Genomic DNA, 72089 nt, shown 5'->3' with positions numbered 1-72089 from the left:
TACTCATGAAGTAGTAGATGGAGAAGAAAGAGTCAAAAAAAAGGCTTTTCCCATCATTCTCTCAACTGAGTCTGCAGAAGATCAGCTCCAGTTCAATGTGAGTAATGGCAGGTGATGAAACCACCAATAAGTTCCAGGCTTATCTAACAGCTGGCTCAAAGGTGATATGTATATAAAAGTGAGCTGTAATCCAAACTCTTTGTAAAATAAAACTTTCTAGAAGTCAAACATCTGTTAAAAGAACACAGAATTATAGGCAATATGTATCCAGGAGCAATTAGTGTAACCTGCCAGTGCTTTTTTGTTCTCAGGATTTTTCAAGTGAATTTGCTTTTGGAGGTGGTGGGGGTGGGTAGAAATAAGCAGAAACGTCTTTAAAAAATGCTCCAAGTACATTGGGTTTTCTTCTTCTCTTTGATTTTGAATCAATGTCTTTGGCAAGATTTGGAAGCTTTTTTTTTTTTTTTTTTTTTTTAAGAGGGAAAGAACTTCAGTGCAAAGTGTTTTATTTTCTTTATCAGAAAAATTCTGAGGTCATCCTTACAGAAAATGGCGATTTGGTTCATGATGTGGCAGGCCATTTTGTTCAAAGATCTATCAGTCTCATTTGCCCTGTGAGCTTAGGGATGTTGTTCATCCTCTCTTCTGGTACCAGTCTTCTCATAAACAAACAAACCAACCCAGAGGACTATAAGTGGGTTCCGTGATATCTGCTTTCCTTTTATTTAAGGTGACAATTATTGCACATATACTTCAACTTCATATCAAGTTGCCTATGTGGAAACATCTGTTGAGTGTCTAAGATCCCAAAAGTTGTGAGCAAAGGAGAGAAAATAAAGCAACATCACAAAGTTAGGTATGCTGTGTATAGAACACATGAGAGCAACTCTGGGCATTTATATGCTTTTGTTTCATCTGGAATATCTACTCTATTGATTCGCATAGAATATACTTGATAATCCATCCTGTGAAGTAGTATGTCCTTCCATTTGAATGACTTTCATTTTCCCAGAACCCCGATTTCCCACTGCTTCCTCCTTTGCCCTGCCCTCTGTTAGAGATATCAAGCTTCCAAGAGATGCTTTTCCCTTCCTTGTTACTCCCCTTTCTCTCAGAAAGGCTGCCTTCTCAGCAGAACCGTCTCTGGCCCTGCACACTTTAAATCTTCTTCCTTCTAAAGCTCCAGTGCCAGAATTCTGGTTCCTCATGTATCAGACCTATTCTCTATATTTGCCCACTCCCTCTCTTCTGTGGGTAATGTTATCTGTTTTCTCTGTCTCCTTGGATTCCATCACACTTTCTTCTTTGTCACCAAGTCTTCATCAGATTCTTTGCTCTGGTGTAGGCTTTGACTCTTTCACTGCTGGTTTCAATGGGCATTTACCTACTTATGTGAAAATCAGAGTCAGTACTATTTCTGTCTTCTGGTTTTGCAAGAGTCATGGGCTGTGGCAGATTTTACTTGCTTTGCTTGTTGACCTTCATGGTGTTTGGTGGATGTATGGACAGATTTGGAGTGAAGTATCCACTGCTATCCTGGAGTACAGTTTTACCAATGAAAATAAAAGAAAACAGAATCTCCCTTTTGTTACTGTTAAACTAGAACATCTCACCACGCTTTTTTTGCACATCTTACAAAGGATGCCTATCTGAACTGTATTCAAATGTTTTAGTCCTACAACCTGGTTGACATATCTGAGATGTCTTGCCCATATATTCATAAAAGTAGAAAAACAAATCAGTCCTTAAGACATGGACATTCTCCTCTCCCTCAACCCCACAAACATCCTTAGTTGAAACACTTATGATTCTCTAAAAAGCATCTTGAAAGTTGGGGTTCCAAGATCCTATAACCACTAATACCCTTAAACTCAGGACTCTTCTTGGCTCTGTAATTTAGAGGGCCACACTTAACACACACACACACACAATTTATTAAAGAACACATAGGATTTTTGGTCATTTTGGGACCTAGCACTTGGTGTTGGCACAGTGTTACCGATAACGCTAAACATCTGCTCTTGTGACCAATATTGTTCAAGCTCCAAAGAAAAGCTCCTTTATGCTTCTTACCATATGTTCTCAAAACAAAAGAAACTGTATCCAAATGCTGTGAAGGTTTGTTGACAACAGAGATGGACACTGCTTCAGAGGGCAGGGAAAATTGGGTTAGTAGAAGGACTTAATTTAGAGGAAAGACAAATTAACTTATCAAAAAATATGATTTACTGTAACATAATAATATTGCACAGTGTGAATGCAATAGATTCCTGCATAACAAAGTGTCATTTCCCAGTAATGTCAAACCCTCATTCTTCCTTCTCTTCATGTTCTAATTTGTGATTCCAGGGGAACTCACAGAATAGTGCAGGATTTGCAAGCTGAGGAATATTTGACAAGATTAAATAATCCATATTGCTCTTAGATTTGTATATAAGTAGATAACATACATGATGTATTCTTACAATGCCAACTAGATAAAGCCCAAATACTAGAATTGCAAATAATTTTATTTTTACAAAAATATTTTCTTGATTTTTAATTTTCTTTTTACATTTTAGTAGATAATTTTGAATTCTAAGAAGAAAATTAACTTTTTTGGAAACAATTAAGTTTTATATTTACATTTAATCTCCTTTTTTAAGTGAAAATACACCCAAATTTGTGTATATATATATATATATTTTTTTTTTTTTTTTTGAGGAAGATTAGCCTTAGGCTGACATCTGCTACCAACCAACCCTCCTCTTTTTCTTGAGGAAGACTGGCCCTGAGCTAACATCCGTGCCCATCTTCCTCTACTTTTATATGTGGGATGCCTGCTACCGCATGGCTTGACAAGCTGTGCGTAGGTCTGCACCCGGGATCTGAACCGGTGACCTCTGGGCCACTGAAGTGGAATGTGTGAACTTAACCACTGCACCACGGGGCTGGCCTCCCCCAACAAATTTGTATATTTTTAATACAATTACATTTTGTGTTTTGATCCTTTAGTTACTACTCTCAATATATCATAAATTATATGAAAATCATTATTATAACAACATAATGAATTTGCTGAAGTAAAAGCAAGAAAAAAATTTTATAGGATAACTATATAATAAGTTATGAATTATGTATGTTTTTATTTGGTATTCATCCAAATATTGCCAACTTATCAACAGAACACCCGACATAATAAGAATTAAACTCAGTCTTCTTGGAATTTTGGTCAGTTCTCAGTCTTATGATAACCATAGCTTTACGTATTTCTTATTTTGTCTTTATGAAGATTTATTTTTCAAAGTTAAACGATAGAACATTAAAATCAAACTCTATTTGTACTATTGCTCCAGGCCCTGTAGCTATCTGGGGGCAGGTCTGCCTATAACCTATCTTGGCAACTTATTGTAGAGATTTTTCATTCTGTTACCCAAAAACTTTTCCTTGTGCCAAACAGAAGTCTTTCTTACTTTATCTTAAGTGATTTCTTCTTATATTTAAGAATAGATTCACTCACACGCACACATCTTTACATAAATATGGTGAGCATTATCAGATGTATTACATAAAATGTATCTTTTTAACAGTTTTCCTTGAAAAGACGTATTTGAGAATTGTGTTGGTGTTTTCACATTTTTGTGATTAATTTCTCCAGTCTTATCTCCTTACCACATACAAAGGTATTTCTCTGTTTTTGAGAGGTAAATGTAGACTCCTTGATGTTATGAGATTATCATTGAAACCTATACATTTTGGAAGGACATTCTATAGAAATACATTGGAAATACATTTTAAAGGTTGATTAAGTACTCATTTTCCTGCAGTTTATCTAACCTCAAATTTTATTTGGTTTATCCACTACTAAATGACTGTGGAGTGTGTGTTGCTCAGCTGGCTCAGGTTTCTGGTTCTGTCCCCTAGAGACTCTGTCCTGCTGGCTGGAGGCTTCGCTGCTGGTCTATGAAATACAGAGCGATTGATTCCAATCTACTATCTACCTCAAAGACTTGCTGTAATGTTTTAATGAAAAGTACTTTGAGCTCCTTGGGGGGGAAGAAAAGATCCTTGCTATAAACAGAGAATTGTTACCAAGATGTTCTTTTCATTAGTTCTTTGGATCCCCTTATGAAAATCCCAGTCTACTTAATGGATGGAGATTTATAGATAGCCATTTGTAAAAGTACATCCAAGTACACTCAAATATTAAACAAACACAGATGCGCAAATGAGATTATGGAATTGCTTGACAATGGTACAGCTTGTACCTGGGAACTCATGGGAGAAACTGATTTTTCATAACCCTAATTATTCTCACTCTCTACCATACATTTGAGACTTACACTGCCTGATCTGACCAGCATTGAAATGGCAATCCTTTTATGACTCTTAATAGTCCTCCAAGGGCAAAACAAAATTAGGAACAGATCGTCTAAAATGGGGTCTACACTGGCCTTTAGAGTTCTTAGAGATTTAAGATCTCATCTAGATTGCTGCGCACACCAAGTAGCAATCCTGAAGGACAAACAACTAGTTACTTGTGAGCCAAATGTATAAACTTTGCAATTTCCTGTAGATTTCAGTCACTACTATAGAAACAGTTCAGCTTTTGGAGCATCTGAGAGCTCCCTAGGGTTTTGTTTAGACATGTACAGACATTCCCTGTATAGTAACCCGACAATACATACCAGAGGGCATTGATCAAAGGTACTGATTTTTAAGCTTTTATGACTTCCTCTCTCATTAAGTCCATGAATGACATAAACAAAAGGAGACTCTAATGATGACAATAAAACATTGATTTGGATTATCCACACCAGTGGCCTTCTCTACCCAAATTCATTAAATTGTTGCTCAACCCTCTACTTGACTCTCTCTCACACTGGCCATCTTCTGTTACCATTTGGCAAAAGTTTTCTGCCCTAAATGTTCCTGTCTTGCACAATGGAAATAGTACCCATAAGGTCTCAATCAAATTGTCATGTGAATTATTTTACATTACATGAGGAAGATAAAAATAAACTTGATTGGGATTGGAAAAACCATTTCATATCATCAACCTCAAGCAGTCTTCATCTGTAGTCATTCCAGAGTGGTTTCATCCACTTTCTAACCTACTGTTGAATCCTCTCCTTGATGGTGACTCAGCCCACCCTTCTATTGCCCAATTCTTGTTACGACTTGGGAGGTTGTTGTGGTTGGTTTGTTTTTAATATCTTGCCCAATCTTTCCATTTTTAGTTCCAGACTATTACTTTTAACCACTTTCAACTATCCCATTCTCTACAGAATGACACAGTACTATATACAACCTAGCTCAAGTACTTTTTCAATCTAATTCCAGAGTGGCTGCATTATACCCATAGACTCTACAAGAATGGCAAGTGGGAGATTGTGATGCAATTTCTTTTTATCCTTCTAGGGGTCCAGTTCAAGGGAACTCACAATTATTATTGCATTGATTTCTCATAACAGTCCTGTGATATAGGTGACATTAAACTTCCATTTGGTAGTTGAGAAAGTTGAGGGCAAGAGTATTTAGTCAACTACCCAAAGTCATGAAATTAGTAATTGATGGTGTTGGTAACTTGACTCTAAGTCTGAGCGACTCTAAGACCTATCTTTGTCTGTTGTTCACCTGCCTCCCTATTAATTTGTCTTTTTTTCTTGTATTTTGCCCTTGAGAGGAGCTTGACTTTATTATGCCAACTGCAGTGAAAAGCACACCAAATTAAATTTTTGAAGGAGCTACCCACATAAGACCTAGCCCAGAAAGCCTATCAGCAGAAATGAGAGGAATGAGGGATCCCTATGAGGAGGCAGGGACTAACCTTCAAAGTGAGGCCCCCCAAATCAACCACTCACTGTTCCTGAAGGAGGTACCTGAAAGAAGGACCAAATCTGCTCCAATAGTCAGAAAAGGATTTAACTCTTAATTGAACTTCTGGGCTGATAAAACACAAAAATGTATGGAATCCTTAAGCAAAGTCATATGCCTAGTATCAATTCCTATTTTACATTTGAAACACAATTTTATTATGTTTTCATCAGAGTTCTTCCTAATGTCAGGTTCCATTTTGTTTAAGAGAAGTAAGCACCTGGGACATACAGACACCACATCTGACTCCATCCTGCTCCTGGGAAGTGCACACATGAGGAAGGAGCGATAACCCTCTGTTGTAGCGTCTTTCCTTAGAAGCAGCCGTGAAACTGAAATATCACTGAAAAACGCAATGGTCCCAGAAACCTTTGGAAATTCATTAAAATAAACAAAATGTGCTTTATTCTATGTTCTAAGAAAAAGATTTTGATCTTTTAGTTCAAATAAGGGATGTTAGTATAGCAAGAGCATTTCCCACGGAGCTCTGTTATTATTTAAAGATCTTACAGAATGTTATCTAATTATCGTTTATTCCTCATGAGTGGTCGCTCCTTTGGTAGGAACTAGTCTGTTGCAAATACGGACTGGGAGGAGCTATATAAAGTGTTTGCTCTTGTTCAGACTCTACTGCAATTCTTTGTTTGATAACCTATTGCCTACATAATAAAAGAAACAAATACAGCAAATGATTGTAGTTTTTTCCTAGTGAAATTTCACTGTCAGTTTCATTCACACAGAGTGACTGAGTGTGAGGTAATGGCTATTACTTTCTTAGAATTATTTATATTCGGCAATGTGTTTAGCTTTAACAGAAATCAAGACATCGTTTTGAATATTTAATTCATCCGTATGAGCCTGGTTTCCATCTGGTAGCTTCACATGTTACACTCTTACTTAACTTTGAGTAAGCTGGTACCATAAGTGAGTCCAAGAACAACAACAACAACAAGTTAAAAAAGTGAACAGGATCTCAAAAATAATGCTCCTATCACCACCTCCAGATTTCTTTTTTACTTAATTCATAACATTTACTTTCTCAAATGTATTTGTCTTATTCAATGAGCAGCTGCATAAACCATTAGGCAATGGCCAGGAAAGCAGAAATGCCTAAAATACCCTTCTTTGTGGTCTTAATTTTATTTTAATGTAATAGAACTAACACAGGTGCAGCCACTGTTATTACAGTGGTAGTTCTGGCCTCGAATTAATTTTCTCTCAAATCATCGAGCATTGAGGAGCTTTAAATCCAAGTAGATGGAGCTGCAGGTCTTCAGTCTCTTTAAGCTGATGAAATGATTTTTTCCCCTACAACATGTGACTCTTCTAATATTCCTAATTTTATATTGCTGTCTTGTGTAGGAGGCCTAGACTTCAGTTAAGACTTATAGTAGATTACTCAACTGGACTCAGGAGAGAGAGAGAATATGGTAAGCGAGTCATTATTAAGAATCAAATTATATAAAACTAAATTAAATAGATTATATTAAAAGCAAAGGTAAGAGATACTGAAAACTTGTACTTCCTAATTATTTTACTACATTTTACTATTATCTGTGCTCTTGAGGTTATTTATGTCTGTTGTATCTGTGGTGGAAATACCATATAATGGTGTGCTACTATGCATCTCTTCCCAACTCTATATTCAGTGACATCACATTGGTAGCTAGACATTGGCCATCGTGGGAGTATTGACACCGTGGAGATTGGAGACATGCTTTAAAATGTGGTATATACATACAATGGAAGATTATTCAGCCTTAGAAAAGAAGAAAATCCTGCCATAAGTGACAACATGGAATGAATCTGGAGGGCATCATGCTACGTGAAATTAGCCAGTCACAGAAGGACAAATCTGCATGATTCTACTTATATGAGGCATCTAAAATAGTCAGACTCATAGAAACAGAGAGTAGAACGGTGGTTGCTAGAGGTTGAGGGGGAGGGAGAAATGGGGAGTTATTGTTCAACAAGTATTAATTTCAGTTATACAAGACAAGTTCTGGAGACCTACTGTAAAGCATTGTGCCTATAGTTAATGACATGGTGTTCTGCAATTAAAAATTTGTCAGGAGGGTAGATCTCATGTTAAGTATTCTTACCATAATAATAATAAAAGTAATAGTAGTAGTAATAACAACAACAAAAGTCTCCCCAGGTGACTCTGGTGCCCAGTGATGGTTGAGAACCATTAGAACCCACCTCAGGAGTTGTAATGAGGGAAGACTTTCTAGAAGGAGTAACAGCTGAGTGGAGACCTGGAAAGCACACATGCAGAATCCAGGTAAATAAAGAGGTCAGATCTTGGCATCCCACTTTGCTTCTCCAATAACACCTATGTAGGCCCCAGGACGTTGTAGTTACTCAATGAACTCTTGTTAGATAATAATGATAAAAATAAAATCATACTACTGTTAAGTCTTTGCAGCACAGCACAAGGCAGGGCCATGTACACCAAAGAATAGGCAAAATAAAGAACAAAATCTGTCTGGGCTTTAGCATACTTTGAGGCAGAGAATTGGATATGGAGGGTAGAGATAAACAAGGCTGGAGAGGTTTTTCACAGATTCAGAGGGCTCTAGAAATGAGAAAATCCTTGGCCAATACCCGATGCCACCACCTCATGTCTCATTTTCACAAATGGGAAACTGAGGCTCAATATGGTGGTGATTTCCCCAAGACTACAAAGCAAATAAATGGCCTGCAGGGCTCTAATGACCAGCCCAGGACTCTTTACACATCATTTTTTCTTTCACTCACGTTGTATGAAATGTCTAAGAGCAATAATCAGCCTCATTATGTACTTTGTCCATGACAGCTACTGAGTAAATATCTCTTAAATGACCCGCAAGGAATTCCATCGGAGATGATGTGAAAAGAAGCATGTTTATTTAAACAAACTTCTTCAGTGCTGGCTGAATAACTCTTTAAAGCATGTTCTCCTCAGCTTCCCAAACAGATGACCCTTATATTTTCGGTCTTAGGTAAGTAGGTTACATTGAAAATTGGGCAAGGAGGCATAGTGAGATAGAAACTTCCAGATTATATTCCAGGAACTCCAAGAGAGCATTGGAAGTGTCTTTGGGGATACTGTTTTTGGGAGTGAAGAGTGTGTCCGGGAGGGGCTGAGTGGGTGGGATCTCTCCCTCCCACACATTCCTGTTTTGAAAGAATAGCTCCACCATTTCATATTGGATTTCTGAGTAGCATTTCTTTTAAAAAAAAAAATGTTTTCTGTTAAAATAATAGTTTTGGAAAGAACTGGATTAGTGGGAACAGAGCTGTTTTTGAAATCAGGCAGTCCTGCAGTCAATGGTATGATGTTGGGCAAGCTGGTTAACCTCTCTAACCTTGAAAAGTGTGTATAGTAATATGTACATCCCGGGGCTTTTGTGAGGATAGAAAGAAACTAAGAGGTAACGCCTAGCACCATGCCTGGCACATGAGAGGTATTGTTGTTATACAGGTAACTGTAGCGCTTTCACGAATATCACAGAAGAGTTAAGCATGTTAACTTAGTCTCCAAACAGTAAACCTACAAACCAGCTCCTTCTACTTGGTTGTCCTTTTCAGTTTTAAAAGATAATATTTAGTAGTGTGTTAACTTCTAGACTGAGCTAATGGAAACTTTCAATTCCAAACAGAGAAAATAATACCCACAATAATTTATCTTTTGGCTTTCAGAGGCTCTTCACATCCTTCTCATTTGAGTTTCTAAACAATCCAACTAGGCCAAAGGGCAAGCACCACTTTCTCCATTTTACAGATTAAGAAATAGAAGCACAAGGAATCTAATGGCCCATTCATCAAAGTTATTATCAGGCTCACTCTCATTTTTCCTCCCTCTGCATTTCCTAATTCCAAAGCTGGACTTACTTATTTTCTTATATACAGAGCCAGTCCCACTCAATTTCCCTGACTAATCCTGACTCAAGAAGTATTTAAATAAATGTCAGTTCCAATTCCACCCACTCCAACATAACCTATGAGGCTTCTTTATTCCATTTTCCATTTTGGGTGGCTTGGAATTTCCCTCAAATTATACTTCTGCCTACTGCAGTTCCTCTGTTTCATTAACAGGGCTTCTATGCCTGATGCCACACCAGGATTTCTGACCTGTTAGAATCTCCTCCTACTTCATCTTGCAACTCTAGTACAGATCACTTGCCTGAAATGAAACTGAAAATTATGATCATTTTGGATTTAGTCATTTTCCCATCAAGGTGCTTTTCTCTTGCTTCTCTATCCACTACCTACCTTTCCTCCCCCATCTACTGACACTTGTCCATCTTTAGGACTCCTTTCCTATCCTCTTTTGGGCTACTACACAGTCATGCCTCACTATAATAAGTCCAATGTGTTCATCATCCATTGATCTTGGAAGCAGGACCAAACCAGAACACACAATCAGAATTCTCATTGTCCTTAACCCTAGGAAAAGATAATTGTTAATAAAATTGGCATCCACAAGGAAACATGATTTATTCATATATTAAATCAAGAATTATGGGAAGACTATACATAAGAGGCAGCATATTATGCACTAGGAAAATAATGATGAATGATGTGCAAAAATATAATAATTGACAGTAAAGGCATTCCTCTAAGAATGATTCTAGGTGAAATTCACAATAGTTATTTATAGACCCGGAGACCAAATGCTGAAGGGGAAGGGAATGAGGCATTGTAGAAAAAATATTTTTCTAGGAAAGAAAAGAGAAAGGACACAGGGAAGGTTAGCTGAGGCAGTAACATGCAAGGGAAGTAATAGAGGATATGATCTGTGGAGAGAATGAGGCAGGATTATGAGGAACTTTGAAAGAGTAGAAACTTGGACTTTCCAAGATAGGGAGGGATTAGAGGAGAGATGTGGTTAGAACTGAAGTTTGGAATCAACACTGGCAAAGAATCTACTCATGGCATGTTGGGAAAGATAGATGAAAGAATGAGTGAGATAAAAGGAAGGGAAATTGAGTCATAGTCCCCTATTCCAAATATTCACTGCTGAGGGGAACTGAGCAAGCAACAAAGCTTAAGAAGAATTCATGACTGGATATACTCAATGAGAGTGAAACCCCTTTCTTCCAGTTCCTCTTTGGAAATATAAACAACATGCAAATTCAAATAAAAAAATTCTTCCTGTGTCACATTGAGAAATTCTCTGTTTCCTTTGTTATTGTGACTCACTTTGGGACTATTCTTACAAGAATGGAATTTGTAGGGTTGGGCAGACCTGTTGGGGGAAAACAAGAACCTCTCTGGAATGTTTACCCATTCTTTTTAAAAGATTGTTAGTTTAGGTTTGAAGGGGAAAAAGTCTCAGATATCATAGCTAAATTGAGGTGAGGTACACAGGACATCTTGAAATAACCCTGAAAGAAGCAATAGATGATGCTTAATGACTTAAGACACTTTCCTTAACTCAAATCTTATGCCAAATGATGCGGAGAAACAGCTAACCTTGGAGAAGGGGTGAGATGATGAGTGGTCTCAATTGGGGAGTGCTAGCATAGAATAATGAAAGATTGGACAGTTCATAGTTTGTTTTAACTTTGTTGTTAGTGTCCTCGAATTGGACTCCTAGTGACCCTGTCTACAGCAGGGTGGAACCCCACCTGGTCTTTTTGCGCCGTCCTTTCACCTTCCGGCACTATAACAGATGATGCTCTGCTGCTTTGCGGGGTTCTCGTGGCCAATTTGGAAGTGGGTGGCCAGGTCCTTCTTCCTACTCTGCCTTAGTCTGGAAGCTCCACTGAAACCTGTCCACCATGGGTGACCTTGCTAGTATTTGAAATCCTGGTGGCTTAGCTTTCAGTATCATAGCAATGCGCAGCTTCCATCGTATGACAACCGACAGACAAGTGGTGTGGTTCCCTGACCAGGAAACGAACCTAGGCTCAGGCCCTGGTGGTGAGAGCTCTGAATCTTAACCCCTAGACCACCAGGGCTGGCTGGGTTGTCTTGCTAGATGGTGGAAAGGAAGGAGATGGGGAAAGCAAGTGGGAACCATAGCTCAAATTAAGTCTTCAAATCAAATCCTGTGCTTCAAATAAAACATTTTAATGGTACAAAGTGTCTGCTTCAGAGACTTACATGTGTAAGTTCGGGGGTACTTCCTCAAAAATGAGCTTTCTTCCACAAAACTAAAATCCATGTTGAAAATTTTGGATTAGACAGATGAGAAAAATATGAAGTACATTTTCTGTGAGTTTACAGACTCTGTTAAAGGATTGGTGACCTTCTTTTTTTACCCCTTGTCTTTTCATTCTTTTTTGGGGGGCATGGGTTGTTGATTGATCTTGGCTTTGGAACATTTAATCCTGATATACTTTATAAGGAGTTGCATTAAAAATAAAGAAAAAAATCAGCAAAGTATATTGATATTCCTAACTTGTCTGTCTTCTGTCTCTGGATAACATAATCTGAGGTGATGGTGGTTATGTAAAAAGGAAAAAGATTAATGCAACGGTAGAAGGTGTGTGTGTGGGGGTGGGGAGAGAGAGACAGAGAAGGAGAGAGAGAGAGAGAGTGTGGAGAGAGAGAGAGAGGAGGAGACAGGGGGAGAGAGAGACAGAGTGATGTGATGGGTTTCGGCAGAGTCCTAGCAGTTCTAGGAAGTACACTGGTACATTGGGGGCTGTGTGTGGGGCCTCTGAGCCAAGGGGGTGGAGACAAGGCAGATGGTATTTTGAAGAGCATCAAAGCAATGCCATTTTATGTTTTATTTTGACCTTCTGCTTAAGATTTTTTTCTGGAAGCAGTCACACTTGAAGGAAAACATTATTGGAGAAGATAATACACAGGCTTTCCTAATTCATTTTGGAGGCCAACGCTATTAAAATATGCTTCGCCCTTCCTAAATGATTTCTATATCTTAATAAGTAAAATTAAGAAATAAAATTGTGTTTGTCAGTGCTTTATATGAGGATGGCTGTGAAGCGTTTTACCAGATTTGTGCAGCATATTTGTGATGATCTAACTTCAAACACAGTTATGTGACATACAAATGATTAACTTTGGAGATTCCCTGGGAAACATGTCAGAGATATTGAGTCATCCTCTTGAAGAAATGAAACCAGATAGACAAGAGGTCCTAATGACTGTTCAGAATAGACATGAAATTTATACTGAGGACCATGGACAGAGAACATGGCGGGCCCACACAGGAGCCCCAAATCAGAAGTGGCAAGAACCAAGCCCGAAGTGTTGGCATTTCTGTGAGGACTGTTTCTCACTTGGGTAACTCTATGATCCAGGGTAACAGCAGAGAGCCACTCGTTTAACCATACCTAAAGGATTCTTCTAAACCTTGCAGGGAAGGCCAGACAGTGTCCAGATAGAACACTGGGAAAATTCTTGTGGCATTCAATGGATTAGAAGAATGTTGTCTGCATGTATGATTTTCTTCTTCCACTTATATGTGAGTTATATTCCTGGAAGAAAGCAGATCTTTCTTATACTATCATTGAATTTATTTGTGTTCACAAGTTTATTTTCTCAACTAGATTTCAAGCTCCTTGAGCATGAGCAATACCATATAATTCTTTTATATTCCTTCATAACCTAGGGTAGGAATAGGCACATAGTAGTTGTTGAATAAATTTTTTGGTTAATTGATTTAAACGGAAAAGTTGGGTAATTGAATCAAAGACTCAGTTAATTCATAATTCTAGAAGTTTAGACTTGTAAATTTGTAAAAGTCTTTCAAATTGTTTTGATCATGCCATGAAAGAGAATTACATATTTTTTTCAGCAGAGTTTGTTTTGCAATCTGAATTTTTTGGACCTGGCTTTGAAAAAGGTTGAAATGAAAGGCATGGCAGTGAATCAGCCAGTTAAGAAGGTTAACAATTAGTCATAACTTTAATAGATGAGACAATTACGCCATCCCTACCTTTTAAAAATAACCATATTTTTAATTAGATTTTAATCATAAAGGTCAGAGGTAGTGTAAGTTTAGAAGATCAGAAACATAGACTGTGTTGGCAAAACTGCTTCATCTCAGATGTAAGTTGGCCAAATTAACTAAAACAGATGATGAGAGTCTTTTGTTCCTTAAATAATTGATTGCTAATTGCATGAGTTTAATGGTCTTTAATGTTTCAAGACTAGGTCTCAGAATTCAGATTTGTAAGTATTGTTTCTATTTCTTTGTTCCTTAAAATGTTTTTTGAGATATGAAAACAAAGCACAATATGGCAATTTTAAAAACTTGGTATCTCAGCTTTGACTTTGCTTCTGTGGAACATATGAATATCCTGCTTTCTGATGCAGACTTTAGATCATAGAGAGCTGTTTATTTTGAAAGTACCAATCTAGACAAAAAATAATGACTTCAAATGATAGTTGCTGTTCTGGCTACCTATTACTGCATAACAAACTAACACTTAGTGACATAAAATAACAAACATTTTATTTTGCTCATGATTTTGCAGGTCACAATTTGAACAGGGCATAGCTGGAATTGCTGATCTATGCTCTACAATGATCGGGGCCTTAGGTGGAGTGGCTCTCATGTCTGAAGTTGGCTGAGATGGCTGGACTGGGCCCTTGGTGTGAGCTGTTGGTTGGGTTCACTTCCTTAGTTCATCTCTATAACATGTCTGCTGGGCTGGAATGTCCGTGATGCCTTCTTCACTCACCTGTCTGCAACTTGGACTGGGATGGCTGGAGTAGGTAGGGCCATACAGGCATGTATTTCTCTTCTTCTCATCCTTTATCTTTCCCTTCCCTCCCTTCCTTTCCCATCTCTTTTCTTTCCTTCCCTCTCTCTCTTCGTGTGACTTTTCCACATGACTCCCCTGGGTTTCTTCACAGAGTGATGATCTCAGGATAGTCAGACTTCTTACATAGTGCCTGACTTCCCCTAGAAGGAACTTTCCAAAGAAGACAGTACCAAAAGGCCCACATAGAAACTGAGAGACTTATGACTCAGCCTCAGAAGTCCTGGGATATCACTTCTACTTTATTCTATTGGTCAATCAAGTCGCTAAGGCCAGACGAGATTCAAGGGGATGGAAAGAATAGATTTGTTGCGATTCAGCGTACATGTACAGGAAAGGAAAGAATTGATGGCAGCCATAGTGGAGATAATTGACCACATTGCCTTTATTTCTTGAATTAGATTTCTGTAACAGGACACTTGTTCATACTCTTAGTTATTTTTTTTTTTAACATTCTGTATTCTAAATTCCAGTGGTGCTATCTTTTCAAAGTACCAAACATCATGGGATTAATATTTTATTGCCAATTTTAATTTTCTGTTTTGATGCTAAGATGCTGCTTTAATAAAATGGCTTACTTCAGGTTCAAATCCACAAGTGTAAAGCAATACCCATGATTTTTCAGGAATTCTAATCTCTAAACTTCTTCAATTGTGCCTTTTTTCTCAGTGATCCCCTCCAGCACTTAATACTGTTTATGCTAGGGCATTTCAAAGTTTAATAAATCCTATAAATCCCAAGTACTATATTTGGGAGCTTTAATTTTTCAAGTTCAGTGGTATTCAACTAAAGTAGGGAGTTGATCCAATTATCTGATTCATTTGGACTTTAAACCTATACAACAGACATGACCAGATCTTATAATGTCACGTAGTCCCAGTTTGATATTAAGAATGCGTATATCATTTGAAGACTTCCCTTGGCAATTTCAATTAGATTATCATACTGAGTGGGCACCATGGAAACCTTTGAGCCAGTCAGAATTGGTCTTTGATGCTTTCATATTTTCTTTTAAGAATTTTTCACTTCTCAAGACATCCCACTTTTTGGCTTTCCAGGGTCCCTGATAACAGTTCCCCCTCATCCCAGTACATTCCTCTGTAGGAGTTACCTGTGCTCACCATGACATAGAGATACATGGCCATTTATTAGGTCAGTGATAATGAAAGGTTTAAATTGGTATCATTTTGGGAATTCTGGGAATATTGTTTCTTTCCCTTATAAGTGATAGAAAACTCAAGTTAAATTAGCTTAAACCAAAAGGGAGTATTTGTACCAGGCTAGGACTAGTTTATTAAATCTCTTGAGTTAGGTTCAAAGGATGTCAGTAGGACCCATTTCTTGCCTCTGGTTTCACTAGAGGTCTCCATGTCAAGTCCTCGTGGGGTCCACTTTCTCAACACAATATTTACAGAAATATTGAAAGGAAAGTCTTTTTCCCCAATAGTTCAAGTGGAATCCCCCAAACTGAGCATCCATGGCTCCAGTTGGTCTGAATTGAGACGGATGCTCACATCTGAACTTGTGGCCTGGGACATTCTGGAAGGCACAGATTGCCTTAGCTTAGGTGTATGTTTCACTTTTGGAGCTGAGGGCTGGTATCTGCTCCACCAGAGGCACAAGGACTGAAATTAGGGGAGTGAATTCCCCTCAAAGCAAACATGGGTGCTCCTGACACCAGAGAGGGAGTGGATGATGGGCAGAAGCACCAATAACTATCACAAAATAAACATAGCCCTGTCTTTTCTTTCTCTGTTTTAACTTTCCTCTCAGTAACACCAACCCTGCTGCTTCTGCATTCCCTAAGCACTTCAGTTTTGGTGAGTTGTCAAGAAAAAATATGGGCCTGCTCTGTGGCTGAGTGGTTAAGTTTGCATGCTCTGCTTTGGTGGCCCAGGGTTTGGTCAGGTCGGATCCTGGGCACAGACCTAGCACTACTCATCAAGCCATGGTGAAGCGGCGTTCCCACATAGTGGAGCCAGAAGGGCCTACAGCTAGAATATACAACTATGTACCGGGGCGGGGGGGGGGGGGGGGGGGGACTTTGGGGAGAAAAAGAAGAAGAAGAAGAAAAAAGATTGGGAGCAGATTTTAGCTCAGGAGCCAATATTTAAAAAAAAAAACTAAAGAAAAAGGAAAGTTATACAGTGGTGGTTGATCTTTTCTCCAAATCTTCATCTCTCACAGGAACAATTTGTGTGCTTCAAGCTAAAAAAATACTCTTTCCAAAAATAGCCCCATTTTCTCCTATGCCATCTGCATTTCTCCTTCTTAGTGTAGTCCAAAGACAAAAGCTCTCACACATGTTCATTTACACAAATAGACTCCTGAGATTATCCACATTATTATGCACTAATTACCATTTATATTCCTTGGCCTGAAAAGTAGGATTAGGGGAAGGAAATACGGGGAGGAAGAGAATAGCAAAAATGATGCATACTGTAGGGAATAGAAAGCCATCACTTCTGTGGGCTATGGGTTATGTACTCCTATTTCGTGGGAATCACACATGGTTATCTGTTCTTTATGCTTAAAGTGCAAATAAATCAGATAATTGGATCAACTCTCTACTTCATTCATTATTTTTATAAATGACAAATCATTTTTTGGGGGGGACTAAAGTAAACATATTTTTGGAGAAAGGGGATGAGGTCATGTGCCTCCTTAATTAGTTTCTTTAAAGTAATTTGATGTCATATCAGCTCTCATATTTGAAATTTGTACTTTTAATTAGAAAGAAAATAAGACAGGATTTGCGTATAAAATTCCATCTTTTTAATGTGAAATTCATCTATCTTGATACCTAACACAGACAATCCTTCTGCACACAGAAGTATAATATCATTATAATTGCTGATTATTCTGGAGGTGGGGTGTTTATCACATTTTTTTTCTTGTTTGACTCAACATCTGGAAAAACAGTATTTCACAGGAAATGTATTTCAAGACAAACTAGTAATCATAATTTTCTTACTTTCTTAATTTGGTACAGTAGAAAAGAGACTTAACCAGGAAAAATAAAAGCCCGCAAACACTATACATTGCAATGGAGATGTCACAGGAAGCAAACACTTTACAGTGCCCCATAAGTTATGTGATCTGAAATCTGTGGTGATGCTGGTAGTTGGAAGGGAGGAATGTTTCTGTTAGAGTCCACGAGGTGTCTGCCATTGCTTTCTGTTAGTCTCTTATCCTAGAGTTCGTGCAATGATGACATTTTTGCTCTATGGCAATGCATTGCTCTCTGAACATTTGGTGTCAACTCTGGGGATAGGGGACGTATACAGATGTGGTTGTAAAAAGAAGAGTGTGAAGTAGAAGGATATTTTCACTTATTGAACATTTAGAATGTTCTAGCTACTGTGTATGTGCATTCCCTGAATCTCCTCTTATATTTATTACAACAGTCTTAAGAAATAGTTATGACTATTATGATCATTTTGCGGTTGGAAATCCATGGCTCAGAGAAGTTTAAAACCTTGCCCAAGGCAAATTAGTAGCAGAGGTGTAATTTGAAGTGAGGCCTCTAATTGTAACACCCATGTCCTTCACACTCACCTTTCTGTTGCATGGCCAACATTGTGCTTCTAAATGCTGACACCTTTTTCTTTTTAAAATATCACTACTGCCTTGCCTTATCTGACTCAGCTGACTTAGTGTCTTCTCTTTCCAGGATCCAAAGCATGCCCAGCTAGCTTCTTTTAGTAGCACAAACAGCTCTAGTCCTATCTCTTAGTGGATTCTTCAGATTTCACTCTTCTCTCTTTTGCTTTTTTACTTTAGAAGAAACCTAGTGACACCTGCTTTGTCCTCTGCCCAAAATTTGATAGCCAGCATGTGATTGTATGCCAGTGAAAATGCCATGCAGACTCAATAGCTTCACCTTTTATGGTACAGATTATAGCTATATCTATAACGATATATTTATCTACATCTAGCTATAACTGTAACAACTATAACTACCTATCTCCCTACTTCAACTACCAGTACTACCATAGTCCCATAAGTAATGCAAGCTTATTTATATTTTTCTTTTGTTTCTTTCATTAAAATCCTCCCCACCCTTATCCTATGCCTACCTGATGATCTACATGAGCTCTCTAGACCTCTCTTCTCTCATATAATTCAAGGATTATAATTGTATTTCTACAAATAATCTGCCACGTAGAATTATTGGGAGGATTAAATAAGACAGTCCCCGTGAAGTGCATAGCAGTGTCTGACATATAGTAAGAGTAAAAAGCTGTTAGTGATCATGTTGATCTTATGTCCACTGGGTAGATGTAGAAATTGAGGTGCTGAGATTCCACGTCCAGTGCTCTTTTCTCGCTAGAGTGCAGCCTGCTTTATCATTCAAGATAGCTCATGCATTTCCAAGCTGCCAGAGCCCACTTGAGATTCCTGTTGTCACTCCTAGGATGAGAAACCCTTCCTTCCTGGATGCAAATCTTAACCAATTTGTAAAATGTATTGAGAGTATGTATGTAAGAAACACAGAATATCCCACAATATCCAACAGGATACTTGTAATATAGAAAATAAAGATGAACTAATAGAGGAAATCTCTCCTAGGATACATTATTCCTGAAAGTCACAAGACGTAAATATTCCTCTAGTATTCTCATGTAAACTAGGACTCTTCCTTTAGTGCAGACTATGATATTCTACCCTTCTGTCCCAGCAAATTTTTTCTTCACTGTATTGTGACTATAATGACCTGGAGAAAATTGTGTCTATCAGAACTTCCCTAAGGGAGAATATTCTATGTGGGAGGAAGGGACACTTTGATAAATGGCTTGTGGAGTGAGTGAGACTCAAAAAGCAAGCTCAAGTGACAATAGCTGCCCCAAACTGTCCTCCGGGAAGCATGGTCTGGTTAACTGTAGGATGTTTGCTTGTCTGAGTGGAGTAGGCACATTTAGGGCCAGAACTGAAATTTTTGGCAAAATGGAAGAGAGAGAATACTTTGTAGGGAAAAGGGAAGGGAAAATAGATATTCAGCTACAGGGTGGGGGAGACTGGGAGAGGAGCATCCACTTCGCAATGATATACGGGGCTTTTGCTAAGGTACAATGCATGACATGAAACTTCCTCCCCACTTTCTTTTTAAAATAGTAATTAAACTCTGTATTACTTGGTAATGTTTGGTAGGAACATATTTTTATGGTAAATATAAGGAAGTACCTAGTCCTGCTTCAAGGTAGGAGTGAGGTGAAAATCAGATTGCCCATTGAGAAAGTTTGTGAACTATACAAGTTTTCTGATGTGATGAAGTTTGTAATCCATGTAATTTCATTATATAAACACCACAGGATGAAAAGATTGAAACACATATTTACAGCCTAACTCAATGTACTGTGGTCTTTATTCTCTCAGACCTTCTAGAATACTCAACATAAACCCCATTTACATTTCAGATTGTGCTCTGAAAGCACCACCAATGTGCCATGTTGTCATACAATGAAAGTTAGACCAAACATCTAGGAGTCATACTCACCTCCTCCCTTTTTCTCAGACTCAACATCCAATCAACCCATAAATCCCATTGGCTCTATTTTCAAAACCCATCCTGAGAATGAGAATTCACTATATCTGCCCTGGGTCTCTTAGTTCAGGTTACTTTCCCAGTAACTTGTGGAATTTTACAGTTATCTTTCATCTAATTCCTTGGCTTCTGTTCTTTCCCCCCTCCATTCTGTCTCCTTTTGACTTAAAATATTTAAATCAGATCATATTATTCTCTTCCTTGAAAACTTCCTGTGGCTTCTCAACACTGATGGCCTATGTGGTCCAGTGTAATCTGACTGGACCTGATTCTCTGCCTAGTTTGTGACCAAATCCCTACTTACTCTTTTGACTCCACCTACACTGGCCTCCTTTCTCTTTCTTGAATCCATGACACTCATTCTTATCTTGTGGCCTTTGCACCTGCTATTCCCTCTGTCTGGAAGGCTTTTCTCCTCCATCTTTGTGTGTAGGAGCCTATTCCAATGTCATCTCCTCCAAGAAATGATCTCTGGCCATCCTACATAAAATCGTGCCCTCCAGCCCTCAACAGCTACTCTCTTCCCACTTATCCTGCCTTATTTATTTCCTCTTAAACTTTTTATTTTGAACTAATTTTAGACTTAAAGAAAATTTGAGGAAACAGTGCTAAGAGTTCCCCTGTATCTATCTCATTTCCCCTAATGTTAACATCTTTCATAGCCCCAGTACAATGATCATGAACGAACAAATTAACATCGTTACAACATTATTAACTAAACTGCAGATATTAGAATTTCTCCAATTTTTCAGTAATGTCTTTTTGTTGTTCCAGGATCCTGCTTAATTTTGTCATAGCAGTTTTCACCATCTGGAATTGTATTATTTTGTCATTATTATTTGTTTTCCATCTTCCCACCAGAATGTAAGCTCTGTAAGGGTAAGGAATTTGTCTCTTGTTTGTCACTGGTCCTCAATGTTTAGGAAATTGCCTAGCATGTAGAAGGTCCTCAAATATTTGTTGAACAAAGGAATGAATAAATGCTCCTGGAAGGCAGAGCTGATACGGCCTGGATGTAGTTTTATTACTTCATGCATCTTGATAAGAAATGAATGCCCATGTTGTTGAAAAGAGAGTGATGTTAGGAAGGATAGTTCTTCTGCCTTTGCTAGGAGTTGCTTACTTCTCCATTATTTTAGAATGCTTTTGTGTCTATCAAATATTTATCAACTGGTGATGAAAAACAAGAATGTTCTAGTAAATTCTGGATTCCACCAATCAATGGTAGAGTCATATACTAGCTGTGACACCAATGACTAGTCACAGTATGCACTAAAAAATCCTTAAAAGATTGCCAACACTGGAAGAAAAATTTCTTCTGGGGTGTAAAGTGTTGTATACCCGTCTTTAGCTACTCCTGTGATCCATGTAAACTTGGATGTCTGTGTATAAAATACAAAACTATGATGCCTTAGAACCTAATATCATTGAGCATTTTTAGAAGATTCTTTGGTTTAAATTTGGCATTTGTTTATTATAGAGTGCAAAAAATCATCTGAAATTTGATTATGACTTCTGGCAAATGAAGTTGTTGTTTCTTTCTTTCTTACTTTCTATAAGTTAAGGGAAAAGGAAAATGGTCTCTCTAGAAGTGATACTATTAAGTATGACTTACATCCAGAAAGTCAGCTCTTGATGGTAAAAAAAATGTGTTGACTTTTGTACAGAAAGATATACAGGAACAAAACAAGAAACGCCTCTGTAAATAAGACACACCAAAGTTATTGTGGAGAAGTTTACTTTTCTTCACTAGAAAAACATGAATCATTTCACAAAATATGCTCTTTAAATCATATCAAATTTAAGATTTCTTTCTTTTGGGTTAGAAGAAGAATTTTAGACATTTCCTATGAGAAAAAGAATTATTTGTTTCACCACTCTGTTAGTTTGTCCAGTCAGGCTTTTGTTACACAAAGAAGGTTACCCAAAGGTAAACTGTGAAGCAACTTGTACCATTTATTGTTTAAACATGTATCGAGTCACAATCAAAAAGGAGATTCAACATTTTAAAAGAATCGATAAAATTTTTCTGATAAACTTCTCTTGATTTGATAATTTTTGCTTTGCCTAAAGAATGTATCCTAGTTATTGTGAATTCTTAAACTTGCAATTTCCACCCACTCCTTTAAGCTCCTCCGCCTTTTCCATTTCTCCATGCTTCTAGAAGAGCCTGCAAACAGGGTGGGTATGCCGGGTGTGATGGGGAAAGAATCCATACAAGTTACTGGGTCTAGAGCATTGGGAGGGCAGCTAGGCAAATCCTATGTGAGATTTTTATCTAGACCGTCCTTGCTAAGAGGTCCCCCAATATTTTCTCTGCCAGGAGAAAACCCATTCTTGGTTCCCTGTTCTTTAGATGTGATGGCCTCAATTGTTAGAATCCACCTTGGCTTTGCTCCTTGTCACACATCCAGTATCTACTCCTGTCCATTTGATTTTCAAAGTATCTTCCCAGAATCTGACCTCTTTTTTGCTTCCCCCATCCCTACTTGCTCTGAGCTTATGCTTCGCAAATTTCCCTGTGAGAAGAATTGCCTGAAGCACTTATTAATATATGAATTGCTGAGTTCCATTTCAAGTCCTCTGTCTACACAACTCACACCCCTCTCACATGCGAAATAAACTCATACTCTCCTCAAATCTCATCTTACTATGGCATCAGGCTCAGGTTCATGGTCCAGGATCCTATAATCTAAATCAAATCCAAGTGCATGAGGCTCCTCAATTGTAGTTCCTTGCCTCTTAGGAGGTTATAAACTGTTATGTGGATGTGGGGTGGGTGTTCTAATTCTGTGTAATTAGTGCGATAATCCATGTACACCATGAAATGACAGCCTAAGAGATAATTCCTAGTGAAGGATTCAGGGAGTCTTCAGAGGAGATAAGATTTGAGCTTGATGGCAAATAATGTGTCTACTTTGGGAAGGCATTTTATGCAAATGGAAGAGGTGAGAAGAAAAGGCAGGCAGATACACAAATATAGGATGATAGGATGTCTTCTGGAAAGGCTGAATAACTTATTTTGTTGAAATGGAGAAATGTTAAGGAATGAATTAGAATGGTAGATTGTAACTAGATCCTACAAGATCTGGAATGCCAAAGAAAATTACATTTTTTTCTATAGGATCTGGGATGTTATTGAAGATTTTTGGAAAACTGTGTTGCATAATCAGATGGTGATTTTTAAGAATACATATCTGACAGCTTGTTAGTGATGGTTTAGAATTGATAACATGGAGCTAAGTTTTCTACAATCAGAGACTTAATCTGATTCATGTGTGTATCTTTAGATTGCCAAGAAGATTGCTCTGTGCATAGTTTTGGAGAGTGTTAATAAATTTATTTTCAGTAAATAATGGATAAAAAGGCTAAGCTCTTTTCAGCAGCTCTATTTCAATATCTGTTTACTTTTGAATGTAATTACATAGGTTGTAGAATATCAACAAATTATGAAAGTACAATGTTTTAAACTTGGAAAATGTCATCATGTCACAAAAAAACACAATAAGCTGGGTTTTGTGCATCTGTATTTCACTATACCAGGAGTGGGCACACTGTTTCTTAAAGAGTCAAAGTAAATATTTTTGATTTTGTGGGCCTCAAAAATGACTACTCAACTGTGTTGCTGCAGCATAAAAGCAACCATAGGCAATATGTAAATGAATGAGCATGGTTGTGTTTCTATAAAGCTTTGTTTACAAAAACAATCTGTGGGCTGTATTTGTCTCATGCGTTGTGGTTTTCTAACCCTTGATTTATACCTCAAGTTCTTTTTTTTAAAGAATTGATGTTGGTATATGAAGATGTAAACACTAAATAAAATAAATGCATCAAGACTAGCTAAGAAACAGGCATGAAGTCTCGATTATTCAAGCTGACGGAGTTCTAGAGAACTGCCGTGCAACGTTGTTCCTATAATTAACAATACTATAGTGTACACTTTAAAATTTGTTAAGAGGGTAGATTTCATGTTAAGTATTATCACAATAAAATAAAATAAAAGAATAGCTAGGAAAGATGAGGTAACATTATTTTTTGTAGTACATTTTAAACTTTATTTTTGACATTTAACCATTATTCATTTGGAGTTTTTGCATGTGGACAGTACAAAGTTGAGATATAATACCTATTCTAAATGGATAGCCAACTGTGGTACTAATATCTATTTAATAATCCACTTTCCTCCTACTTATTTGTATTCCACATTTATCAGACATAGATTTTCCTCTGGTCATGAGTAATTTAAGTTCTAAAAGGGTGTGTGAGTCCAGATGACCCAATTCTAGTGGCCATTAATGGCATCTGTTGTCACGCTTTTGCTTTGGCACTTAGCTTTGTTTGTGTCTAAGCACGTTTTTAAAGGTCAAAATTCATAAGTAGAGGATTCTGTCCATAAATTTCCATGGGTACACAGATCTTTCACACCAAATACCAAAATAATTTTCAGAAAAAATTTATATAATAAATTATTTAAAAATAGAAGAGCTATAAGTAATTCTGAGGTGAGGATGGTCTTTCTAAAGATAATACTAAGGAAAGAAAATATAAAAAGTGATTATGTTTAAATATATAATTACAGGAAATTTTTATATGGCAAAATATCTTACAAAACACATAACAAAGTTAAAGGACAACGGCCTCAAATTTACAGCTAATTTGATAAATAGAGGGTTAGCTCCTTTTCTGTCAGTGTGAGGGGTAGCATAGTGTCATATCTAAGAGGGAGGATTTTGAAGCCAAACTAGCCTGGGATCTCTTAACTGCTTTATACCTCAATTTTCTTATCTATAAAGCAGGAATAGCAACATAGGACTACTGTGAGGTTTAAAATGAGTTAATACCTGTAAAGAGCTTACATTATTATTGTTGTTTTTGCTTTATTAACAATTACTACTATTTATATCAGGTGTGTATGGATAAGGCAACTTATTAAAGGAAAGGGGAATAGTTAATTGTGACTTTTAAGTTTCAATTGTAGACAGTAGCATTGAAGGATATTGAGTGCTGGCTATCAACCAGCATAGGGAACTCAAGAGAAGAATCAGATTTGTGAAAAACATGATAGAATCAATCTGTGACATGGTGGGTGACATGCTGAGTTTGCAGGAAGTCATTTACTCACGTGGGCCTGGCATTTAGGGGCGAAGTGAGGTATGGAGCTGAGAATTTAGATGTATCAGTGTACCAGTGATAATCTGATAATTGACACCATGAGAATTGATGAAATATTGGCATTTTAAAAAGTCAATGACTCGCAGCGGCTTTAGGAAACCCATATTTGATCTCTGAAGATGTGCCAAATTATGTATGACATTTGGATCATTCACCATAGTCTACCCTCCCAATCCTCACTCTGGCGGTGGGAAAGATAGCTCTGGAAACAGAATCAATAACCCCCAAAAGGGCTCCTTGGGAAGTTGAAATACTGCCTTGTTAGTCCACAAAAGCAAAGGGCTACATCCAGATCAGATATAAAATCTGCCTATTTTTTGGATTTTGTCCTAGGAAACCAACTGACTGCTGGGTGATTGAAACAGACAGAAGCTATTTCCATTTTAAGAAATTTATTATAATATATCTTGTCCTATTGAGTTAATTAAAAGAGATATTTTTGTTTTCTTCCATAAAAAAAATGTATGCAATTTAGGTATCTTGTTGAACCTCACTCAGGCAGTTGAATAAAAATGGGTACCCTATTTGGTAGTACAGTGGTTTAAAAAACAAAACAAAAAGACAGGAAAACCTACATGGGATTTAGGTATTTCTTCTCTTTAGAGCTGCCTTCTCAACAAGAATGTTATTATTACTATGATCATTATTATTCAGAGATGTAGTCATTTAAATACATAATTTTTGATGCTGAGTTTAAATCTTTCCATAAGAAAATTATCCTGATATTTTTGCCTCGATGAAAAAAATAGGAAATGAGAAAGAGATCTAGGGCAAATTTTTAATAATATGGATTTTTCCCCCTTTCGCATAGTGCGAAAGTTACAGGGGCTGCCAGCAGCACTAAAACAGTCAGACCACTTTCAGAAATTCAGTCACCTCTTAAACACTTAGAGGCTGAATTGAGTGAAAACCCGTTTTCAGAAGAGTTTCCAAGGAAGTAGAAACTTTCCACACCCTACATCTTGTACTAAAAGAAATGGAAACTGGGCTCCGTCTGCCAAAAAGTCTGAATTGTTGTGTCACAGGCTGTTGAACATTATAATCAGCAATAAAAATGTGAACATGCTTGATGCTATATTAAAATGCACTGTGAAAAGCTTAGCCTAATAATATTTTTTGGATTTATTCTATTTCATTTTTTTGTGATGCTAACAATGTTTCCACATTCCCAATAACAATAAGAAAAACAAGAGAGAGGAAAAATAAATGAAATTGAAATAGAGAGCTCCAGAATCAGTGTACTGAAAAACTTCTTTTTCTATTTCTCAAAAGTCACTTGGAAAAATGCTAGGATTGTCTGTCTGATGAGCCAAAGATTGGGAGTAGAAATTTTAGCCTTTATTTTTCTGATTATGAACATGATACCTACTACAATAAAAATTTAAATGACTCAGAAAAGTACAGGAAGAAAGTAAAAATTACTCCTATATTTCTCAGAGATAACCACTGTTAGTGTTTTCAGATATAATTCCAGACATCTGACTACATGTACATGTATGTAAATACGTAGTTTATATATAATATTGTACATACACAGTTTTACATAAATGGGTGCACCCTTTGGATTTGCTTGTTTTCCCAACTTTTTTCACTCAAAAATATCTACTTCATATTTCTCCAAGTCAACAATATGGATCTACTACCTGATTCCTGGTTTTTATCCTTTTATTTATTATTCAGTTACAGACACATTGCATAATTTATTTAGTCAATTTATTGGTCATTCAGATTATTTCCAATTCTTTGCTATTTGAACAGTACTAGGATGGACATCCTTGTAATTTGTCTTATTAGCATAAATTCCTAGGATTAGAATTCATTCATTCATTCATTTGTTCATTCATTCAACAAGCATTTATAGAGCGCCTATGTTATGGTGGGTATTGGCTTAAACACAGGGGATTGCAGGGGTAAAAAGACAAGTCCTCTTTCTTGTAGAGCTTACATTTTCAGGAGCAAGGAACAGATCATAAATAAGTAAACAAATGAATAATCAATTCAGGTTATAAGCATTATGGCAAAAATAATATAGAGAGATGCTCTACAAAGAGATTGGTGGTCCAATTTAGATGAAATAGGCAGGAAAATGTTAATGATAGGGGAATATTGGAGCTGAGATCTAAATGTCAAATGGGTCCTGGTGTATAAAGATTGGGAGCAGAACATTACAAACAGAGGGAAAAACAAATGCAAAGCTCTTGAAGGAGGAAAGATCTTGGCATGTTCAAGGGAGAGAAAGAAAGCCAGAATGTCTGGAATTCTATGGGGTCATGGAGAGAGTGGCAGGTGATTAAGACCAAGATGCATGTCAGGCCATTCCTGTGATGCACTGCAGGCAATATAAAGTGTTAGGAATAAAATCTTACTGCACTGGGAAGCCATTGGAGGGTTTTATGCAAAAAAAAAAAAAAAAAAAAAGCTATGATGAGATTGAATTTAAAAAGGTTACTGGCTACCCTGTGGGCTGTGGGGCAGCGTAGGGTCAAGAATGAGAGCAGGATAAAAACGAAGATAGCAAAATGACCCCTGGATTTGGCAACATAAATATTACTAGTGACCTTGAGGAGGGCAGTTTGAGTAAAGGGGTGGAAACGGAAGTCTGGTCAAAGTGGGCTGAGGAGAGAATGGGTTATGAGGAAGTGGAGCCCATTATGAAAAATTCTTTCATGTATTTGACTTTGAAGAGGAGAGGAAATGTGGCAGTGGATGAATATAGAATGAAGAAACTTTTAAAAATGGAAGATTCTAAATGTGTTTAAATTCTGATGGGAATGATCATGTAAAGAGAAAGAAATTGATAATGTAAAAGAGGCAAGTTAAAATCAAGGAGCCTCTTTCTTGATTAGGCAAGAAAAATTGGGAACCAGAAAACAGTGGTAGAGTTGGCTGTGGGAGACCTCCCTTATGGTGGGCAATATGCATGCAGACATGGGTGGGTAATTAGATTTGTGTTGGTTCTATAAGAGAGTCCTCAAAAAATATTTATTTTCAGGGGGGGCCAGTGGTGTAGTGCTTCACTCTGCATACTCTGCTTTGGCAGCCCAGGGTTCGCAGGCTGGGATTCTGGGAGTGGATCTAGCACTGCTAGTCAAGCCATGCTGTGGCAGCATCCCACATAATGTACAGGAAGATTGGCACAGACGTTAGCTCAGGCCCAATCTTCTTCATACACACACACAAAATATCTATCTATCTAACTATCTATCTAACTAACTATCTATCTGTCTATCTATTTTCTTGATGAAGCAGGAGGAAAGATTGAGAGTTAAGAGTGTGGTAAGATAAGAAAGTTGTGGAAATTGAGGCAATAAGAGAAAGTATAAATCAGCAGTAGGCATGTGTAGTAAGACTGTCAGTCAGTGTTCAGTGGCCATATGAGATGTGGTTATAAATTTAAATGAAGACTAGATAGCCTGGCTATATATTTTTTTCTCTAGCACTGTACAGCTGCATGGGAACAGCTATGAGTTAAAGATATAATTGGATTTAATTAGTTTTGGGTTTTCTTAGGTGAATATGGCAGAGGGAGAAAGAGGTAAGGGGCTGAAGGTGTTCACAAAATAGTGATTGAAATGATGGACAATGGAATCTAAGCCAGATAAGGGGGGAAAATGTAGAGATGAGAGAGTGTTATGGGCTGAATTTTGTTCCCCCTGGTATTTATATGTTGATGTCCTAATGCCCAATACCTCAGATTGTGACTGTATTTGGAGATACAACCTTTAAAGAGGTAAGTAAGTTGAAATGAGGTCATTATTGTGGGCCCTAATCCAATAGAATTGATGTCCTTATAAGAAGAGGAAATTAGGACACTGACACATACAGAGGGAAGACCATGTGAGGACACAGTGAGAAGATGACCACCTACGAGTCAAGTGGAGAGGCCTCAGCAGAAACCAAACCTGCCAACACCTTGACCTTGCCCTTCTAGCATCTAGAACTGTGATAAAATAAAATTCTGTCATTTCAGCCACTCAGTGGTACTCTGTGGTACTTTGTCATGGTAGCACTAGCAAACTGATACAGACAGGTACCATGAATATAGTAAAAAAGAAGTTGGGTCAACAAATTATATGTTCAACTGACCACATAGAATAGTTGGCATGAGAAGATGAGTATAAGTAAGCTCAGAAAATAGAAGATGGTAGTGAGGAAGCAGGATGCTTAAGTGCCAGATTATGAAGGTGATGAGTTTACTGGTAATGACAAACCAAGGGTGAGACTCTGGGAGTGCTTGCTGATGCGGAAGTAGCTGAGGAAATTATTGGAAGAAAGGAGTGAAGATTGAGAGGACAGGGTGTTTGGTGAGTCATTCATGTGGATGCTGAAATCACCCACGAGGGTGACAGGAATAGGAATGAAGAGAGAAATAGTGAATCAATGAATAAATATCCAACAAATGAGAGACCAATCAGGATTTCATAGATGATGATAATAATAAATGTAGGGGATAGGTATGGTCAGTAGCATACAATTCAAAGAAGGTATTCAAAAGAGAAAGAAGGGGTAAGAGATTGAGAGAGACATGGGTAGAAAAGACAGCATGACCACTTCACTTCTAGACTCTGAGTACTTGGGTTTTGAGCAAAAATCAGCCTTTAGTGAGAAGACTGCCGAGGAGACAGTGATTCAGGGGGACCTCTAGCTTCGCTTAGGAGAAGGTGAAGGAACAGATCAAAATTGGAGTTGAAGATAGAGAGGAGTTTTTTAAATCTAAGCCATGAGTTCCATGGTGAAGACGGAGTGATACTAAAATGGATTATGAGAGTGACTAATTTAGGAGCGGTGTCTTTGATTTTGAATGCTGCATGGTGGAAGAGCATGTTTGGGGCAATACAGGACTCATAGCTCACTGTGAACAATCGTAGATGGCTATATGTGATCCAGACACACAGGAGGTTATTCCCGGGGGAACAGCCAGCCTGGTAGACTGGACAAGAGCCATTACAAGGTCTATTTACCCTGAGAAGGGAGACTGTCTGTCTCCCCTGTAAATGCCAAGTGGAAAACTCCAAATGAAGTAGCTGATATACTTTGTATGCAAGCCATGTTGGACTGACTGGCTTTATGATGACCAGGATATTCACTGCTGAAAATGCCCATTACCTAGGTCATGGTAAATGCTGTGGTTAAAGGGGCTCCTTTCACATGGATGCCCTATGTAAACTTATTGTTGCAAAACTGAAAAACAGTTTAGGAAGCCTTATCCAATTTACTGTCTCAGCTTTCCCTCATGGGTTTTACAGATGTTAATAAAAACATTAGGTTTATGAACAAGAAAATGGAAAGAGGCCAAGGGGAGAGTCAAGGGGACTCTTCCCAAGAAGGTAGAAAATTTTAAACCGTTACTAAGAAGTAAGGTGAATAAAGTGAATATTGATAGGAGTGAAACAAAGAGGAGGCAGTCACAGGACTGGTCCCAGTAGAGTGAAAGTTTTTAGATGGTTGTTGAGAAATGGGATGAATAAAATAGACATTGATGGGATTAAAACAAAGGTTTTAATATAGTACTACCAAAGGTTAGATGAGCCAAAGTGACCCCTTGCTGGTCCCCACAGATTAAAGGGCCCCCAAAAGTCTGTTCTATTTATCTCAATTTGGAGAAATTTTAAAAGTTGGAAGGTAGAGATTACTATGAGAAACATGACCAGCAATCACTTGGGGCAATGGCTAGGTAGAATAATCAGGTTAAAGATTGGCACAAGGACCAGGGTCCCTTGGCTGACTCCTCAATGGGGATCCAAAGCCTTTTGCGCAATAGTGGGTAAAATGGCCAGGGGGTGGAGAAAAGAAGTATCTAGGACTCCTTGATACAGGAGACCCAGGAAATGCAGTACCAAAACCCATTGGTGAAGCCCTGACTCATGCTGCAATTAAAATGAGAGAATGTTAAAATGTAATGATTGAGAGGATTATGAAAGTCGGAATGTTTAAGTAGATGTTATGTAAGGAAGTTGTGTCAGCTTTACTTGAATGTTTTGTAGGAATGAATGTTGATGTCTGACTGGGGAACACTTCCCCTAGCTAGCATTGTAAAACCAAAACTTGTTGGTGAAGTCCTAATAGAGGCCACAGTTAAGAATGTAAGGGTTTGATAGAATTAAGGTAAAAGTTTGTAGGAGAATTTGTATGTTTGAACAGACTTTGTGTGAGGTGGTTGCATCTCTTTCACCTGATTGTATTGTGGGGATGGACATTGTGTTTGACTGGGGAACATTTCCCCCACTGAGTACTATAAAATAGAAGGCATGTAAATCCATCCTTCAAGCAATATTAATTGGATATGCTAAATGCGAAACAGTAAGATTGCTTGAGACCACACAGAGTAGAATAGAAACTGGAGTGCTGGTAGGGACAAATTCTCTGTGCCATTGCCATATGTAGGACATAAACTGGGGTTTATGGCAAGATCCTGTGAATGCCTCTCAGCAATGACTACTAGTCCTTTGGACTAGAGGATTTCCTTCTGAGGGGCATTTACTGCCTTGCTATCTGAACTTATTAATCCAAACTACCTCTAAGACTGAAGAACATAAAATGATCTTCAAATCTGAAACACCTACAATGTCTTGAGTGATGTCAGAGAAACACTCTAATGAGGGTGGCAGTGCCCAGAAGAGTTCCTAAATAAAATGGAAATGGTTTATACAGGATCGTGCTGCCTAGGGAATGTAAGAAGGAGATATTCATGAGCAGGGAGCCTCTTTTCCCCTTGGACTGACTCTGGAACTTGTGTGAGGAGCTATTGGATTCAGAAAAGGTAAAAACAGATCATCCTAGGGGGCTGAATTGCATGTTGTTTTCCTAGCAGTGATGGAAGAATTGAACAGTGGTAAAAGCTCCAATGTTTGGGTTTTTACTGACTCATGGGCAGTAGCCAATGGCCTGGCCATATGATCAGCAGAAGGGCAATGGAAACCAGGCCTATCAAAAGGATGCTTGTATGGGGCATGGCCTTATGGGAATTTGAGGGGTGCATTAAAGTAGAACACATCGATGTCCTCAGGTTTGGAAGGTGATTGAAATTAACAAGCAAATACCTTTGTGTGCTTGCTTAAGGTGGCTACACGGGTCTATGAAGTAGGTGGACACTGGGCGTTGGCAGCAATGCAGAGATGGGCTGAATCCAGACATATTATTCATCTCATACCTTCTGAAGCACACAATGCCAATAAGAACTGTTCTGTCTGACAGCAAAAGAGACAGAGACTGCAGATCATTATCTGGTGGATTCTGTAGTAGGAGGGCCCTGAGCATAGCTGGCAAGTCAGACTGATGCTGGAATCCCTGGGAGGCTACCAATGGGTCCTGACAGGAATAGACACTGACCCTAGACTGGGCTTTGCTTACCTGGCGGTAGATGCAAATGCTCTGAGTGCCATAAAAGAACCCAAACGGAAGATATTGCACCAGTTTGGGTGGTTGAGCATCATTTCTTCGGACCAAGGAACTCACTTTACAGACAATAATGTCCAACAACTGGCAGAGATATCCTCCTTAGACTACCAGTTTGATGGAGAATTGAAATGGGCAACTAAAGCATTGGTTGTCTAAAATAGGGAGAGGTCAAAGCAGGAAAGTCTAGCTTACATGCCTTCATGATTGTGTGCTCACATTCAACATGACCATGAGTGGGGCTAAAGGAGTAACCCCACTGGGTGGATTTTTTGTTTTTCTGGTGGATCTGGGGAAGAGAGAGTGGGGAAGGTGCTGGGATGCTTTCTTCCCAACATTGCCTCAACTATTCTTTCCCCTATTTGATGCAGTGGTCACAGGACCAAGGCTGCAACTACAAGGGCTGGAGGTAGGGATGATTCCTAAGCAAGACCCTGTAAGGGTTTTTAACATTTATGTCACAATTCCTAAGAGTCTGATGGGAGGGAACGTGCCTTGAGCCCGTCTGTGAAATTGGGACTAACAGTGAATGCAGCTATATTGCCTGGTGGTAAAGATAGCCCACTAGTTGCATGTGTGTAAACTTACTCCACGTGAACGGGAGTGGACTAACAGGGAGAGACTTGTTAGACCAGCACTGTTGCCTGCTATCTAGACTAGAACAGTGGCCCAACCTAATGTCCCTTCCAAAGGTGGAAAAGTTTGGGTATAAATGGAGAGAAGGAAAAATAGTAGCTGAGGGTAAGGGAATGAATAAATGAGGTTTGTTATTAATGAGGGAAATCCAATATTACATTAACATTCTGAAAGAGGTTCAGAGCAAAAGATGTTATTTTCTCTTAGCTCAGTTATGCTAGATACCTGAAAGGGTGAAGCCACATATTGCTGAGACCACTCCTGCTTTTGGAATCTGACAAGATTGATGGAAGCCTGCAAATCAGAGTGGCCTCACCCTGGGAGACATTTCATAGGGTATGATGGGGACTGGATAGTTATTAATGACTGAATGGGGTTCTAGCAATGTGCCAGTGTTTTTTACTTTTATGATTGTTTTGCTATAAGGGATCCATGTTTGAAGACCAGGGGGTGATATTATGATTTATAATAAGAAATGTTTATGTTGTCTTTTTCCCATTTCTAGCACAGAGCTATTAAAACTCTTGGAATTTCCTGAGTGATAAAAGCCATAAAAGTGTCTTTTGTTATGTTAATGATGTGAATTTTGGACTGCACCTAAGGATGAGAATTAGTTGCCAGTGGAGCCGACCTGTGATTAGATTATTGGAACTTTCAGTACCACCCATCTGGCCTGCCAGGGAGTGGGGCTGGAGGTTGAATCAATTGCCAATGGCCAATGATTTAATCAATTATGCCTATGTAATGAAGCCCCCACAAAAACTCAAAAGGACTGGGTTTGGAGAACTTCTGGGTTGGTGAACATGTGGAGATGTGGTGGAGAGCGCGTGCTCTTCCTTCATACCTTGCCCTATGCATCTCTTCCATCGGACTGTTCCTAAGTTATATACTTTAATAAACTGGTAATCTAATGAGTAAATGGATTTCCTGAGTTCTGTGAGACGCTCTAGCAAATTAATTGAACCCAAAGAGGGGGTTGTGGGAACCTCTGATTTACAGCCAGTGGATCAGAAATACAAGTGATAACCTGGACCCGTGATTAGCATCAGAGTGGAGGGGTAGGGAGCAGTCTTGTGGGACTGAGGCCCTTAGCCCGCAGAATCTGACACTATCTCTGGGTAGTTAGTGTCAGAATTGAGTTAAATTATAGGACAGTCTGCTGGTGTCTGAGAATTTCTTGTTGGTGTGGGGAATGCCCCCCTCTCACATATTGGAATTGGTGACTAGAACCATTTAGAAGGGAAAGAAGTGGGTCCAGAAAAGGAGATAATGGGTTGAATGAAGCATGAGATGTTAAAGATCTGGGGGTCTCAATTAATCTTTTAACTGTGTGCTACAGGAGTAGGGAAGTTAAAAACCTAGAGAATCTGAAGAGGCAGGAGGAGCTTGTAGTCAGAGAGGGAGTGAAATACTGGAAATTAAAATTTCAGAAGTAAAGAAATTGAGGGGGTAATGATAACATGTAGAATATGGTCTTGGATAGTAGATGTGAACGTCATAAATGGGGAGGAGATCAAAAAAATTTGCAAGTAGAGTGTTGACAGCTTGGGATACTAGTTAATTCTTGCTGTGGTAGCAAATAACTTCAATATCTGAGAGGTTTGTAAAAATTAAAACCTCTTCTGCTCATGTTAGGATGAGGTTGGTTGTGACCTGGGTCTGCTGGGCTTCACTGCATGTCTAAGCCAACCAAACAGCCCCAGTTTGAGATATGCTTTTCTGATGGTGCAAAAGGAAAGAGACAGAATCAAACAATGGAAGGACACTTAAAGGTTTAGCCTATATGTGGTGCACCTCCTGTTCACTTACATTCCATTGGCCAAAGCAAGTGGCATAGACTATCCCAAAATCAATGGTGTAGGAGAATCAGTTGCCTAGAGGGAAATATGGTGAATAACTAATACAATCTACCATAACTGATGACATGGATCCTGAGGTTGTTCCAAATGTTATGGATTCTTACCAGGGAGAGGAAGATTGTAAGCCAGGTGCCAAAGCTTAAAAAGATAATCATTGTAATAGCTAGAAATGTATAGCTAACATCATCATAAACCTGTCAAAAAGAACATGTCAGTATTAAAACTGAGAGGGACAGAGATATAACTTTGGAATTTGTATGCTGTATATCCTCTTGTAAAGCCATATCCTTCGACTAAAAACCGAGCAAGTGGTTCAGCAAAGCAAAATAAATATATTGAACTAGACACAGATCTGTAAAAGCTCATCACATTTACTGTTTTCCTTTTTCAGCAATTTCTTTTTTAAAAATTATCGCGATCCCACTACCTTTTCCTCTTGATTAATGTGCAGGAGTGAAATGCCAGTCCATTGAGTGAGTCAGGAACTCTTCACGTCTACAATCACAAGTTTGGCTGACTTCTTGCACTTCTTTTTGTATTTAATTAGACACTAAAGATATAGAGACTTTATTTTCTTGGAACGCTCAACTAGTTGCATGACAAGCCTTAATTAAAACAAGGACCTGGTTCTGCTTCTATTGTGTCCTGGGAGGAAGTACCCATGGGAATCCCTTGGTAAGACTCTTCAGAACTTTGTAACTTCAGCTTGTTACAAAGGAGAGAGAAGTGAAAACTTGTCCCCACTCCTGCATATAGTTTTCCCTTGGAGTCTCTGATGCTCTAGAACTATCTAAATCTAGATCAATAGATGTTATAAGAAAGGGAATACTATGTGATATATTATGCTTGATAATGATTAAAATAGCTCACAATTATTGCCCTAAGTACCAGGCACTTTCTTTGTACAGAGATTGCCTTAACTGAATCTTCATAATGACAACTCTATAAAGTAAGTGTTATTATGAGATCCATTTTATAACTGAGTAAACTAAAGCACAAAAAGTTTAAGTACAAGTTGCACAAGTTACATATATAACAAGTAATGGAGTCAGGGTTCAAATCTAGGTAGTGTGGCTCAAAAACCTGAATTAACCAACACAATATACCCGTGGTTCCCAAACTGTGTGCCCAGAGACCTGGGGGTAGTCTCACCAACGCATGGAGTTACCTTGGGATATTTTAATTTTTCTAGAGAAACATCTCTTAGACACCATGTAGATTAGTCTATCAAAGTCATTTTGATCTAACTACTTAATGAATGGAATTGTTAGGTATTTCTTTTGGCCTAGGGGCATCATGAAAAAATTCCTGAGACGCTGAGGGTATTGTGAACTGAGAATGTTTGGGAACCTCTGTAGTTCTGTCTCTGTACAGCAACTTAAGTGCATAATAAGATTCCAGACGTTACTACCACTGACCACTGGCGTCTTGCATCTGAATCATCAGCATTTTTGTTTCTAATTAATTTTTTCTATTAAAATTGTTAGCATTTTTACATTTTACTCATTACTATTAGCATTATTATTTTATATAGTTGTTCTCATATTTAGAAATAAACTTGGCTAAAAGAAAATTTATACGGTTTGCCTGCTTTGTTTTGCCCACTCTGGGTAACTGAACGTTGAATCTAACAGGAAGGGTCTACCTGACCCAGGTATTTGTGTATAAGAAATTTTAACTCAGGACTTTATGTCAAGATGAAAATGAATGTACTGAGATTTACTAATCTCATGATTATAATGAGAACTGTATATAGTTTAATATACAAGTTTATATTTGAGAAATATTCTCAAATTTTTCAAGAAAGTTCTGGTATTAACATTAGTTCCTGGTAGGGATCTTCAGTTCCTCCTCCCTAAAAATTTGGTGACAGTTCTTTTTTTTTCTTTGTGAGGATGACTGGCCCTGAGCTAACATCTGTGCCAATCTTCCTCTATGTTGTATGTGGGATGCTGCCACAGCATGGCTTGGTAAGCACTGTGTAGGTCTGTGCCTGGGATCCGAACTCTTGAACCCCAGGCTGCTAAAGTAGAGTGTGCAAACTTAATCACTACACCATCAGGCCAGCCCCAGGAAAAAAAATTTGGTGATAATTCTTAGCTACTGCAGTTACAGAAACAGTTCAGGTCAGGACTGAGATTTTTTTCTAGATTTTTGGAATCTGCTGTGATGGTCCACTTTGTCTTATATAATAACCATTTCTTGCTTCAGGGCACTTATTATTAACCACTAAAACATTCTTAATCTTTGCTTATGCACTTATTCATTGTTTATATTGAATTCCTAGTATTGATTAGCCATGTTCTTTAGAAGGGTTTGCTTTGGTCTGATATTCTCTGCTAATTGCTGGCCACCTTTAATTCTTATTATAGAAAATAATAGGAGAAAGCTCTACTTTTTTGCTTCTCTAACCTGATCGTTCTGAGCTTGCCTTTTCTCTAAAATGATAATAACTAGCCAGCCAAGGCAATGAGAGGCATATTTAAAACGTTTTAAATTAACATAAATCTTTCTGCTTGGCACCTGTCAATCAAATGGATTCCTTATTCCTCAACAACATGACTTGTCTAAAGCTGTTAGGAATCTTCACCTCGCTCTCCACTGAGGAAGAGTAGCTGGAGTCTTCTGGCCCAACAACCTGCCTAGAATTGGGTGATCTTGTTGACATATGATAGTGTTATGGGCTGAACGTTTGTGTCTCCCCAAAATTCATATGTTGAGGCCCTAACCTTCAGTGTGATTGGCATTTGGAGATGAGGCCTTCAGGAGGTAATCAGGGTTAGATGAGGTCGTAAAGGTGGGGCCCTCATCATGGGATTAGTGCCCTTATAAAAAGAGACATCAGAGTGGCCCACACCCCCACTCCTGCTCCATGGGAGGACACAGAAAGAAGGTAGCCATCTGCAAGTCAGGAAGGGAGCTCTCACCAGGACCCGACCATACTGGCACGCTGATCTCACACTTCCATCCTCCAGAACTGTGAGAAAGTAAATTTCTGTTGTTTTAGCCACTCAATCTGTGGTGTTTCACTATGGCAGATCTAGCTGACTATAAAAATAGGCACTCAAAATTTTTGATTGCTTGTTTGATTGATGCTTAGCATCTTAATTTTGTCAACTAATTTCTTTTAACTCAGCCTGACAAGCTATGGGCACTATGAATTGAATCAAACAAGGTCATACAAATCTTTAGCAAAGCATCAACACATTTTTGCCTGAAACGAATAAACAGGTTCTCCAATCTTCTTTTCCTTGGGCTGAAGAGACTCAGTCATTGATTGATGTCTTTAGAGTGAATTCAAGGAAGAAATGTAGACAAGCAGTGTAGACTTCTACTGCTTAGAAAATGGACTGCCTTTGTTGCCAGAACACATAACTCAGCCATGAGTGAGACTGTAGCTGGTCTGTGACTGCCTAGGAAAGGTTCAGACATTGCTTCAAATGTTAGAACATGCCTGAATAGCACTGATGATTGTAATAACAAGAACCATAAACAAGTACAATCATATTAAGCCTAAAAAGCAGAATGTGCTGGTATGACAGATGATTCATTGCATGTTATGTTGAAATGAATATAATTTTAGTAATTTGGGGGAATGACTCTCTCTATGAGTGAAGTTTCCACTTTTTTCCTCCTGATATGTTGAAAACTTTTCTGAAAGATGAGCTTGTTTATAGTTGCTTTGGTGAATATTAATTGAGAGTTGAGGGCATTAACTTAGCATACCAAGAATCCTGCTTTTTCTGGACAAAGTAGAAATATAAGCACTGTGTTTTATTTCATACTCCATTGCACTTGTGTGAGTTGAGACAAATTTAGTATCCAAACATTTATATATAACTCTCGTATGCTGTAGTATTGTATCCTATTGAGAGCTCACCCCTGAGAGTTTCCTCACTGAATTCACAGAAACAAGATCTTAATTAAAACATGAAGGCTTCATTTTAGCCTTGTAGGAGACGTTGAGTTATTAATTTCATATTTCCCCCTTAATTGTTACCATTTTGACACATATTTCTGATTTTTACCCTATCTATATTCTATTTTTCATATTTATTATTGTAAGGCCTTTTTCTTTCTGAGGCTGTGTCTCAAAATCTGTTTCAAATGGAAGAGCGCTCTCCACTGCTGGTCCTGATGCTGACCGAGGCCAGGAAGGCTGTATGAGAATGTACTCCGAATCTTTTTAAGAAATATTGACTTTGGTATGCAAGCTCCAGAAATGTTGATCTCATAGGTCTGGAGCATGGTCTAGAGATCTGTATTTTTAAAAAAAATCTCCCCTTTTCATCTTGATGTGCGGCCAAGAGTAAGGACCACTGAAATGAACAATTTTAGCTGATACTTTTCTTATTTGTGATGACCAAGCCCATAGTTGGATTTGTAGAGTGCTTTCCCTGTGAAACAAAGTTGAATTCATCAAAAAAGTATGTAACTTTTAATAAAGCTATCTTCCCTTAGCCTGAGCTTCTTAATTTGTAGAATAGAATATTTGAGCTATTTCTAAGAATTGATGAGCTTGTAATACAAACAGATTTCTTTTAGTTCTGAATTATTTAGATAGATTCTCCATTATGCCTTTATGGGCAGTTTTAGTTTCTGCTGTTTTCTAAGATGACTCTGGTTAGATGGTAATACAATTTATCCTTGGTGAAATTATGTATCCGCCATCCAGTCAGAGGTTTATTTTTCTTCACATGGCACTATGTTGGGCTCTTTGAAATATTAACCTTTGCTCTGAGGCTACACTTTTTCTTTAGGCCTGATTGGGTCTATAATTGGCTTAGGCAAATTTATCACTATTATGGAAACAATAATACAAAGTACTCTGTCTACTGATCCTAAGCTGATTATCTTGCCTTGATATAAGAAATAAAATGGATAGAGACTGAGACACACAGGAAGTTATTTAATGCTACAATCACTTGATTGAAAATTAATAAGCTAATGAATTCTGAGTACTTCTTATATGCTAGGCACAGAGAAGGCAAAAAGATAATAAAAAAATAATAAAAATCAGTCTAGTAGGAAAGCAAAATCTTCTACCTCTTTTCATCATTTAAACTGCAATGATAAAAAAAAATGTGGTAGCTACTACAAAAGCACATAAGATGGGCACTCAAATCAGTCTACAGAACTAAAGAAAGCTTTTGCTGGAGGTGACATCTAGGCATTATCTTAAACAATGAATGAGCATTAACCAGGAATGGGTAAATGGAAGCATATTCTAGACAGGAAAGATAGCATGAGCAAGGTCATGGAGAGTGGAAGTCATGGTGTGTCTTTTGAGACTGAAAATACTTTGGTTTGCTAAAATATCAAATATAAACAAGGAAAAATGAATTTTGGTTGCTTGTGGGTTTGGAATTAGACAGTGAAATACAGTGAAGGACAGATGGCTTCTTCTAAAGGCAATGCCTAGCCCAGGTAAAACAAAGATACAAAAGCAAGATTCAAACATAGTCTATCTGACTCTAAACTTGGTTTTTTGACACTATGTCTTTCATGGTTTAAGGCATAGTAATTTGAGAACATCTACTTCACTTTGTGGGTACATGGGACACGTGATGTGAGTGTGGTTAAGAGTGAGCTATTACTTGACTCTATCAACCCTTCAATAACAAACCCTTAAATATCTGATTGTACATTGGAAAATATGTTGAAGCTGATGTAGGTAAGCTAGTTATATTCTCTAAAGATTTCTCTTGACAGACATGCTTATTATAAAGGATATCTATTGTAAGCTCCTGGAGGCCAGTGATATCTTATTTATATTTCTCTCTCTCTGGTGACTTGCCCAGTGCTAGTATGTAATAATGACTGAATTAATGTTATTTAAATGGATATGATGGGGATGATGAAAGGGCTAAATAAAGGTAAGGCGCTGATGTTACATAAGATCTTCTTAAATGTAAATTCATCACAAGAGTGTAGGATCTCCTATGTAATAAGATTGAGATAGAGGAAAACGTCACTTTAACAAGATATTCCCTTCTGCTTCCTGAAAGGTATGTTGATACCTGGTAAGAAGACGTAGGGACAGGAACAAAGGCAGATACAAATAAAATACAAATAAAATGCTATCAATATTACATAATTTTTTATTATTTCATGTTAGAAACCAAAAGCTACAAAATGAAGTGTTGTAGTTTAAGAATCAGACCTTATAGGACCTTTTAATCAGATCTTATGAGAATCTTATGAGAACTGTCAAAACAGTGGCCCATAAGTTACAGTATAACACTAGTTTTTTTTTTCTTTGAGGAAGGTTAGCCCTGAGCTAACTGCTACCAATCCTCCTCTTTTCTCTGAGGAAGACTGGCTCTGAGCTAACATCCATGCTCATCTTCCTCTACTTTATATGTGGGATGCCTACCACAGCATGGCTTGCCAAGTGGTGCCGTGTCCATGCCCGGGATCCAAATTGGTGAGCCCCAGGCCGCCAAAGTGGAACGTGTGCACTTAACCACTCTGCCACCGGGCGGGTCCCTATAACACTAGTTTAAAGGAATATAATTACGAAAAATCAAAAGGCCCCTAAGGGTCCCAGTTATTGCTGTGAGTTCTTTTACAACAACTGATAAACATCTATGCTGTCAGATCAAATTCATTAGTGGCTCAAATATAGCATTTTATTGCTGTTTTTCCTCTGAAACCTACTTACTTCTCCCCATTCTTTTTTTCTATTGGACTATTTTGGAGAATATAAAGTACATGAGACATTTGCAAGCAAGAAGGTGATTAAAATACAAACCACTGAAATGACGATGCAGTGGCATTCATGCTGATGTGGAGAGACCAAAAACTAAAAATCCCAATGGTCTTGCCTGATTGCACTGGAAAATTAAAACCAAACCCTAGATATTTGGGAACGGTTTGATTAGAGACAGGTGAAAGAGTTTGGTTATTCTAGAATGCTCTGTGGCTTTAACCTTGAGTCTCTGATAGCCTGTGCATGTTCAGACAGAGCATATTTCAGAACTCTGTAAGGGCCAAGTCTGTGCTTCATCCAAGCAGAGACATGGCTTCAGACTTTGGGAATGAAGGAGTGTAAGGTCATACAGTGTGCTCTCCAAGTGCAAAGATGCTAATTTGATTATGAATTCCTGACAATTCCATGGATTCACTTCATTTTCCTTAGCCACAAGACAGAGATAATTAAAATGATTAGCCTTTGATTATGTTTGGGTCATCTATCTCTCCCTTTCTGCTGTCTTTAAAGGGAGTGATCTTCATCTAGTTTCTCAGCTGACTTTTATGCAATACAATTTTCCTTAGTTTGTACAATACGTTTAAAACACTTCGCACATGGAAACAGCAGTTGGATTGGTGGTTACCAGAGGGAAAGGAGGCAGGGAGGAGGGCTCGCGGGGTGATTAGGCAAGTGCATGTTGTGATGGATGGTAATTACTCCTTGGGTGGTGAACATGATGTAATCTACACAGAAATCGAAGCATATAATGATGTACACCTGAAATTTATATAATGTTATAAACCAATGTTACCACAATAAACAAAAATTTTAAAAAACACTTTAAGATATAACATACTTTAAAATTTTATTTACTTGCATGAGTTTTTGGATACAAGCTCCCTATTCTACAATATCCCCTTTCTATCAAAATAAAATGAAGTTTGAAGTCCTTAGAAAGCATATGAACTTTGTTTTTATGGCAATGAGACAGAGAAAAGCCATGGGGTCTTTGAAAGTGACACAAAATTTCAATGCATATAGGCAGAGTGAGAAACAGAGTTTGCAAACCATGTGCACTGAGGTCTCAGAATTCCCTTGAGATTTATTGCAAAGTGTTTGGTTATTACTTTCTTGGCTATTTCTGATTCTTTCATAATCATCCACATGTTTTTTTGGGTTAGCTACATGAAAACAACAATAGGTTCTTTCTCCCACTTTAGCAAAGATCATCTTCTTGATACTCAAGAAACTGATATCCTTCAACTTATTTTAATTCTGACTAACAACCAACTATTTTCGGAATAAAATAGTCAATGATAGAAAGATGATGTTCATTTTAACACTTCACAGGAGAAAAATGGTAAGAAGTTTGCTGAAAGGAAAATTGTGGAAATTTAGTGCTGATATCTTTTTTAGGGGGATAGATTTTCCCCCATGGAATGTATCAGTATGTGACCTGAGATGTTTTTTGAGACCTTAGGGATCCTCAGGTTTTTACCTCTGATGATCTGATGATCCACTGATTTTCAAGTCAACCGATATTCAAAGAGTGCATGAACCCACTGAAGGAAAATATCCACAGTCTAGTTTTTCATCCCCCACCCATTTTCCTTGATTTGTTTATACTCTTGTGATTACTGTCATTTGATTGTCCAACTACTTCCCACTGATAACTATTCATGTTGCAATGATTATGAAGAGAACAGGAAAGTGAACACAATGTACTCAGTTCTGTCTACAATCAGGACTATAATCTTGCGGCCGCCTTTGGAGACTATAGCAGAAGAATAAGATGCGCTTTCTTCTAAGTTTGGCAGTCGGTAAATGTTTGGATGGGAAAATATGTTCAAATTTAACTGAGATCCACATTTCACATGTGTTTGCTAAATAAACTAAGTTGGAGAATGGGCAATTGACAGATGCAGGAAAAAATTTAACTTCACATTCAATTGCTATTTCACGTTGTTAATCAGACCTAAACACTATAATAATTAAAAAATTAAGCATATATAAGAATCATCCATTGCTATGTTAGAAATTTGAGAATATATTTGATCAGTCAATGGAAGTGATTAAGGTGTCTATTGAATAATAAGCAAAATCTTCATAATGATCTCTCAATTTAGTGACTAAAAGAAATAAGATGAAGAAGTTCATTTTATTTACTTATTTATCTATTATTATTATTATTTTGGTGAGGACGTTGGCCCTGAGCTAACATCTGTTGCCAATCTTCTTCTTTTTGCTTGAAGAAGATTGTCCCTGAGCTAACATCTGTGCCAATATTCCTCGATTTTGTATGTGAGATGCTGCCACAGCGTGGCTTGATGAGTGGTGTGTAGGTCAGTGCTGGCAAACCCAGGGCCACCGAAATGGAGTGTGCGAACTTAACCACTATGCCACCGAGCCGGTTCTCATTTTGTTTTTTAAGGAAGATTGATTTCATAGCTGGAGAGCTGTCTTTGTTTACGGTTTTGATGTGACGTTTCTAGGACACAGCCAGTAATACTATATTTTGATACTTTTTCTCACTTTTCCTTCTGAATGTCAGTTAATTTACTAATGTTTATAAGAAGCTGGGTTAACAGGAAAACAATAAAGGGTGGATGCCCTATATCCCACTGGGAAAACTGACATTGGATATATTCTGAGTCCTTTTCGTGTCTTGAACTGACATAAAAGTCTTTATTTAAGGGACTTTTTTTTTTTTACAATGTTTAAAACATGTTTATCGCTGATGTTAAGATGTGCTCATCTGTAGAAACATCAGAAGTCCCAGAGAGTCTTTGTTCGATTAAAGCAGATTGACATCAAGCTTCTGAAGTGAAAAATTGATTGTCCTGCCTGTGACATTTCCTTCACGCACTCTTTATGAAGTCAGTATTTCCAAGAAATACCTCTTGTGATCCTCAGTCTGCCCTCTCATCTGCTTCTGTCAGATAAATGTTACATAATAACCATGGTCAGAGACAATCCCATTCACCCCCAATGCCCAACCCATCTCTTAGGCATTTGTTCAAAGGAGTGATGCCTCAACTCGGAGATATCCAGGTCAGAAACAAGTTCATGGTATATTTTCCAAATCATTTCCAAATGTGTCCAGTCAGAGTGGGACAAAGGAGTGGTGAAGAGACATGCATGAGAATGTCTTATTTCTTTGGGAGAGTAGTGCCTAGAAATGTTTCCACTAAGATACTGGGCATTCCTCTAGGGATTTGTGGAATTACTTGCACTTTGTACACTTTCCTTGAAGTGGAAGAGAGAACAGTAGCCTGACTCTAGTATGTTCTGCCTGCAGATATCTTATCAAGGGAGTGAACCCAATTGACTTTGGAGGATTCTGCAATTCTAGAGGTAGGGACATGGAACGGACCTCTTCAAGCCTCTTTTGCAATTATATCAAAAGAACTTAAGAAGCTAGCTTAGTGCACTCAGCACTCTCATTTTCTAGTACATTTGAAAAATTTTTCCATTTTTAATTTTCTTCATTTACATGTAATAGTTTCAATCCAACATTTTTATAGTAGCTGCCTTATACAAGGACCCCCACCCAGGTTCTGCCATGTGGGTGAGTGTGCATCCAAGGTCAATCCCCTTGCTAATGGCTTAGAGTTGGCGGATAGTTAAGGCGGTAAGATCACTTGCATGTCTTCCTATGTGTAGTGTATCAATGCTCCCAAAGTTTCCATAAATGCAACTTAATACAGATTTTGGAGGGGAAAAAACAAGTCAATTTCTTCTCAGAGTGGTAATTTCCTTGAGTTTACTCAAAGTATAGCCCATTATGAGTCTTTGGATCTTGCAGGCAATCATGGTCCTTGGACAATTTAACAAAAAATAACCAATCCTATTAAAAGCACTGCATTAAGCTTTCACAAGAGTTTTCTTACACGGGAACACTTAAGAAATTCTGAAGCAATGTTAACGGGTTTGAGTATATTAGTAAAGACATTTTCTATTATTTAATTTATTTTAAAGTGGTTCAAGAACTGGACTGCTTTATGCCTGAAGAATCCCTCGGCCGTGAACACCGAAATAGCCACACAGCTCCTTTTTATCTGTTCCTACTTAAAACCAAGCTCTGAATCATTTGTGGGAATCTGAAATTTCTCTGGGAGTCCACCAATATCTAATTTCTGTATTCAGTTCTTATTTCATCTCATTTCCTTATTTTCCACACTTCCGAAGCTTCAGCAATCAAAATACCATACTTCTGAATCTGTTTATGTTTTCTTTTCATCTTCTTCAATGGCCGAGTGTGTATTTTCCCTTTAAGAGACTTTCACAAGATTTTTTCGATGCCTAGGAATTGCTGAGATTTTTTTGTTTGATGATGGCAGCCTGCCTGTTCTGTGCCATGGCTGCTGCTTGATATGGCAAAGTCTGGGCACTCTGGCTCACCATCAGAGAATTGTCATTCTATATTTTTCTCCTACTAACCTTTGAACATATGTGAAAAGGAAAATCAGTACATAGCTTTTTCTCTGCCTCATTCACTAATTAACTTCCTGCTCCTCGTGCATTGTAGACAAGTGGTCACAGAGAAATCTTGCTGCTACCAAGTTAATATTTTTTAGAAAATTTATAGAAAATACTTTTATAGAAATACTGATTTTTATCAACTCATTCTATCTCCAACCCTATTCTCTTCCCCTATAATATGAAACCACTTAGAATAGTAACTGGAACATATATTTAGATGTAACCAACATTATTGAATATCTATGGTCTTCTTGGGTGACTTTTTTACTGAATAAGTTATAGTGCTTGTTAGCTGAACCCCTATTTCTTATTTATTTTTATATGACCAAATGTCACTTCTTCTTTGAAATCCTGATCACTTGACTTATTAATTTCCATTTTTTTTGGTTTTAGGTCACTGAGACCTGTGGTCACATCTCTATTGGCCATTTACCGTGAGGTGTTGTAATTACTTATATGTATTTTTTATTTTCCTTAATGAATTATAAGGATTTGATTTTTTTTTTTTTTGAGGAAGATTAGCCCTGAGCTGATTGTTGCCAATCCTCCTCTTTTTCTGAGGAAGACTGGCCCTGAGCTAACATCTGTGCCCATCTTCCTCTACTTTATATGTGGGATGCCTACCACAGCATGGCATGCCAAGTGGTGCCATGTCCACACCCGGGATCTGAACCGATGAACCCTGGGCCACCAAAGCGGAATGTACACACTTAACCACTGTGCCACTGGGCTGGCCCTTGGTCTTATTATTTTTATATTCTTCTTCTCTCCCCAGTGGTATGGTAACAGCAGTTAGTATGTATTAAACAGCATCTATGAGGCAAGCCTCTATTCTTATATCAATGATCCCATTTAATCCTCACATGAACCCTAATAGGATGTTATTGTCCTTATTTCCTTAATGAAAAAATGGAAGCTTAGAGAGCTTAGGGAAATTTTCTGAGGTCACACTACTAGACAGGTGTAGAGCAAGGAATGGATTCAAGGACATTTGATGGCATGTCTTTGTCATTAACCCTTACATCATATCATCCACAGTAGATTCCCTGGCATAGATTGCACGAATCTAACTTCATATCCCTCAGATTTTTTCCTCATCTTATCGTTCGTTTATCTGTAGGTTTTGTGAAGAGAAGGCTGGTGCAGAGCATGCTTGGGCTTGCTTTGATGCACCTGGTCAGGACTATGAAAGCTGAAGGACTACTGGTCTCTGGCTTTCTGCCAAGAGCCTCAACTTCCCAGGAAGCTCCTGCAGTCAGCCACAGCCTTGCAAGTGCTATCACATAAAACTCTAGTGTGGAGTTAGTCCTTGGATTTCACACTTTCAGTTGCCTTTGAAGCCACTTTTTTTCTACATATATGTTAGTATGTCCTTTTATCAACTTTTGTTTCATGAAAAAAACATTTTTTTTTGAGGAAGATTAGCCCTGAGCTAACATCTGCTCATCCTCCTCTTTTTGCTGAGGAAGACTGGCCCTGAGCTCACATCCGTGCCCATCTTCCTTTACTTTATATGTGGGACACCTACCACAGCACGGCTTGCCAAGTGGTGCCATGTCTGCACCTGGATCCAAACTGGCAAACCCCGGGCTGCCAAAGTGGAACGTGTGCACTTAACCACTGTGCCACCAGGCCAGCCACTTAAAAAATATTTTTAACTCCTTTTTTTTTAGTAGAAAGGAGGAAATAGACATGAAGATGATAGCTGTGAGGAGAACCCATGTCTTCACTCCTCCTTCCACAGGTTACTCACCACACATACCTTGTGGAGGACTTTATTTTCTCTATGAGCTTCTGGAGGGCAGGGATCGTGTTTGGTCATGAAGTCCCTCCTAAGGCCACCTACAACAAGACTCCAAATCTGGTCCTAAATAAACCAGCAAATAAAGAAAGATTCACAGATTTGCTGAAAGTTAAAAAAAGAAAAAGTCGCGGTGAGGGTGGAGGTCTGGGTGCAGAATCGAACTGAGTCCGTAGCTCAGCTAGCCAAAATATTCTCCTTCTTTGCACTGAGGATCTGACTCTAGAAACAACTCAGTCTCTTTGAAGATATTACTTCTTTGTCATTACTGAGCTAGTCTCTTTGTGAGGAAATATATGGTATAAAATTCTTAATTTCTAGTTTATATTTCAGGTCATCTTCCCCTCATTCTCTTGCTACAGCACAGGAAGAGACTGGACAGTCATTCCTAGCATGACTCACTCTCTCATTCTCCATTTTTAATTCCTCACAAGTCCTGGCAATCTCCTTCCAAAGTTTGTCTCGAATACATTCACTTCTTCCCAACCCTGTTTCTGTCACACTGATTCAATATCTTTTACTGGACTGCTGGAAACTCTCTTAATTCTCTGACTTCTACTTCTGCTCTCCTCTAATTTATTCTGCACTCAATAGCTAGCTAAAGTGAACTGTTCTAAATGCAGTACTAATAATAACACTTTCTTGCTCTAAGTTCTTCAATAGTTTCTCATTACCATTGATAAAATCCAAAATCCCTTATGTGGCCTATGAGTTTCTACCTTGACCTTGACCTACCTTCACCTTCCCACTTCTTTATTCTCATTCTATCCCCATTGATCTCTGTGCCCAATACTCCTGGATTTCAGATTGTCAAGCTGTTCCTACTCTATGACCTTCAAACATGCCCCACACACAAAACCCCCAGCACTTCCACTACTCACTACTGAATTTTACTCTGGATCCTGGTCTAAATGCCTCTATTGCCAAGAGGTCTTCCCTGATGTCCAATGGAAATAAGGCTCTCTGTTACATTCTCTAATCCTATCTGAACTTAACCTAAGTACTTATAATTTGGAGTTATACCTTGTAGTGGATGCTGTCCAGATCCCCCCTTTAGGACCAAGGCACTCACTCCACCTGCTGGGAGTGTTGTCCAAGGATGGTTACTGTCATAGTCCCTCAGCAGGAACTTTCCTCAGTATAAGGAAGCTATCTTACCTCAGATTATGCTCCCTCCCTGTGGTTGCTCCATATCCAATGACTGGTTGATGTAGGGGTGCACAGGGTTGGTTCCCTTGCTCCGTGGGAATCACTCTGAAGAGCCCTCCAAATTCCACAACTTCCCATTGGGTTGGTGGAGATCTCTCTTGCATTGCATCCACAGTTGAAGTCTGCCTTCTCCCCAGTCCTACTCTCCTCACTTTCAAGAGCACTTCCTAATGAATCTGCTGCACACAAAACTGAAAATCTCAATGTTTATTTCCAAGGGAAGCTGACCTGTGATAGTTAGTACCAAAAGTTGCACTAGAAGTGATCCTAGAAAGAAGACTCTAAAATGGGATTTTGGAGCTAGATAATCTTTTGGCAGATAACTGTTAAAACTTTTATTGGTGGCAAACTGTGATGGGAAATCAGTAAAAGAGAATGTACTTGAATGAATCATTGATACAACTTGTATTAATCTCCAATGCATTATATCAAGTGAAAGAATCCAGTCTCAAAAAATTACCTGTGTAGATCATATTTCTATGGCATTCTGGAAAAAGCTAAAAAAGAGAACAGATTAATTTGCCAGGCGTTAGGCATTGGGTGGAGTTTGGATACAAAAGGACAGCACAGGGAGTTTTTTGGAGTTTTGGAATTGTTCTGTGTTTTGTTTGTGGTAATGGTTACAAGAATCTATGTGTGTGTAAAAACTCAGAACTATCCACAAAGTAGTGAATTCTACTGAATGTAAATTGAAAATAATGCTCTTGCATCCCAGGGGTAATGATAGAGATTAATGCCACTTCTAAAGACCTAACAGATGCAGGCATGATGATCCCCATCATATTTTCATTTATTTCACCCTCAGTCCTCCAAAAACTAGCCAGATCCTGGAGGATGACAGTGGAATAGCACAAACTCAATCAAGTAGTGCCCCAGCTCTAGCTGTGGTGCCAGATATGGTGTCTTTGTCAGAGCAGATTAACAAGGCCTCAGGTACGTAGTATGTGACTGTTGACTTAGTGAATGTAGTTTTTCCATCCCTCTCAGGAAGGACAACAAGAAGTAGCTGAAATTTGCATGGGAAAGAAAACAGTATATATTTATAGTCTTGCCTTGTCTCTCTCTTTCTCTATCTAAGTGATCTATATTTCCTACTAGTTCTGTTTCTCTGGAGAACCTTGAGTAATACACCTTCAGACTATATTATGGTGAGGGAAGGAAAATTAACGTGGCCTTGGGGCAAGATTATATATATATATATACACACGAGAGAGAGAGAGGGAGAAAGAAAGGGAATTGGTTCACACGATTGTGGAAGCTAAGTCCCACAGTCTGGCAACCGCAAGCTGAAGACCCAGGAAAGCTGGTGATGAAGTTTTTGTCTGCATCTGAAGGACTGAGGACCAGAGAAATTGATGGTGTAAGTCCTAGTCTGAGAGCAAGAGAATACTGATGTCCCAGCTCAGTGTTCAGGCAGAAAGATGGCATTCTCCCTTCTGCTTTTTTGTTCTGTTCAGGCTCTCAGTGCATTGGTTGAGGTCCACTCACACTGGGGAAGGTCATCTGTTTTATTCAGTCTACCAATTCAAATGCTAATCTTATCGAGAAACACCCTCACAGATGAATCCAGAAATAATGTTCAACCAAATATCTGGACGTTACATGGCCCTGTCAAGTTAACATACAAAACTAAGCACCACAGGAGGGATGAGGATCACCTGGGTATTTTGCAGAGCATCACACTGGTCCACTCTCTGGGTGACATTGTGTCATTGGACTGAATGACTAGGAAGTGGAAAATCTATTGGAGGTCTTGGTGAGATCCGTGCACTCGAGAGAGTGGTAGATAGACCTGTGAAGTTCAGGAGCCCATCATATCATTAAAGTTTTTAGGAGTCCAGGAATGTGGGCATGCCAGGACAACCACACCTAAGTAATTGCACAACCAACGGTAAGGGGAAAGGACACCCCCAGGCAGGCCTGCTTGGGTTCTGGAGGCCACAAATTTGTAGAGTATTAGACTTCTGTTTTTCTTCCTGTGTGTTTCAAAAATAGACTTTGCCCTTCACTGCCTAAAAAATAATAAAATAAAATAATACTACTAATAAAAAATAGCATTTTATTCCAGGGTTTCCAATATATCCTGCTTTTGTTGGTGGTCAGCATTAGGAAGTGATTCTCTATTTTCCTCAGCCTAGTCATCCTCAGAGGATATTGGCAATAGGCCATTGTAACCATAGGGAAAATAAGACGTATGATAAAGCTAAGAGCTAAAAATATAATTCATTTCCTATCAGCTTGTTCTATGCAATGTTTTTCATCTGGGGCTACCCTTCACATGATCACTTGGTCACATGAACTAGTCTGGTCTCACAAACGCCAAGGGAATTTCCAAAACACTTTACTATAGTAAATGGAATTGTAATTCTTTAACATAAAAAAATTAATCATGTTTGAGAAGTTATACTAGGTATTTTCTACTGCTATTTGGGGCAACTGTAGGGCTACTACTGTGTTTACCTCTCAAGCTTTATGAATTATGTTCTTGCTGAGTTCATGGGTTCTTCTAAAGGTCTGATTATAGCTACTTCCTCATAATATGTTCATAAACACATTTGTCCCAATTTTGCATGCAATTTTAGGGAATTAGTAGAACTCCTAAAGACCTTGGGGTCCTTGGATTCCCATTGTTAGGAAACTGCCTTGGAGATGCTACCATTGGGAGCTCTGCATTTATTATACTGAGCTGCTAAGCAATTTTTATACATTCAAAATCGGTGTTCATCCTGCATTAATTATAATTTCAGTGGGGCAAATAAGCGACACTAATAATGTGAGCTATTGGGGCCAGCCTGGTGGCACAGCGGTTAAGTTCACACGTTCCGCCTCTCGGCAGCCTGGGGTTCACCAGTTCCGATCCTGGGTGCGGACGTGGCACCGCTTGTGAAGCCATGCTGTGGTAGGCATCCCACATATAAAGTAGAGGAAGATGGGCATGGATGTTAGCTCAGGGCCAGTCTTCCTCAGCAAAACGAGGAGGATTGGCAGTAGTTAGCTCAGGGCTGATCTTCCTCAAAAAAAAATAATAATAATGTGAGCTATTGCTTAGGCTTCTAGTTATTTCCATGGCTATAGGTTCAAATCAATATTTATTGTGTTTTGGCTTCATAAATATACCTGACGCATATGCTCATTTAAAAATAAGCCTCTCCTGAAATTATGCTATAGTGAAATTACCAATCATGATATTTAAGATAATGGCCAACAAGTAATGAGTACTTGTTTTATGTAAGCATGTGCTCAATGCTTTGCGGCCTTGTCTTAATGCAGTTTTACAATAATTACCCACATTTTACAGATGAGAAAACAGAGGCTTAGGGAGGTGAAGGAACTTGACCAAAACCCTCTATCTAGTAAGGGACAAGGGTGGGATTTCACCTCAAGTCTTTCCAACTCCTAAAGCCTTGTATTTAATTGCTATGGTATAAGACTCCTTAGTAGAAAAAAAAGGTAAACTTAAAAAAAAGTCTTATTCATTGTTTTATGTTATTTCTTTATACACACAAGAGGATTATCTTCATAAAGTGTTAAATGCTATTGATTATTGAACTGTTATTTAATGTTATTGAACTATAACATATGTTATCAGATACAAAATACAGCAATATGCACAATTAGATGTACCCATTTTAAATGTTTAGTTCAACTTGGCAAGTGTATTCACCTGTGTAACCACCATCCAAATCAAGATACAGAACATTTCTGTCACCCAAATAGTTTCCTTGTTCCTCTTTGCAATCAGTCCTCCATCCTATAACCAAGGCGACCACCGATTTGATTTATGTAACTATAGATTAGTTTTGCCTGTTCTAGAACATCATATAAGATCATAGAATTATATAGTATTTTCTCTTTTGTATGAGCTTCTTTTGCTCAGCATATTTTTGAGCTTCATCTAATACATTCACATACCAGTAGCTTGTTCCTTTTTAAGGCTGACTAGTACTCCATTGTATGAATATCCACAATTTGCCATCCGTTGACCTGTGGAGGGACGTTTGAATTGTTTCCAGATTTTTGACTATTATGCTTAAAGCTGCTTAAACACTGATCTAAAAGTCTTTATGTAGACGTATGTTTTCATTTCTCTAGGAATGAAAGTACCTGGTCATCTGGTAAATGTATTGACATACATCTTTATAAGAACTTGCCAAACTGTTTTCCACAGCGGTTTTACCATTTTACACTCCTCCAGCAATTTATGAGAGTTTGGGTTGCTTCATACTCTTGCCAATATTCAGTATTGTAAGTTTAGCAATTCTAAGTGTGCAAATTATCACTCTTGTTTTCATTTGTATTTAAATTAATGATGGCTAATGATATTGAAAATGTGCCTATTGGCTATTCTTAAATCTTCTTTTGTAAATTATCTGTTCAAACTTTTGAGCCTATTTTTTATTGGGTCATTTATCATTTTACTGTAGAGTATTAATATATATATTCTGGATACAAATCCTTTGAAGATTATCTATCTGTCTATCTGTCTATCTATGTATCTATCTATCTATCTATCTTTCTATCATCATCTATCTATCCTATTGTTATATTAAATATTTTACCAGTCTCTGTCTTGCCATTTCATTTTTCTTCACAGTGTCTTTTGAAGACTGAAAGTTTTAAATTGTTATTAAGTCCTATTGACATATATTTTTTCCTTTATAGTTTATATATTTTGTGTCCTATCTAAGAAATCTTTGCTTACCCCAAGGCTGCAAAGATTTTTCTGCTGTGTCTTATTCCAGAAGTTATATAATACTACTTTGTAATATGTCATGACTTTATACGGAATTTGGTGCATGTCTAATTTAGCCCTACTTGTAAGGCATGGTTTTTCATAAATCTCTGTTGGATATGTTAAGTGATCAACAAGTACCCTTTACATTTATTGGTCAGAGCCAAAACATTTCCCACTGGGTGAGTTTAAGTAGTAATATTCTTTTTCAAGTGCCTGTTCTTTATCTGATCTTATAGAGTCTCACCCTGTATATGTGCAGCTTAGAGTTTAGTCAAAGACTATGCAGATTTCTGGAGCTATTTCTCTGAAATCTCAGGGTCAGCTCCACAAACTCTAGCCTTTACTTTCCGGTGCTCTGATCTCTCTCTCTCTCTCCACCTCCTTCTCTCTCTCTTTGCAACTGAGTGAGAATGCCGTGCTCGTCCAGGGTACCCTCTCCACGGGCTGGCTTTCATAAGGCCTTCTAGATAGAAAGCCAAGGTAGGCGATCAGAGAAACCACCTCGTTAATTTCTCTTCTCATGGGGATAATATTATTCTGTGCCAGTTTCCCAAAGTCTGAAAACCATTTGTAAAATATATTTGTCCTATTTTCTAGTTTTCTATGATGGAGGGGTAGTCCAATGTCAGTTATTCCATTATAGATGAAAATAGGTGTATAAGATAGAGTTTTAAAATGGACCTTTTAAGTATTTCAGCTTGTTTCAATGATTTCTTTTCTTCTTTTAGGGAAAATTTGAAGAGTAGGAAAATAATTTTCTGAATTAAATATTTAAAATAAACAGTATTTTAAACATACATGTTAATTATTGGGTAGCTGATGCTGTCATCATTTTATTGTTTTTTACAACAGCATCAAAGTAAAATTGCTTTTTATAGGGTTAGTAGCATTGTTTGTTTTAATTGAGAATATAGAATTCCAGAGAGCAGAGGTGATTTGGCAAAGCTAATGCAATTAAATTTCATTCCACAGAAGCATTAATAGCTAACAGTCATTGTGTTTACTATCTGTGTTACGAGTACTTCTTTCTCATTTAATTCTCCCACAACTCTATAGACTGTATTACTTGCCCCATTTTATGGATGAAGAAACTAAGCCTTGCAGAAATTTTTAAATTTCCCCCACTTGCACAACTAGAAGGAGGCAAAGCCTGGAATTTTACACTGGAGTATATGAATAAGACATTTGGTTTAAAATTAATTCAGTCTGAACTTGTTTTCCCAGAAAGTCCTGACGTGGCCTGTTGAGCATGCATTGTACATCTGCTTTAAACATTTACAATGTCCCAAAGCCAAGAATGATGCCCTTAAAGATAGGGATGTTTCCTCCCCCATATCAGCATTTCTTTAAGGATAAGCATTTCTTCTCAGAAACTAAGGGTTAATTACTGACCTGCTTTAACTCATCTCATGACCACTGACCTGCTGACCACTGACTTGCTGTGCTCCCCTTGTGACTACTGACCTGCTGTGCTGGCAAGGCATCTTGTGATTGTAGTAAAAGAGATATTCCTGTCACGTCATGTATGTTCTTTGCTCCAAGACAGCGGATAACCACTCTGTATACCCTGCTTCATTGGTGTGCTTCCTTCCCTGGTGAAGGGAGTTTCTCCCAGGCTATAGTCCTCAAACTGGCTCATATAATAAACTCACCTCAATTTTGATTTATAGGTCAATTATGGATTATTTGTGTTGACACTTGTCTAGTCTGATTCCAGAGCCTGATTTCTGAACCACTATTGTAACTTCTTTCCTTATTGAATGCCCAATATATGCTTGGCCCAAGGTAAAGATGAATGAGATTTGATGTGGCTTCTATCATCAATGAGTTCATATTAGGGACAAGGAGACAGATATGTAAATAAATTACTACAAACATGAGAAGCACAAGAATAGAGTACGTGTGTGTGTGGCAAGGGTGGGGAAGAGGAGGGGTCTTCCAGAGAAAGGGAACAAGATGTACAAAGATATAAAAATGAATAAGGAATAAAACGGTACATGGAGGATGGAAGGAGATGATTCCAGAGAGGTGGAGAGGGGGTCCAATAATCTACTGAACATCCCTACCAAGTGGAATAACCTCTACTAGGCCTTGTTGGAGATGAAGAGAGCAGGATTTCTGCCATCAAAAGATATTCAACCTACTAGGGGAAAGAAAGAGCACACAAATAGACATGCAAAAAATATTTTTACCATTGGACAAATAAATTGGTATGGGAGCCTGGGTGAGCAAATATTCATCCAGTTTAGGGACTCACATAAAGATCCCTGAGGAAATTACCCCTAAATTGAGCACAGAATAAGCAGCTGGTCTATTGTACATTAAAGTTTTAGAACCTCTAGTTTCTCTTTTGGCCCTACCAACTGTACTGTATTATGATCTACGGAAAACAAAGCACTTGCATTTATCATATTTGGTTTGAGGGGATCTGGCTTCTTAACCTTGTTGTGAGTTGTCCAAGGCTGGATGTGTTATGTTTCCTAAACTATTTTAAAAGTGGTTGGTGTTATGTAAGCTGAGATTTTTGAATCATTTAAGGCAACTTGAAAATGCTTCTGCATATTTGTAAAAAAGAGTCCATTCCTAGACATCGTGTTTATTTCTCAAGTGGTGGCACTATTTTTAAAAATAGGGGACTTCAAAACCTTCAGCCACATTTTTCAGCCATTACACAATGTGTTTCTCCGCATATGCAAAACAATGACAGAGAAATCATCGAGCTTGTGGGGAGAAACAGCAGCTCAACTTAAAAGTTTATTAACAAATATTATGATTTGTTATTTAACAGTTGGCTTCATTTGGCATTTGGAGATTTTCTCAAATGTAAGCGTGTGTAGTGTATTAAGATTTATTTACATATTAAGCAAACATCTTTGGTTGAAATGTGTCTGGCATATTTAACTGAATCAAAAATAAAGAGTCAATACATCTGGGAGATTGATCAAATTTTGTGAAATAGTTACAAACATGCAAAACATTTTGTTGATTCTTCAGAATTTTCTGTGCCTATTCCTGTCTGTAATTTTTTAAAATCAGAAACATCCAAAATAATTACTCAGATATTTTTTCTTTTTCTTATGATTCAGCATGGATCATACTTGTAATATTTCAGTATACTGTTGAAACCTCACTGGGCCAGTGTTAACCTTTCTCTCCTTCCACTATATTTTGATTAGTTTGCATGTCAACATATTTTTTTCACGTGTATCATTTGTTCCCTTCTCCTATCAAGCATAGAGACTTCCAGATGCTTATCTAATAGAAGGATGAGTTGCTGAATGCACAGTTTGTAATGTAATGAATGTAGGATGAGCTTGGGAGGTGAAATCAACACCTTTTGATTGCAAGATAAGATTTGAAGCTTCTGCAGAATTTAAGATTAGTAGAGGTTCTAAAAATAATGAAGGAACTTAGACATACTGAAAACTGTTGTTGAATTTTCAGTACTTTATAAGCATTTACACATATATGCATTTGTACACTTTTGTTAGAGATTTCTCCAATTCTCTATTTATTTGTGATTGGATGTAAAGAAATTTATTGATATATGTTATGGCATAGTGTATCAAATAGTTAAAGGAATACATTGGTGTCTTTGGGGACATGAACTTTACTTTTCGGGAATGGTGGAGAATAAGGGTTATATTAGTGATAGGAATTAGGGTCACAGCCTCCTTGATTGGAGGTCAAGTGCAATTGAAGATGAGTGTTTATTGGAGGCTTTTTCTCTGAAACAAACAGAAAACTTTAATGTTAGTATAGTTCAAGAACTGAAAAGAGAACTTGGAAAGGACTGGGGGCATATATCTCCACAGCCCTTTATGGAAGAGACTACTTTTTAATGGTGGAACCACTGGTTGTGTGAGTAGGCCTATTTCTGCAGACTCCTTCCCATTTCTTACTCAACAGGCAGCTTGATCTTCATTTGATTTCCTGAGTAGATGTCTCTACTAAGAAGAGAATGTGTCCAACAGCCAATATGAATATCTGTCTGCTTGGCAGTCAGAGCCTCATAAATTATGCTGTTGGTTCTTTGACACAAATCAGTCTCATATGAGTTTGAGTTGCATAAGCTGGATTATTTTGCTTTGTGCTTGATTACACTGGAAAAGCTGATCAGTAAATACCATCTCAGGATATATATAACCAAGAAGACACAACTCTGGAGTAAAGAAGGATCATTGATATATTTTTCCTACGCGCCCACCCATCCACCTCACCCCAATTATTAAAGTAACGTGGGTTCATTGTATAAACAACTGTAGAGAGCTATTGAATAAACAATTGTAGCTTATTGTATAAACCATTGTAGACAGTAATTGTAGATGTTGCAGAACATTACAGACAGGTTTAAATGTCTTTTTTTCTAGTCTTTTCTCCAAGCATCAAGTATGTGGTTAAAATTATATAAATATAGCTTAACTTATTGAACACTTATGATACACTAGGCGTCGTTTAAATATTTTACATGCGTTAATTCATTTTAATCCCTAAAACAACATCATGAAATGGGTAGTATTATGATTCTATTTTGTAGGTGAGGATACTGAGGCACTGAGATTTTAAATAACCTGTCCAATGCCACAAAGGAGTGTAGCTGTGATTTAAATTGAGATGGTCTGACTTTATAGTACAAATTCTTAACCATCATTACACTATCATACTTTGCTTATAGTCAGTATTTGATTTTTTTAATTCACATGAGCTAATGCACTCTCTATATGATTGTAAAGCTTTGAAAGCCTTCCTAACCATCAACAAATTTCTCATGACTATGTAGTTTGATTTTGCCCTGAGAAGACTCAAAGTTAAATTTGCTCATCTAAGTGATGAAATACTTTCCTTCTATTGGTAGCAGAGTTGGGCTGTTTAAGGATCAAATGTAGACCTAAATGTTCTGTTCCATGTCCCCTTAATATTCTTAAATTATAATGTGTGTTATATTAAATCTTTGAAATGACATGAGAAATAAAGTTACAAACATTCTCTAGCATCATTGACTGGGTTGAGGATTAGTTCAGATTGTCCCAAGACAATGAATGACAAATGAAGGGGGTCTAATGAAGGGATGTGCTGCTGTGACTTGTTCTCTTTTAAAAAGTGCTATTCAGAGTGCAGACTAATGGACTATATGTAATGTGCAAATGTTCTTCATTAGCATCTATTTCTGACTAATGTGATTTTAGTTATTTCTTTAGTTCAACTCTATGTCCAGAAATGGTGGTCAAAGGAATGTTGAGGTGAGGGTTTGGCTTCCTCTTTCAAGCGGTGATCCTAGGAGATTTATGTGTCTGTGATTTTTGTCTTCTTTTGTCAGAAAGGCTATATAGTTTGAGCACAAAAGTTAAAAATAAATTAAACAAGAATGCAAAGTTTTGACCAAGAGTATGGATCTGAAAACCTGATTCTATGTAAAAAAAATTTTTTTACATAGCTTTTTTTTCGTTTCTTTTTCAATTTTTTTTTTAACCATCTGATTAATGAACACTTAGGAAAAGAAAGCAGGGATCTTTAGAGGTTATTACAAGTTCACAAGTTCACCAAGATCAATTCTTTTCAAACTCGTCACATTTTCTGCTCTCTTTCCTCTGTCCCTCCCTCCCTTCCGTCCCACTCCCCTTTCTTTTGAGTAATACTACACTGATAGATTAAGCAAATGCTTTAACTTAATCTACTTTATTTACACAATTTGTTTTTGTAAAGACCCTCATGATAGCTTTGTAGACAAGGCAAAGTAATGTGTATGAAATATTTATGTACTGGAAAAAATATCACTATGCACATTCTCTCCCTTCCAACATGGTAAAGAGGAAGAGAATTCATGCCAAAATAAGGTTGCCTAATGAGCTGCGTCCAGCTTTTTTAGGAGGATAAGGAGGCAGTCCCAATATTCCTAACAACATTACAAACTGCTCTTAACTCATAGAGTATCAGGAAGTTAGTAGCTTAGTAATAATTTCTACCAGTTTAGTAATAATCCAGGAGGTTTTAGGAAACTATAAGCGATGCATGAATAGTACTAAAATACAGTCAGTAAAAAAATAGCTAATGCCAAACTAAAACTGCGTAGATGGAAGTTTACTGCTATGAGAAAAGAGATGATAGAATCTTTGCACTCCCTATTAGAAAGATTGCATCTTCAGTTTTGTGTTTATTTTTAGAAGTACATTGACTTCCAAATTGGAGTACATTCAGAGAAAGACTAGCTAGTGGTGATGGCTGGACACTATTTTTACTGAAAAAAAGAAAGGAATTGACAATGATTAGTTGAAAAATTTGAAGGCTGAGGCATCTAATGCTATTTATTTCAAATACTTAAACCAGTTATCTATGAAAGATGAATTAGATTTAGTGTGTATAACGTTACAGACGAGGATTAACAATTGGGAGCAATGTGGAGTCATATTTTAGCTGAATGAAAGGAAGAACTTGCTAAGAAATAAAGTGCCCCTTAAACAAATTTCCTCACCAAAAATTAGGCACAATGTATGTGTTCAAGAGGAGGCTGGGTGACCGTGTGTCAGGAGTGGTTTTAAAGAGAATCCTCAAAGAGAGGATGTTGAACTCTGTTGAACTAGGGAACTTCTCGTGTTCTCTCCAACGCTAAGATTTCCTTTTAAACTTTTTAAAATTCTTCCTTTCTTTCTTTCTTTATGTTGAGGAAGATTAGCCCTGAGCTAACATCTGCCACCAATCCTGCTTTCCTTGCTGAGGAAGACTGGCCCTGAGTCTGTGTCTATCTTCCTCTACTTTAAACATGGGATGTCTGTAACAGCATGACTTGACAAGCAGTGTGTAGGTCCGCATCCGGGATCCAAACCAGCAAACCCTGGGCTGCCAAAGCTGAACGTGCAAATTTAACCACTGTGTCACCAGGCTGGCCCCTAAGATTTCTTAATTCTGTGAAGCTGTGAAATTCTTTCTTTTGGATTCAGTTAGATTTATGGTTCTTTCACTTCGTTTTTTGAGGAAGATTAGCCCTGAGCTAAAATCCAATGCCAATCCTCTTTTAGCTGAGGAAGATTGGCCCTGAGCTAATATCTGTGCCCATCTTCCTCTTTTTATATGTGGGATGCCTGCCACAGCATGGCTTCATAAGCAGTGAGTAGGTCTGTGCTCAGAATCCGAACCTGCAATCCTGGGCCACCAAAGCAGATGGTGCGAACTTAACCCTTACTCCATGGGGCTGGTCTCCATGGTTCTTTCTCGTTTAAGGTAAAGGATCATGGTGCATATACATTTGATCAATCTGGACAATTAATTAAGTTAAAAAGAATGCCAGCCCACAAACTTATTCACTATCTGGCTGTGTTATGTCCTCCCTGAGAGATAGATGATATTAATAGGATTTATTTTCAATTCTTTACTGAGCAATATGCAGTGATTGTGGGGAAGAGCCATGTGGCTATTTGCATTAAAGTGGGGGAAAAGATAAATATGATGTGCATTTTCTTTGAATGCTGCAACTAATATGTAAGTGGTTGTGTTGGCCGAGAGAGTGGAAATGTGGAGGGGCTTACATTATTGGATGTCACGTTTTTGCAGTTGATTAAAAAACATGCAATTCAATATTTCCTATTTAAAAAAGACTGTAGGGATAACTAAAAAGTGCATATTTGACAATTTTGTAAACACAGATCCAGGAAAACAAAGTAATTTGTTTGTTTACATTGAGAAGAGAGATGGTAGATTCTTGCCAGAAACAAGTAATTTTTGAGGAAATTTAGCTTTTATTTTCTTCTGGGTAAGACTCCAAGATTAGTTGTTTTCTTTGAGTGATTCAAATATAATATTGACTATAATTTTCCATTTGCATTTTTATTTCAATTATATTTTTGTTTTTAACCTGAAGTGCTCAATACATAGATTCTTCGTTGCTCATGGTACTTACTTATTAACAGGCATCATTAACTCATTACACCAATGTTTGTACTAAATGTTTTTCAATAGCTTTTGCATGTTTGCAAACATCTAGATGAAAAAATAGCTAGGTATTTCTAAGTGTCTCTAAATTTGAAATATCAAGGTGACTTTTTTTTTAAAGATTTTATTTTTCCTTTTTCTCCGAAAGCTCCCAGTACGTAGTTGTGTATTTTTAGTTGTGGGTCCTTCTGGTTGTGGCATGTGGGATGCCGCCTCAGCATGGCTTGAGGAGTAGTGCCATGTCCGCGCCCAGGATTCGAACCGGCGAAACCCTGGGCTGCTGAAGCAGAGCACGCGAACTTGACCACTTGGCCATGGGGCCGGCCCCTCAAGTTGACTTTTAAACCTCTCATTCTGATGTTACAGCTTTTGGACAAAAGCTCCAAAGCTATTATCAGGTAAGCTATGTATATATGTGCGTACAGTTGGACTGAGAAATTTAGTTGAATTAATTATTAGTCATTTATGGCAGCTATGAACTTTCTGGGTGACTAGTAGAATAATAAGATCTGATTTTTTTTATTGTTACAGAAAAAATTCTACACACAGCACAAAATTATGTGAATTTCTGCCATAACTTGATAAATGTATCCTTGAAAAATGGAAAAAAACCTTGTTTTGCAAAATTGTATACTAAAAATAATAACAAGGCTTTTGGGGGAAAATCGGACTGGGGCAGACTACACAAAATCTATGCAGTTTTATAACCAAAGCAGTAATGAAAATAATGATTGGCGCTTGAGGAGTTAAGCTAGACAATGGCAGGCAGGCAGCTCAGTCTGCCTAGAGTTGTTTCAGAGGACATTAAAAATGTAGAAAAAATAAGTGGAGTGGAAATGCTGACTTATAGGCACTAAGATGATGCAAATGGAAGAGGAGCTCTGATCAGGGGATTTCTTAAAGGGGAAAAACAGAGGAAGTGTACCTGCCAAGAGCCAAAAGCAGTGCAAAGCCAGTGCATGCACTTTTTTGGAAGGAAGCCCTGGGTGTGGGGTTCATTTTCAGTCTTTTAAAAATAGAGTTGAAAGTGCTTCCACTTCTTTAACAGGCTAGTGGAGAGATGTTTTTCTTTCTGCTAAAATTTACGGTTCTAATTTTACTATTTTTTTCTCCTATTGCCTAGAAAAAAATGCATATGAAGCAGCAAACTTCCATGTGCGTGAGCTAGTTGACATTATAGAAACTCGTTTTGTCACACTGTGATTCTGACACTTGAGTGTGTACAAGAATTGCCTGAAGAACTTCTTAAAAACAGATTTCTAGTCCCCATTTCTGACAAACACCCAGGTGAGGCTGGTGTTGCTGGTTGCAGAGACCGCCTTTTGAGTAGTGAAGCTGTCGTAGAGAAGATGTATAATGCTCTCTCTTTCTTCATATGTGAACTTTAAAACTGATGGAAATCACATTGAATAGTGGATCCCGACTTTCAGAAAATGAGAGCAAATTAAAATGCCTCACCAAAGCATCTTCAGTGACGTCTCTACTCCCTTCCAAACGATTTAATCTTTCTTCTCAGGTACCTTGGGACAGTGGCAGACACTGATTCACAATGATGCAGAATTATAAAAATGACCTCCATAGGGTCACCCTTTGTAAATTTAATTAATTATTAGGGATGGGGAAAACAACACTTTGAAGTAGTAGGTATGTATATTTGGATATGTCTACCACTTAGTACCAAATTAAACATGTTTCAGGGAAACTATGGTTTGAGAAACTCCGTTAGTCTATGTGCTGAATATAGTTCCTTGCCTGGTTTTATTTTTCTCCATTTTTGAAAGAATTATTTCTCATAGGAAAAAACTTTCATCTTTGCTTTTGGAGATAAACTTTTGATCAAATATAAGCTCATATAGTGTTCCATTGCACACACTTTATCATATGGAATGCGCTGTATGCACCAAATCCCTTCTTGTCTCTGGGCTTCCTATGTCTAGTCTGGAAGTGAAGGGGTGGGGTACACGATTGCTAAAATCTGTTTCAATTACAATGTGTATGGGTCTGAAATGTGTAAATTAGCATAGTAAGTCTCTCCTTCAACAACACAGGCCAAGTGACTTCTGCTTTTCAATTTTCTGGACAGTTTCAGTGAATCACTGTCTCAGTTTTTCAGTCTCTTCTTTCCATGTGCCATCAATGCCCCTGAAGAACAGGATATTATTAATGACAATAAGAGATTGTTTCTTTAAAAAAGTAAATAATGAGGATTTATAATGTTGACAGCACTACCTCTAAGAAGTTTAATTAGGAAGATAATAAATATAACAGATTTAATATGAGAAAACAATTGTAGAGGGCTGTCCCAAATTGAGTAGTAGAGACAGGTGCAGGAGTACAGCAGATAGAAGCTTGGTCTCTGTGGTCACCGGCACCCCTTCAGTCCAGGGCGCATTTGTTTATTCAGTCATTCAATAATTATTTATTGAGTAAGTATTTTGTGCCAGGCCTTTTTCCAGCCACCAGAATGATTTGTTGAGCAAAAATGGAAACAGGTCTCTGCTGTCATGGAATATATAATCTAGTGTTTGGGTGGGTAGGTGGGAATAAACATTAATCCAAGAATCACACAAATATATGTAAGAGCATAACTATGATAAATCCTACAAAAGAGCAGTACATGCACTCTTGACGATTAAAATTAGGGGGATTTGTTCTAGCCTTAAACTTCAGGATAGGCTTTTACGAAAAAGCTGAGATCTAGGAAAATAGGCATTAATTGGGTAAAGAGAAGTGGGCAAGTAGAAGGAGGTATTGGTGGAAAGTTTTCCAGTTGAAGAAATCCATCTGAAATGCCTTGGCATGGAAGATTCAAGGAATTGAAAAGGTCAGCGTGGTTTGGATTTTTCAATAGTACAAATGCCTGATGATGGTAACTTGGGGTATGGTGATGGTAACCACACTAATTTAGATAGAAGTAAGTGGATTTGAAAGATAGTTAGGACTTACGGTGGAATTACTATTGGATGTAAGCAAAAGGATGATGTCAAGGGTTTCTTTTTTTGGTTTCAGGTTTAACTAGATAGATAATATTGTGATTTATTGAAATAGGGACCATGGAAAGAGAACTAGATATGAGCTTGGGTTTAGACATGCTGATTTTAAGGTACATTTGAAACATACAAGTGGAGATGTCCAGTAGGCAATTGTGTATACGGACATGGAATTCAGGGGCATTAGAGATGTACATTTGAAAGTCATCTGCCTGTAAGATGTAAGTGAAGCTGTAGGCTCGATAGAGAGAGAGTGTACATGGAGAGGAGCATCTGGCTAAGCCTTGAGGAACTCCAGCACCAATGGCTGACAGTGAGCCTGCAAAAGAGACAGAGAAAGGGTGTGTGACTAGATTGGTAGAAAGCAAACTGAGAGTGTTTTGCCATGGCAGTTAAGGGAAGAGAGTTATTAAAGAAGGAAAGAAAGGTTAACGGTGTCAAAATCCTGGTCAGATATGAAGTAAGATAAGGACTAAAGAACATCCACTGGATTTTGTGACATGGAGGTCACTAATACACTTATCAGAGCTGTTGCCATGAAGTAATAGGAATTGGAGCCAGACAGGAGTTTGCTTCAGAGGAGTGTTAGGAGAATAAATGTTGAGTAAGTTGTCTATAAATGACAGAAGAGAAAGGGCCATAGTTCAAATGAAATGTATAGTTATAGGTAGTTATTTTATTTATTTATGGAGACAATTTGAGCATGATCTACTATCTGCGGAAAGAATCCACTTGAGATAAAGATTTCACTATTTTTGAGTGAAGGAAAACAGATGATACAGTATAGTGCTTTTAAACTTTCATGAGCATATGATTCAATTGAGGATCTTTTTTTCCCAATTAATTTTATTGGGATTATAATGGTTTATAACATTGTGTAATTTGGGGTGTACTTTATTGTTTATCAATTCCTGAAAACACTTCATTGTGCTCACCCCCAGTAGTCTAATTTTTATCCATCACCATACGTATGTGCCCCTTTATCCCTTTCACCTAACCCCCAGCCCCCTTCCCCTCTGGTAACCACTAATCTGTCCTCTTTATCCATGTATTTGTTATCTTCCACATATGAGTGAAATCATGCAGTATTTGTCTTTCTCTGTCTGGCTTATTTTGCTTAACTTCATACCCTCGAGCTCCATCCATGTTGTTGCAAATGGGACAAATTTGTCTTTTTTATGGCTGACTAGTATTCCATTGTATATATATATATACCACATCTTCTTTATCCATTCATCTATAGATGGGCAGTTGGGTTGCTTCCACATCTTGGCTATTGTGAATAATGCTGCAATGAACATAGGGGTGCATAAATATCTTTGGATCATTGATTCCAAGTTCTTTGGATAAATACCCAGTAGTAGGATAACTGGATTATATGGTATTTCTATTTTTAATTTTTTGAGAAATCTCCATGCTGTTTGCCACAGTGGCTACAGTAGTTTGCATTCCCACCAGCAGTATATGAACATTTCCTTTTCTCCACATCTTCTCCAACATTTGTTGTTTTTTGTCTTGGTAATTAGTGTGACTGGTGTAAGGTGATATGTCATTGTAGTTTTGATTTGCACTTCCCTAATAATTAGTGATATTGAGCATCATTTCGTCTTTTCAAATACCATGTCTACTTGGGCAAGGGGAACAAAAGAAAAAGTTAAAAAACGGGATTGTTTCAGACTAAAAAGCTTCTGCAAAGCAAAGGAAACCATGAACGAAATGGAAAGACAACCCACAAACTGGGAGAAAATATTTGCAAATCGTTTATCAGATAAGAGGTTGATCTCCAAAATATATAAAGAACTCATACAACTCAACAACAAAAAAACAAACAACACGAGCAAAAAATGGGGAGAGTATATGAGCAGACATTTTTCCAAGGAGGATATATGGATGGCCAACAGACACATGAAACAATGCTCAATTGAGGATCTTATTTAAAATTTTACTTCTGATTCAGTAGGTCTGAGACGGGACCTAAGATTCTTCATTTCTGTGAGCTCCTATGTGATACTGATGCTGTTGGTTTGTGGATCATGTTTTAAGTAGCAAGGCTGTAGCAGAATTGCTAGGCAATGTTATGGGCCCATTTAAATTGGATGATCATATATTTGTAGTGGATTACATTTCCCCTGTTATGTGTTTTTCTTCCTAGCATTTCTTGGTTGCTTGGGAGTAAACAAGAAGAAAACAGAAAGTAGAAGTTGGTTGTAGAAGGAACTGAAGAAAGGGATTTGGGAAAAGGCAGAAGGTCCAGAATACTGAAGGTCCCAGTGAAGCTGAAAAGCTGTCATGGTGGAAGTGGCTGAAAAAGCAAGCTGGAAGACAAGGAGCTTATGAACGAGGATTTTGAAAGTGAAAGAATTACAGATGATGACAGGATCCAAGATGTAGCTCTGGAAGAATATGACTGATATGGCATGGGGTGACAATGGCCTCATTGTGATTTCACACCCAAGGAGGAGAAAGAGGGCTGATGAGGATGGTCAGCTTCAGTGCACTCATGACCAAATGCTGGGAGGTAGAAATTACAGTGAAGGAAGGTGTTTAATCTCTAAGCTCGTGTTGGGGCTGGGCTTTTGATCTCTTTGGAATTTCTGTAAGGTTTAATCATTTATGTAACAAGTATTTATTGAGTATTTGCTAGGAGCTAGGCACTGTTCTAAATACTATAGATGTCATATTGAACAAAACAAATAGTGTTTGCATTCTTGTGGATTCATTACTCTCAAGTCCTGATTTCTGTGTGATGTTCTTCAGAAAGGATCATAGACCTGCCCTCCCCAACCCTCTTAACAAAGTCAGAAAGAGACACTTTGAATGAGAAAATTAGATCAGCTCTACTCTAGCCTTTGAAGGAAAACTTCCATTCCCATCTTTTTATTAATATGAAATTTTGAGTTTAGTTTTATTCATCATTGGAGTGAACAAAATTAGTTTGTGGGGAAAAAAAGAAAAGAAAGTCACTTGACCAGCTTTGAAAAAGGCTGTGATTGTCTATGTAGTCAAAGGCAAAAGAACTCTTTTATCCTATGTTACTGAGAGTCACCTGAAGATGTGGGACAGGGATTTGTATAAAATATAAGGCCTGGAAATAGCAAAAGATAGCAATTGAAGATTAGAGACTACGTGAGTTCTGAGAATGTAGAACTAAGAGCATTGCCTACCATTGAAAGGGTACCATAAAAGGAGAAAAGTCAAGAAGTTTATCATTATTGTTCGTATCCACCCGTCATTAAGCTTTTCTAACTCTTAATGAATATCAAAAGATAAAATGATAATATATATGTACTCATAATAAATATTTTGATTTACTTTTCAGTAGCGTATAGTGCACAGGAAAGTCAGGTGTATAGCATCTCGTGACCTGAGTTTGCTGCCTGGTTGTGCCATTGTTCTGTTATTTTCTTTAGTGTTTCTATCTGTATAGTAATTTCTATTCCGACTTTGTATTTCCCTAAAAGCTGCTCCTGATGTGCTGTTGGTAAAAGCTGTTCACCTCACTGATCAGGGCAGCAGATCAGTTACGTAAAATAAAGGAAAAGCTTCTCTCATTCTTTTGATAAATGTGGATTAGGCTTTGGCATTAAGTCTGGGCCCTGAGATGTAATGAGCAGCCCAACGATTTCTTTTGAATTTGGATGAATAGAAGACTACTCTCTACCTTTGAAATCTGGCTACAGAATCGTACTACACTCCAAAACATTCATATTTCTCTAAAACTTCTTGGAACTCTTTGCCCAAAGCCTACTCTTTACTTTCCTGGATCATTCCTGTAACTTTGATCCTTTTATGTTTGGTTTGTCATTATCAGTGAGAGCATTGGTACTAATGTGAAAAGTGAAAATGAGATCAGCACCATACAGGTAGAACTGGAATATTATGATAAATTACAAGAGAGAAGAAGCCAGTTTAAGAAAACGGACTTTCCGAGATTATAACTCACTCCAACCTTATGAGATAATAAATTTAGGAGTGTTCTTCGACCTTCTTTTGCATTTGTGTAAGCTGATGATAAACGGCAATTTTTCTGTTTCAAAGGAAAAGGACCACAAAGCATCTTTGGCCACCAAAGAGCCCGGCTCTTACAAAATATTTTGATGAGCTAAGTGTAAATGAATCAGAAAATCAGATAGGTTCAGGGGAAGATTGTCTTTAGGGCTGTCTTTGGGGCAAATTTAGACATAGGTGAACTTTTTCTTTATTGTCCATTCACCTCTTGTTTTGGCATTTCCTCATCCTCCTTTGATGCCCTAGCCTATCTGATGACCAGTGCCTTGGGCTTTTACAGTTTCTTCTAGATTCCTGGCAGTTCCCTACTGGGCATCCCACTGACATAGCTAGGGCCCCATTATCAAAGCTTATACCTCTCCAGTACCTGTTTCACAGTGTCCAAATAGTATGTGCTAAATTAATTATATAAATTCCTCTGAAGTATGTTCAAGTATTTTTTAGATGGGGTACTCTTTACTAAATTTAAATCTTATCAATATGTGTAAACCAATAAAACATATGAATGGTTATAGCAGAGGTAGGGGTTTCCAAACGTCTGGCCAGTCACCATATTCTTCTACTGTGATAAGTTGCATTATTGACCTCAGTTCTTCTCTTTTCTTTGAATTCCTGTCCTTTACCGTGTGACTGAAGTTTCTCCCACTTAAAGAGGTGGAGTGTATTTTCCTACAGCTTGACTTTGAGTTTGTCCATGTGACTGATTTAGCCAGTGAAATCTCCGTGGACACGAAATGACCAAATTTTCAAAAAGTTCTTAAACAACTGGTCTTGCTCATTTATGTGTCTTCAGAAGAACATGCCCAGGCTAGCCCAGGAGGAATGTGAGCAGTGTCACTCTAGCCAAACTGCCCCAGATAAGCTCAGCTTAGAACATCTGACCCCCAGATAAGCCCCAGAAGCATGAATGACCTCATTCAAGATCAGTAGAACTGCTTAGCTGAGCCCAGTTGAGGTCAGCCAACCTCTAGTTGATCACAGATGCATGAACTAAATAAGTGTTTATTATTGGATGCTACTAAGTTCGTGTATTTATTTGTTATGTGGCATTACTGTGAATGCAGTTAGCTGACATACCCCACTATATCCTCCTTCTGGGCATCTCCAGAGTGAGTTCCTCTGAGTGCAGTTAAAAATATCTATATCTGTAAATCCTCACTGATAACACTGTTTTAAGCAGATGTGGCTGTCAAGAAAGACTTTTAATGGGCCAGCCTGGTGGTGCAGTGGTTAAGTTCGCGTGCTCCACTTTGGTGGCCTGGGGTTTGCCACTTCAAATCCTGAGTGTGGACATATGCATCACTCATCAAGCCATGCTGTGGCAGGCATCCCACATATAAAGTAGAGAAATATGGGCATAGATGTTAGCTCAGGGCCTCTCTCCCTCATCAAAAAGAGGAGGATTGGCAGAAGATGTTAGCTCAGGGCTAATCTTCCTCAAAAAAAAAAAAAGAAGAGGAAAAAAAAAGAAAGATTTTTTAAAAGTAATGGAAATAGGGGCCAGCCTAGTGGCCCAGTGGTTAAGTTCACACATTCCGCTTTGGCAGCCGGGGGTTCGCCAGTTCGGATCCTGGGTCCAGACCTACATACCACGTGTCAAGCCATGCTGTGGCAGGCATCTCACATATAAAGTAGAGGAAGGTGCTGGCCCCCTGCCCGAGTGGTTAAGTTCACACACTCTGCTTTGGCAGCCCAGGGTTTCGCTGGTTCAGATCCTGGGCGCGGACATGGCACTGCTCATTAGGCCACGTTGAAGCGGCGTCCCACATATCACAACTAGAAGGATGCACAACTGAAATATACAACTATGTACATGGGGGAGTTGGGGAGAAAAAGCAGAAAAAGAAGATTGGCAACAGTTTGTTAGCTCTGGTGCCAATCTTAAAAAAAAAAGGTAGAGAAAGATGGGCCCGGATGTCAGCTCAGGGCCAATCTTCCTTAGCACAAAAGAGAAAGATTGGCAGCAGATATTAGCTCAGGGCTAATCTTCCTCAAAAAAAAAAAAAAAGTAATGGGACTAGAGAGCCAGTCCTGACAGCCTGTGGTGAAAGTTTGGCGTACTCTGCTTCAGTGGCCCTGGTTTTGTTCCCAGGCTCGGAGCCCACACCACTTGTCTGTCAGTAGCCATGCTGTGGCAGTGGCTGACATAGAGAAGTAGGAGGAGTTACAACTGGAGTATGCAGCTATGTGCTGGGGCTTTGAGGAGGAGAAAAAAAAAAAAGAAAAGAAAAGAGAGAGGAGGATTGGTGGTAGATGTTGGCTCAGGGTGAATCTTTCCCAGCAAAAAAAAAAAAAAAAAAAAAGTAATGGGAATATAAGGCACTTGGCAAGAGCCTCAAAACTAACATTTTGGTTAGATAGTCTTTGTATGTTCCTCTGAATTTTCAAGGTACCTTAAACTATATGTTATGGCATGTGTGTCTTGTACCAACCCTATGAGGTAGAATAAGAATTATGACCCCATTTACTGATTAGCTTTCATGTACTCAGCACGGTTCTAATGCTTTACATGTTAACATGTTTATTTTCACAGTTACCCCATGGGATAGAAATATTTATTATCTCCTCAGTTACGAATGCTTAAACTCATTTGAACCTTTATAACAACTCTTATATAGGTAAGTTAAGTATTATTATGCCCATTTAGTAAGTACTTTCTACAGGCTTTACCTATATTACCTCATTTAATTTTCACACCATCATCTGAACAAGGAACTCTATATGAATATCCCCATTTTAAAGATGAGAAAACTGACGGTCAAAAATGCTAGGTATTTTGCCCAAGGTAACACAGCTAGTATAACCCTGCTCAGGAATCCATAGCTCAGAGACTCTACACAACTGGGACCTAGTTGCATCAACTCCACATTGGGGAGCCAGGATTAATGCGGGTCCTTCTGGTAGTCAGCTTCAACCTCAATATTCTGCTCAGAGGCGCCATCAATAGTAATCTTATATAATGCTGGGTATGAATTGCTTCCTTGGCAGCACCAAGAAAGACAAATTCTAAAGCCAGTTATTTAGTCCAAAAAGGCCTTAAAGCTGACTGTCTGTATCTCTG

At 38.0% G+C, this 72089-nt stretch overlaps 2 long non-coding RNA genes across 3 annotated transcripts in view; one reads left to right on the top strand and one right to left on the bottom strand.

The window, feature by feature from the left end:
- Positions 1 to 13813, top strand: part of LOC139074008 (uncharacterized) — a 21702-nt gene extending 7889 nt beyond the window's left edge. The window contains exons 2-3 of one of the 2 annotated variants that reach the window (XR_011523279.1): positions 1 to 97; positions 6070 to 13813. The exon at positions 1 to 97 is cut by the window's left edge and continues 40 nt beyond it. This is a non-coding gene — a long non-coding RNA (uncharacterized lncRNA). Of the gene's footprint in view, positions 98 to 6064 lie in introns of both variants that reach the window. The other variant, XR_011523278.1, reaches the window with a different exon arrangement.
- A 30857-nt stretch (positions 13814 to 44670) lies between these two features.
- LOC139074182 (uncharacterized) lies at positions 44671 to 49551 on the bottom strand. Its single transcript, XR_011523720.1, has 3 exons — positions 49322 to 49551; positions 48125 to 48229; positions 44671 to 44812 (listed from the first exon to the last, which is right to left on the bottom strand). It is a non-coding gene; the product is annotated as an uncharacterized lncRNA (long non-coding RNA).
- Between the last annotated feature and the right edge of the window lie 22538 nt (positions 49552 to 72089).

Source organism: Equus przewalskii, chromosome 10 (genome assembly GCF_037783145.1).
Source record: "Equus przewalskii isolate Varuska chromosome 10, EquPr2, whole genome shotgun sequence".
Taxonomy (NCBI): Eukaryota; Metazoa; Chordata; class Mammalia; order Perissodactyla; family Equidae; genus Equus; species Equus przewalskii.
This window is presented reverse-complemented; position numbering and strand designations above follow the sequence as displayed.